The sequence below is a fragment of the Humulus lupulus genome, chromosome 4 (genome assembly GCF_963169125.1).
Source record: "Humulus lupulus chromosome 4, drHumLupu1.1, whole genome shotgun sequence".
In the NCBI taxonomy this organism is placed as follows: Eukaryota; Viridiplantae; Streptophyta; class Magnoliopsida; order Rosales; family Cannabaceae; genus Humulus; species Humulus lupulus.
This window is the reverse complement of record NC_084796.1, coordinates 145,486,070-145,558,158: the sequence shown is the minus strand read 5'-3', so window position 1 is coordinate 145,558,158 and position 72,089 is coordinate 145,486,070. Positions and strand designations below refer to the sequence as shown.

The 72,089-nt window shown below is 38.9% G+C and overlaps 1 protein-coding gene across 3 annotated transcripts; it reads left to right on the top strand.

Annotated features, from left to right (window-relative positions):
* The first annotated feature begins 33,326 nt into the window (after positions 1 to 33,326).
* Positions 33,327 to 68,384, top strand: LOC133830877 (DENN domain and WD repeat-containing protein SCD1). Of its 3 annotated transcripts, XM_062260971.1 has the most exons (31): positions 33,327 to 33,840; positions 33,987 to 34,080; positions 34,193 to 34,394; positions 34,542 to 34,683; positions 34,810 to 34,910; positions 35,112 to 35,175; positions 35,364 to 35,477; positions 35,924 to 36,144; positions 36,928 to 36,982; positions 37,083 to 37,166; positions 38,453 to 38,648; positions 38,760 to 38,883; positions 39,615 to 39,675; positions 39,763 to 39,807; positions 40,734 to 40,809; positions 40,975 to 41,048; positions 41,139 to 41,189; positions 41,490 to 41,647; positions 47,418 to 47,465; positions 49,019 to 49,076; positions 49,175 to 49,258; positions 64,929 to 65,181; positions 65,272 to 65,471; positions 65,579 to 65,643; positions 65,790 to 65,913; positions 66,191 to 66,372; positions 66,477 to 66,548; positions 66,647 to 66,807; positions 66,927 to 66,968; positions 67,657 to 67,865; positions 68,059 to 68,384. In XM_062260971.1, exons 1-31 carry the CDS (start codon positions 33,667 to 33,669, stop codon positions 68,152 to 68,154), a joined length of 3,630 nt encoding a protein of 1,209 aa, XP_062116955.1. In that variant the 5' UTR covers positions 33,327 to 33,666; the 3' UTR covers positions 68,155 to 68,384. The 3 variants fall into 3 exon arrangements, with proteins under 3 accessions (XP_062116955.1, XP_062116956.1, XP_062116957.1); XM_062260972.1 differs by lacking the exon at positions 49,175 to 49,258; XM_062260973.1 differs by lacking the exons at positions 33,327 to 33,840; positions 33,987 to 34,080 and having other exon boundaries at positions 34,208 to 34,390.
* Positions 68,385 to 72,089: the final 3,705 nt, after the last annotated feature.

Sequence of the window (72,089 nt, the reverse complement as noted above, 5' to 3'; positions counted from 1 at the left end):
CATGCAAGAGTTCGGAAGAATGCGCATACTTCAAAGTAAATTACAATGTCATAATTTTAGAACATTCAACAATCCCAACATAATTTCTTAGTTATCATATCGATTCTAATCCCCAAAACATAAATTCTCAAAAGGTCGGTCCACATGTACATCCTCGGAGACAAACTCTACGCTCACTGATCCACTTTGCCTTTGAGCTTACCTACAACATGAAACAACTAGGTAAGAGAAACGCTTAATAAGAACAACTTAACAAACATAACCACATAAACGAAGCAAGAACTTAAACTAACTATCTAGAAAGAAAACCAGCCAAGAATAAGATTCTGATGAAACCAAACCCTAACATACAATTTAAGAACGTGCGAATGTCCTGGCAAACTTATGGTCATGCCTCATAACAAAAATTCATAACCTAAAGGTACACCTGCACGCAGAAAATCCCAGAGCATACATACAGTCCTAACTAGTAACATACATACTTACTTACTTAGTCATATCTTCACATACATACTTACTTAGGGTTCCGGAGGAACCTTCAACGTAACTTAACATATCTTACCATAGCCTAACATATCTTAGCATATCTTTACAAATCCTACCATAGTGTAACATATCTTAACATGTCTTACCATAGCGTAACATATTTTATCATATCTTAACATACCTTTACCATAGTGTCGACGAGCGTAAACTAGTTACATCAATTACCCAGACTCCTAGAATAATTTGGCTTACTTTATTAGTCATAGAGATTTTATTCCAAAATTAACTTACATACGAGTCATGGGGTTTAACCGGACTTCTTACATATTGTGGTGGCCAACCCACCTTAGTTACATAGTCACCGGTGGCGAATCGGTTTCTTACTTAGTTTCCCGGTGGCTAGCCGGAGTTCATAGTTGTCACAGTAGCTAGCCGGTATTGGAATCAACTTACTTATGTGTTCTAGAGTTTAACTCGACGTTTATGTCACGGGTGTTAAACCAAACTTCTTACATAATTCGGTGGCCAACCAACCTTAGTTACGTAGTCACTGGTGGTGAACCGGTTTCTTACTTGGTTCCCGGTAGCTATCCGGAGTTCGTAGTCATCGCGGTAGGTAGCCGGACCACTTATGTAAAATCCAAAAAATGCTGATATGGTTTAGTGCCTTGATTAGCGTGCCAAGAGGGCATAGTTGGTTATATGTGTGATTAATTGATTAAATGTGTGACTATGCGGCATGCATGATTTATATAATAATATGAATATATTTATATGCATGTTTTTTAGTATTAAATATGCATGTGGGTCACATTTTGGTTATAAGGGCATATTTGTAATTTTGGCATGTTAAGGGCATAAATGTGATTATATGTGTTAAATGGTTGGGACCACATTATTATGTGGATATATTTGCAATATTCAGCTTAAGGTGATCCTAGTGAGCGGATTAGCGGAATAGTCACAATAGGGTTTAATACCCGACTCGGGGTAAGCCTAGGGGTATTTTGGGAATTTAGTGAATATTTGGGGATTTATCGAGTAGCGAGTAAGTATTTGGTGATTAGTTGGGTATGTTGGAATTGATTGGGAATTTGTAGGATGACTCGAGGAATTAGCGGGAAACGGGGCAAATGATTGTTTTACCCTTAAGGGCAATTAAGGGGCTGAGTCAATACCAGGGGTATTTTTGTCTTTTGTAGGGGGATAAGCTTGAAAAACCTTAGGGAGTGATCAGAACTTAAAAGAAACTTCTCAAACTCTCTCTCTCTCTCTCTCTCTTGCACGTTCTCTCTCTCTGCCCTATTGTGCTTTGAAGTTGAAGGAATTTTGAAGGAAAAGCTTGGGGATTTAGCAAGGAAGTTTGGGAAATTAAGCTAGGATTAGTAAAGGAATTGTTGAGGATTGAGGCTATTAACAGAGGTAAGAATTCTATCTTGATTCTTCTGGAAATTCAGATTGTTAGGATGAGTTTTGACTGGGTTTTTGAATGTAGATTGATTGCTGATTTGAGATGGTAATTGCAGTAGGATTTTGGGTGATTTTTATGCCTGGGTTGTGTGGTTAAGAGTCCTAGACTCAATTCTGGGTTTGGTTCTAAGGTTTAAGGGGATTTTGTTGAGTTGAGTTGGGAGAAAATGATGCAAACCAAGGAGCTAGACATGCTACTAATCATACATGTGGGAATGGAGCTGGATTTACACTAGACCCTTTGACACTTCCTAGTGGCCCGATTACAAGACTTAGAGCCAAGCGTTTCAAGGAAGCACTAAATGGGCTAATCCAAGAGAATTGGGTTGATTCTAAAAAGACCAATATGGACTCAAATAATAATCAAGGCTTAGTCCATGTCATCAAAGCAAGTGAAGGGGCTAAATAACATCCAAAAACATAATCAACATGGTTTAGTCATTAAAGGGCATGAATTTGATGAGTTTCAAGGATATTAAATAGGGGAATGCCAATGGCTGGTTATGTTAATGCATTGAATTTAGTCATTTAAGTCATTAAAGAGCATGAATTTGATGAGTTTCAAGGACATTAAATAGGGGAATGCCAATGGCCTTGGCTAGTTAAGTTAATGCATTAAATTTAGTCATTTAAGTTATTTTTGGCAGCCTTTTGAAGTCCAAAAGCCTAAAAACGTGGGGAGTTATTATTTTTATGTTTATGGTAATTTTTAAGGCTGAATTATGACTTTTCCTATTCTTGGAGGATTGTTCCAAGTATATATAGGGGTTTTATGAACATTGTAAGACATTATGTTTTGAGAAATATTATTATTATTGTGAGGTGTGTTCCTCTTCGTTCTTGAAAGAACTCTAGAACTTATCAAGTTAATCTTGTGGCGTTCAAACAACCAAACTTATCACCTTGGATCCTTGAGATATTCTTAGGTTTTCTTGGTGTGGCATTTTCTATCCTTTGTAGTCTTGGTTTTCATCTAATTAGGTGACGGGTCAAGGATCAACAAATCTTGTCTACACAATCTTGGGGTTCCAAACCATCATTGTTATCGGGTTTCATCACAATTGTTGGTGAGGTTCATATCATTTGGTATCAGAGCTTTGGTTCTAAGGCAAGTTTGACTATCTTTTATTTTCGTTTTCCAATTCCCTACTATAGTTGAAAAAAAAAAGAACAACAACAACAACAACAAAAAAGAAAAAACACGATTCCAGTCAAAAAAATTTATTCCTTTCAATCTTGTTTCTCACCGTATTCAAGTTCTTGATCTTTGATCTTTTGATGAGTCCTTTTTTTTTCCCCTTCTTGATTTGTTGATGAGTTTGGTTGCTTCTCCTTTTTGAAAAGTTGCTAGATTATTTTGGATTAGTTTCTTGAAGTTCGATTAAGAACTAAAGAAGACACAAAAGAGTGGAAAAAGGCAAGAGTGTGTGAGGCCATAAGAGGGTAAAAGCCGTTTAGAGTGAAAACACGAGTGCAAGTGTATCAATTGTTGAGTGAAACACGTGAGGGAGTGCTTGTGAGGATTCTAACTTTGTTTTGCAGATTTTAAACATGTCCAATAATAATCAAGAAGAAGACACACTCGGAGATTTTCAACAACCCGCAGGTCCGAACCTTCAAATGCAAGCGTTGTTAGGGGAGATGAGGCGTATGATGAGGGCTGAATTAGAACCTATTCATGAGAGGTTGGACAGGGTAGAAGCAGGAACTCCTAGGGAACAACAACAAGACATCCCCAATAGGCAACAAGGTGGGCGTGTTCCGTGGCGGAATGTTGAGGAAGAGGCTGAGTTAGAGGAGTTTGATGAGCCATATTTGAACTGGGGCAGGTTTAAGCGTGGGTATGGGAATAGAGAAGATAGGATGGGTAGGCCTAGGAGGGATAATGATTTAGGAAACATAAAGATTAAAATCCCATCTTTTCAAGGTAAAAATGATCCTGAAGCTTATTTGGAGTGGGAAACTAAAATAGAGATGGTGTTTGATTGTCACAACTACTCGGAGATAAAGAAGGTTAAGTTGGCAGCAATTGAATTCACTGATTATGCCATTGTTTGGTGGGATCAATTACTGATTAATAGGAGGAGGAATAGAGAGCCACCCATGGACACTTGGGGGGAGATGAAAATTCTTATGAGGAAGCGTTTTGTACCCAGCCACTATTATAGGGGATTGTATCAAAAGTTGCAGAGGTTAAATCAAGGTTCCAAGAATGTGGATGAGTATTACAAAGAGATGGAGGTAGCTATGATCCGGGCTACTGTAGAAGAGGATAGGGAAGCCACCATGGCTAGGTTTTTGCACGGTTTAAATCGAGAGATTGCGGATATAGTTGAGTTGTAGCACTATGTTGAGCTGACGGATATGGTGCATCAAGCCATAAAGGTGGAGGAACAACTCAAACGGAAGGGATTGGCTAGGAGGGGACAACCTATGGCTACCACCAGCCTATGGAAGACAGCTCCAAAAAGGGACGAGCAGCTACACAATAATCCAAAATTTGAACCCTCGAATGCCAAGTCAACGACCGCCACTACTTTAGGTAACACTGATTCTTCTACTTCTAAAACACGTGATATTAAGTGTTTTAAATGTCAGGGGCGGGGACACATAGCTAGCCAGTGTGTAAACAAAAGGGTGATGGTGATTAATGCCCAAGGAGAGCTTGAGTCAGAGAATGAGGAAGAAGTAGATGATGATGCCATGCCACCTTTGGAGGATGCTGATGATGAGCAAAATGCTGTGGTTGGAGATTTATTGGTAGCAAGGCGAGTTCTCAATGTGCAGATTAAGGAGGAAGAAAATAACCAAAGGGAGAACTTATTTCATACTCGATGCTTTGTAAATAACAAAGTTTGCAGTGTCATTATCGATGGAGGGAGTTGTACAAATGCAGCCAGCACTTATTTGGTGGAGAAATTGGCCTTAACCACTTTGAAACATCCCTACCCTTATCGGCTTTAGTGGCTGAATGATTGTGGCGAAATCAAGGTGACAAGGCAAGTGTTGGTGGCGTTATCCATTGTCAAATATGAGGATGAGGTGCTTTGTGATGTGGTTCCTATGCATGCATGCCATATATTGTTGGGAAGACCGTGGAAGTATGATTTGAGGGTTACGCATGATGGATTCACGAATAGGTATTCTTTCACTCTTAAAAGGCAACCTATTACTCTTGTTCCATTAACTCCAAAACAGGTCATGGAGGATCAACTAAAGTTACAAAAATCAAATGAAAAAAATAAAGAAAGGAAGGCTGAAATAGAAAAAAGAAAAGAGTTGAAAAATAAAGAAAGAGAGAAAGACATTGATCAGAGTGAAAAAGAAAGAGAGAAAAACATTGATTAGAGTGAAAAAGAAAGAGAGAGGATTTCAGCCATAGTGAGAGCAAGAGAGGAAAAATTCAGTTATATTGCAAAAAAAAAGTGAGATCAAGAGAGCATTATTTTCACACCAGCCCCTTATTGTACTCATGTACAAGGAGGCTCTTGTATGTACTAATGATCTCGTCGGTACTTTGCCGAGCGATGTTGTTTCTCTTTTGTAGGAGTTTGAAGATGTCCTTCCCGAAGAGGTACCTTATGGCTTACCTCCAATTCGAGGGATTGAACATCAAATTGATTTCATACCCGGTGCATCCATTCCAAACTGACCTGCTTATAGGAGCAATCCCGAGGAGACCAAGGAGCTTCAGAGGCAAGTAGGTGAATTATTGGAGAAGGGGTATGTGTGTGAAAGTATGAGTCCTTGTGCTGTTCCAGTGCTATTAGTTCCTAAGAAGGATGGAACATGGAGGATGTGTGTTGACTGCCGAGCCATCAACAACATAACGGTAAAGTTTCGTCATCCCATTCCTAGATTAGATGATATGTTGGATGAATTGCATGGTTCTTGTGTCTTTACAAAAATTGATCTTAAGAGTGGGTATCATCAGATTAGGATGAATGGAAAACTGCTTTTAAGACTAAATATGGTTTGTATGAGTGGTTAGTAATGCCTTTCGGTTTAACTAATGCTCCTAGCACATTTATGCGTTTGATGAACCATGTTTTGCATGCATTTATTGGTAGATTTGTAGTTGTGTATTTTGATGATATCCTAATTTATAGCAAAAACTTGGAAGAACATGTAATGCATTTGAAATCTGTTTTGGAAATTCTAAGAAAAGAAAAGTTGTTTGCTAACCTCAAGAAGTGCACCTTTTGCACGAATAAGCTTGTGTTTCTTGGTTTTGTTGTTAGTAAGAGCGGAATTGAGGTGGACGAGGAAAAGGTGAAGGCAATTCAAGAGTGGCCAACACCTACAACAATCAACCAAGTGAGGAGTTTCCACGACTTAGCTAGCTTCTATAGACGGTTTGTGCGTGATTTTAGTAGCTTAGCCGCCCCTCTTACTGAAGTCATCAAGAAAAATGTGCAGTTTAAGTGGGGGAAAGAACAAGAAAAGGCATTTAATCTGATCAAAGAAAAGTTAACTAATGCACCTTTGCTTGTTTTACCTAACTTTGCTAAAACTTTTGAAATTGAGTGTGATGCTTCAGGAATAGGTATTGGAGCTCTTTTGATGCAAGAAGGACGTCCAGTTGCTTATTTCAGTGAGAAGTTGAGTGGGGCAGCCGTAAATTATCCCACTTATGATAAGGAGATGTATGCCTTGGTAAGGGCTTTGGAAAATTGGCAGCACTATCTATGGCCAAAGGAATTCGTGATTCACATAGATCATGAATCTTTGAAGCATTTAAAAGGGCAGCAAAGGTTGAACAAACGCCATGCCAAGTGGGTGGAATTCATTGAAACATTTCCTTATGTGATCAGATACAAGCAAGGTAAGGAAAATGTGGTGGCTGATGCATTGTCCCGCAGGTATGCTTTACTTTCCATTCTAGATACACAATTGCTTGGCATTGAATACATTAAGAATTTGTATGCACAAGATTCTGATTTTGGTGATGTGTTCAATGCATGTGAAAAATTGGGGTTTGGTAAGTTTTATAGGCATGATGGATTTTTGTTTCGAGAAAATAAACTGTGTGTGCCTATCTGTTCTTTGCGAGAATTGCTTGTGAGAGAAGCTCATGGTGGTGGTTTGATGGGTCATTTTGGTGTAGCTAAGACTTTAGGAATTTTGCATGATCATTTTTTTTGGTCTCATATGAAACGTGATGTGGAAAGAATTTGTGAGAAGTGTATCACGTGTAAACAGGCTAAGTCTAAATTGAAACCCCATGGTTTGTACACCCCTTTGCCAATACCTCATGAACCTTGGACTGATATTTCTATGGATTTTATTTTAGGTTTACCTAGGACTAAGAGGGAGAGAGATTCAGTTTTTGTGGTGGTAGATCGATTTTCCAAGATGGCACACTTCATTTCATGTCATAAAACTGATGATGCATCACATATAGCTGATTTTTTCTTCAAAGAAATTGTTAGGTTACATGGCATGCCTAGTGTTATCCCAAAAATTTGAAAAGAATGATTTGGCAGTAAAATTAACACATGGCATGAGTTAGTTGGGTGATCTGGCTTAGCAGTGGCCCAATACATCAGTTAAGAAGTTGGACTGCTTGAGAGATGCATAGCCAAGTCAAATACACCCGACCGAGGAGAATATTTGGCCTAAGGAGTGCTTGGCTCAGACCCCAGTTTGAAGACCCAAGTGATTGGTTTGAATCCAAGTCCAAGAAGATTGAAGGAGGGGTTTGGATTTTGGTTTGAGGGATAAAGGCAGGAGGTCCGATCGAACCTTAGCTTGGGAGCCTCTCAAGCATTTGGCTCGGTTGTGTCTGAGGTAAGAAGGCTAAGGGAAAGAGGTCCCATGCAAGCCAAGAATTGGGACTTAGATTTCAGTCAAGGGAAGGCCACGTGGTGTCCGATCGAACATAGTTGAAGATGCCAAGAGGAGAGATGCCTCAGACTTGTCCGAGGTGAAGTGCCAGTCAGGGTGGCTCGGACCACTTTGGTCCGAGGAGAAGGACATCATGTCTGATCGGACATGCCATGGAAGAGGCATGCTCGGGCTTGTCCGAGGTGAGAAACAAGGGGGAAGGTTGGCTCGGACCACCTTGGTCCGAGGAGAAGGTTATCATGTCCGATCGGACATGTCATGGAGGAGGTTGCCTCAAGGTTGTCCGAGGAAAGAAGCCAAGAGAATTGCCTCGGACCTACCCGAGGTGAGGTGCCAAGAAAGTTGGCTCGGACCACCTTGGTCCGAGGAGGACCAAGCTTGCATGACCTTTGGTCCGAGGAGAGCCATGCATATACCACCTTTGGTCCACGGAAAGTTTGAAGGAGTAATCAGCATGCATGTGAGACTACGTCAAAATCCCCGGAACGACTTTGGCAAGAATTGGTCTAAGCACCCCGAGAATCTCTCACTCCTCACTCAAATTGAGGAATCAGTTGTATTTTAAACATTTCTTGTAATATAAATATAAGATGAATAATAAAATATCCCGATCTAAAGGGGATATCAGTTGAGATCCCAGCCTATAAATAGAGGGTTGGGAGGATCGTAACGGGACTTTTTTGGGAAAATTGAGAGTGAATCTGTGTTCTAGAGAGAGAAAGTGTGTGCTTCCTAAGAGAAACCCTTTTTTGGTATTCTGGAATATTTGCACTGAAGAAACTCAGTTGACACTGGTTCATCTGATCTTGAGTGTGAATACAGTAATAAAATCTCTAAGTGGATTAGGCTATTACCGACTATCGGGGCTGAACCACTATAAAAATCTTGTGTTATTTATTTTCGTTGATTAAAACTGTCTGTTGTCGTTTATATTCTCTTGAAGGCTTGTCGTATTTGACGTTCTCACGTCGTTGGCTAAAATCATAGTCAACATTTTGGTGCTTTCATTGAGAGCCTGAAGAGAAGAACAGACAGTCCCTGAAGCAATATGGCGCCTAAGAACACCACCGCAGCCTCCAAGAGGGTAAGCACCTCTAAGGAACATGCTAGGTCAGAGGGTCCCAGCGTTCAAGATCGTGAGAATGAGCCTAGAGTCGTGCTCGAAGATGTGGCTCCTGAAGTTGAGGAGCTCCCGAAGACCATGAGCGCATTCCAGGAGGAGCTAGCTCAGTTCAATGCTAGGCAGGAGGCCTTTGCTGAGGAAATGGCCAAGCAGAGACAGGATATGGACACTAGGAGCGAGGAGATCCGTCGACAGCAAGAGGAGGCCGACAGGCGACATCGCGAAGCTGCACTTGCTCTGGAGGCAGCTACGCAATTGACCCGAGCCAATGCTCAAGCTGCGCCTGGGGTGACACCCACCCCAGAGGCAAGGACCACAGAGGCTGGTCATAAGAAAACTGATAGGCCAGGCAGGAATGGTGGTAACCCACCTCGTCATGAGGAGGAGGGAGTCCGATCGCGCACTGCCTCAACCCAGAGGGGGAACTCCAAGACCCCCTCAAGGAGCCACAGATCAGAGACTTCCAAGTCAAGGAATCATAAGTCAGGCAGTAAGAAAACACCTTCTGAGCAGGGGCACAACAAAGCTCCTCGTGGCAAAGAGACTTCCCACTTCAAAGATGGACATGGGCGTGATGAAGCTGACAATCACCACACCAACCAGTCGAAGGAGAAGAATAATAACCGACGAGGAGGAGAGGATCAACCAGCTCAAATGGGGAAGCCACCATGGCATCCCAACCAGCGTAATGGCAAAGAGCACGCTCCACCTAGCAGACCTTCCGAGAAGACTCAGAGTACAGTGTTCGACCGGTTGGGAAAGAACACTGCTCAGAAGGACCTGAGGGACGTCATTGATGACAGAAGGAGGACCGTTCCGATCGAAGGGCAGGAGCCAATCCGTCCTACCAGTCGAGTAGAAATACTCGATGATGGTACGCCGGATAGGGGTGCCCGACCAAGCGGTCCTGAGGGTGCGTCCCCAGCAGTGGCCCCGGGCATCCAAGCCCAGCTTGATGCCTTGACGGCGGCAGTCCAAAGTTTGTCGAAACAACCAATTATTGATCCAGTAGACCACAGAAGTGGTAGCCCTTTTTGTGCTAGAATAAGAGCAGCCCAACCACCAAGGAAATACAAAGCACCGGTATTGCCAGTTTATACAGAAAAGGCAGACCCGGTAAGACACGTTGGAAAGTTCGAAGATCAGATGGAGCTGCTTGGGGTGAGTGATGACTACCGCTGCAGAGTCTTCCCCACCACCTTGTCAGACACTGCCCAGGAGTGGTACTGGAAGTTCAAACCAGACTCTATTACCTCTTGGGAGAGCTTTAGGAAGGAGTTCTGCAGGCAGTTCAGTACTACCTGAACCCCTCCTGTTTATGCCAACCATTTGGTGGATATTAGGCAGTGTAAAGATGAGTCTCTCAAGAACTACATTCAAAGGTTTATGAGAGAAGCCAATCGGGCTACCGCGGTTGGAGATGAAGGGAAAATGGTGGCAATCTCCTCCGGTATTATTTATCGAAGTCCTTTGTGGGACAGCATCCACCGCCATCCAATTTCAACTTTACAGCAATTTTTGGACCGGGTAGATAAGTATATGAAGCTGGATGACGCCATTGAGAAAGGGGAAAATGGGTTGAACAATCCAAGTGGATCAGATGATACTCCGAAGGATAGCAGAAATGATCAAGGAGGTAGTAAGAAATGTGGGAATAATGGGTCTGGCCGCCGCAATGAAAAAAAGGCGAAGTCGGGATCGAATGACAAGACAACGAAGTATGAACCTCGATTCACCAACTACACCACTCTTTCGGCGACCCGAGCGGAGATCTATCTAGCCAGTCATCAGGAGGTCCCTTACCGGAGACCCCCACCAATCAAGAAGGAGATGAGTAAAAGGGATAAGAACAAGTTCTGTCGTTTCCATGGAGACTATGGTCACGACACGAATGAGTGTAATCACCTTAAAGATGAGATAGAGTTTCTCCTCCGGTCGGGGAAATTAAAAAAGTATAAGGCAGAGAAGACCCAGGGAGAGGGGAGCAACAATAATCCTGGTTTCAAGTGGCAACGGTCCCCACCTTTGCAACCTGAACCTGTGGACTTCACATTAGATACTATATGTGGAGGGCCACATCTTGCTGGAGATAGCAACAAGGCGAGGGAGAGATATGCTCGCACCCTTCGTCATGAGTTGGGTGCGGCATCCACCTCCGAGGTTATGACGGTGGAGGAGCGACCATCAAAGAACCCAAGGTATGAAAGTGAGTCCCTCACTTTCACAGAAGAAGATGCTAAACACGTGAGGTATCCTCACAATGACCCTCTTGTTGTGACAGTCCAAATAGCTAATATGAAGGTGAAAAGATGTCTGGTTGATACGGGAAGCTCCGTAAACATTATTTATAAGTCATCTTTTGAAAAGATGAAGCTATCCATCAATGACTTGAAGCCTTTCTCTCACATCATTTATGGGTTTACTGGAGAAGGACTGTCACCAGCTGGGACAATCAAGTTACCAGTCACAACGGGGGAAGCCCCCAAGCATGAAACCGTGATGACTAAGTTTTTGATTGTTGACTGCCCGTCCGCCTACAATGTTGTTATTGGTCGACCCCTACTCACCAACTTGCATGCGGTAGTTTCAATTTGGCACTTATCTATGAAGTTCCCGACCAGCGCTGGCATAGGCTATGTCCAAGGAGACCAAAGGGAAGCTAGAGAGTGTTATAATGCCTCGATAGCTAAGGCGAAGAAAGGTGCCAAGGAGAACAACATGATTGTATGTGTTGAAAGAGAGGAGGTGGATGAGATGGATGTAGACCAGAGTCTTGTAGTGGTGAACGAAGAAGAGATGTTAGAGGAGTGTGGCCAGGAGAGCACTCCTAGTTTAAAAGAGCAGAAGACCCCCATCAGGTGATGAAGTCACCAAATAGGGCGTTGCCCAAAGCGAGGGAAGAGATATTGATCCTCGCTTTGGGGATTATGAGAGTGATGTGGGACCGTCCGAGGAGTTAGAGGAGGTCCCTATAGATGAGAATGACTCGACGAGAGGGGTCAAGATTGGAAAGAAGTTGAAAGCTGAAGTGAGAGCACAGCTGATAGAATTCTTGCGAAGGAATCAAGATGTCTTCGCCTGGTCTCACAAGGATATGGTGGGTATCTCACCAACTGTGATCAGCCACGTGCTCAACGTGGATGAAAGATATCCAGCGGTGCAGCAGAAGAGGAGGTTGCTTAACAAGGATCGAGCAAAGGCTCTTAAGGAGGAGGTAGAGCGATTGAAGGAGAACGGGTTTATTAGAGAGGCATACTACCCAGCTTGGGTTTCAAACCCAGTCTTGGTGCCCAAACCCAATGGAAAGTGGAGGACTTGTGTAGATTTTACTGATCTAAACAAAGCGTGCCCGAAGGATTGCTTTCCTTTATCGAGAATAGACCAGTTGGTAGATGCAACCTCTGGTCACGAGACCTTGTCCTTCATGGATGCGTATTCGGGGTACAACCAGATCAGCATGCATCCTCCTAATGAAGAGCATACCAGCTTCCGAACGGATATAGGGCTGTATTGCTATAGAGTGATGCCCTTCAGATTGAAGAATGCAGGAGCTACCTACCAGCACTTCGTGAATGGTATGTTTTGCAACTTAATCGGCAAGAGCATGGAGGTATATGTAGACGATATGCTGGTGAAGTCAAAGGAAGCTGAGGGGCACGTGGGAGACTTAGAGGAGTGCTTTGCAATATTGAGGAAGTATAACATGAAGTTAAATCCCCTCAAGTGTTCATTCGGAGTGGGTTCTGGAAAATTCCTTGGGCTTATTGTTAACTCCCGAGGAATAGAGGCAAACCCAGAGAAGATCAAGGCTCTCATAGAGATGAAGTCTCCAACAAAAATAAAGGATGTACAAAGCTTGACTAGGCGGATTGCAGCTCTAAGCAGGTTCGTTTCGAAATCAATGGACAAGTGCATTCCGTTCTTTAACCTGCTTAAAGGAAGCAAGAAGTTTGAGTGGACCGCAGAGTGTGAACAAGCCTTCCAGGCGATAAAGGAGCATTTGGCCCAACCTCCTGTTCTTTCTAAGCCAGTTGATGGAGAAGACCTATTCATGTATCTAGCAGTCATGGAACACGCTGTTAGTGCTGCCTTAGTACTTGAGGAGGATAAGGTGCAGCACCCAGTATATTATGTTAGCAAGCGATTGATAGGAGCGGAGTCCCGGTACCCCATGATCGAGAAGTTGGCTTACTGCTTGGTACTTGCATCACGAAAGTTGCGGCCGTACTTCCAGGCACACCCCATCAAGGTCCTTACTGACCAGCCTCTTCGCCAAGTTTTACAAAAGCTGGAGTCGTCTGGTCGACTACTTAAATGGGCGGTTGAGCTAGGCCAATTTGAAATCAAGTACCAACCGAGAACTGCTATTAAAGGTCAAGCTTTGGCAGATTTCATCGCTGAATGTACCGGAATCGTTGAGGTCCCCGACCAGCAGGAGAGTGTTATTGGGAAAAAAGAAGAAATTCCTACTTGGCAACTTTTTGTTGATGGATCGTCGAATGAGCACCATTCAGGAGCTGGGATTATACTAGTCACACCAGAGAAGCACCGAATTCATTGTGCACTAAGATTCGGGTTTAATGCTTCTAACAATGAGGCGGAGTATGAGGCCCTCTTAGCAGGCTTGCGACTGGCTAGAGATGTACGTGCCCGGTCGGTAGAGATAAATAGTGATTCCCAATTGGTGGTCTATCAAGTATTGGGGGAATACCAAGCAAGGGGCCTACACATGGTGGCATACTTAAACAAGACCAAAGATTTGCTAGCCCAGTTCGAGGAGTATACCATCAAGCTAGTACCACGGGAGCAGAACTCCAATGCTGATGCTCTAGCAAAGCTTGCTAGTGCAAAGGATGCCGAAACTCTGAATATAGTACCAGTAGAATACTTAGCGGAGCCGAGCATTGATAGAGAAGAGGCCATGCCGATTACGATAGCCGACACCTGGATGACTCCCATCATTGCTTACCTTGAGCAAGGGACCCTCCCAGATGGTCGTAATGAGGCAAGGAAGGTTATGAGGCAAGCTGCTAGATACACCATGGTGGATGGAGTGTTGTATAGGAGAGGATACTCCTTACCTCTACTTAGGTGCATAACGCCCGACCAGTCAAAGAACTTATTAGCTGAGGTGCATGAGGGGTTTTGTGGAGATCATGCTGGGGGGCAGAGTCTATCTAAAAAGATCTTGAGGCAAGGATTTTTCTGGCCTACCATGAACGAGGACTCTATGGAATACGTGAGAAGGTGTGACAAATGCCAAAGATTTTCTAAAGTGCCCAGAGCGCCCCCAAATGTTTTGAAGCAAATGCAAAGTCCGTGGCCTTTTGCAGTGTGGGGCATTGACCTGATCGGGAAGTTACCCAAGGGAAAAGGAGGAGTGCAGTTTGCGGTGGTCGCGGTAGATTATTTTACTAAGTGGACTGAGGCCGAGCCATTAGCCACGATCACATCGAAGAAAGTATTAGACTTTGTGGTTAAAAACATAATATGTCGCTATGGTCTACCTAAGAAGATAGTGTCTGACAATGGCACTCAGTTTGACAGCGACATATTTACCGATTTTTGCACTCGGCATGGCATAACCAAAAGTTTCTCCTCAGTAGCCCATCCTCAAGCCAATGGGCAGGTTGAAGTGGTGAACAAAACATTGAAGGACACTCTAAAAAAGCGCCTGGAGCAAGCTAAGGGTGCTTGGGCAGAGGAGTTACCAGAGGTCCTTTGGTCATATAGGACTACTGCTCGGACGGCAACTGGTCATACCCCATTCTCTTTAGCATGTGGGTATGAAGCCATGTTACCTATGGAGATAGACCCACCCTCTCATAGAAGGACCGTGTACAACCAAGAGGAGAACCATCAGTTGTTAGCAGAATCATTGGACTTCCTCGAGGAAAGAAGAGAGGAGGCAAACCTCAGAGTAGCTGCTCATCAGCAAAAAGTGGCACGCTACTTCAACTCCAGAGTGCGAGATCGAAAGTTCCAGGTCGGAGATTTAGTCCTAAGAAAGGTGTTTGTTAGAGACCCAGCAACTGGTGTGCTAGGACCAAACTGGGAAGGACCGTATCAAATTGAGCAAGTCTTACCACCCGGCACCTACAAGCTCGCTCGGTTGAATGGAGAGCTGATCAGGAACTACTGGAACGGCGAGCACTTGAGAAAATATTATCAATAAATACTGCTTGCAGAGTCGTAGCTTTGTATCAAGTGCTTAACTTGTTATTTAAGTTTTTTGTTTGTGAACTGGTTATTTGCTACCCAGTCACATTATTTTGAACAATATTATTTTGTTTGGAACTCGTTGTTAGACACGTTTTGTCACTTATTATTACGAGTAATAAAAGAGACCACGCGCAGCGTAGTCGAACCTTGCTACAAATTTTGCATATGTGTTGATTATTTTTGCTTGGCAGTGTTTAACTGTCATAATAATTTAAACAAAACAGGTCTTCTAAAAGCTAAGTGTAAATGTATACCAGACAGTGTTCAACTAGTCGGTATCATGATATGAAGGACCAACGTTTAAATAATGTTTTTGTAGTGCTCAACTACTGAAATATGTTCGTATATTTTATGTGTTTCACGAGTAGTAACTACTCGGACAAATTCGGTCAAGTAGCAAGTGATCAAGGATTTATCAACCCTCAATCACTTGGGGGGCACATAGGGTATACTGGTCTGTATTTCAACACAGGCAATAAGAGCACGAGCAAATATATTTGTTTTTGGGCTGACTTGTAAGTTTGGAAGTCTAAAATGGCCATTAAGCTAACTTGTTTTACAAAGCTTAAGTAACTTAGAATTTTTAAAAAAAAATTAAGTTAGAAACAGGTATTCGTGTAATGATAAAATTTATGCTCATAAAAAGTTAGAGCAATAAGAGCATGAGGAAGTATATTTAGTATGGACTTATGGAATGGTTAAAATTTCTAAGTTAGAAAACTAAATACTCATGTGAAATTAAAGGCATCTAAGAACTTTGCTATGTACAATAAAAACTTAAAAGTTTAAAGTTGTCGACAAAGAAAGAGTAAAGTGCTAAGTGTCAAAATAGCTCACTAGTCCGAGCAACAATATACAAAGTAAAGCAAACTATGATGAACTACGAGAAGGAGTCACTGGCGTGCTTCTCTGGTGGGTTGATCGACCCCCTCCTCGGCGTCGGCTGCTCCTCTCGCTCGGAAGGATAAAGCAGAGGAGGCGGGAGCAAGTGCAGGAGGATTGGCAGCTTCTTCTGCAGCCCTTGCTTCACATCTAGCAAGCTCTTCTGCCTGAACCTCCTTGGAGAAAAAATCGAGATTAAGAGGTTTGCTCAGCTTCCAGACTTGATAGAAGCAGTCGAAGCTGGCCTCCTCAAAGCGAATCAAATCAAGCTCTTTTTCTTGTTTCAGCTCTTCATTCTCGCTGATCAGTCTCTCATTGTCCCGAGCTAACTCTTTGTTCTCGAGGGACAGCTTCTCCAGTTGGGTTGTCAAGGAAGAGTTGTTTTGAGCCTGCTGTTGATTCTCCTCAGAAAGCTTCCTGAGAGACTCGTCTCGTTCAGCTACAGTTCTCTCTGCTTGCTCCAGCTTGGATTTGGCTTCCACCAGTTGATCGTTTAGCACCTTGATCAACTCCTTGTAGTCTACCGCTCGGAGCTAAGCGTGACCGATGGTGACAAGTGACTGCATGGGAGACAAAAGGTTATTACAAGCGAAAATATTAATAATAAATTGTCTTAAGATAAAATACTTACCTTCATCAGTTGAGCAAGCCCTCTTTTCAAGACGACTTCAACGCTAAGCCGAGGGTAGGATTCTAAACTTTGGAGTGTTGAAGCATCATGGCCGATCTCCTCAAGAAGTCATTTTCCTAATTCACTAACAGCACGAAAGACCTCACTCGAGCTACCCTGGTGAGTAGGAGTTAGGCTCGTAGAGGAAGGAAGCGAAGAGGGAGTCAGTGGCGGGAGTGTAGTTGGTCCCTCAGTTTGCCTCCCTTGACTGGGCGGTACTACCTTCTGAATCTTCTGCGGGGGCATAGAGCCACTTCCATCACCAATTTTCCTCTTTGAAGCAACGCACTCTCTGAACATGTCTGGGTCTGCAAAGGAGGAAAACACAAAGTTGTTAGAGATATAAACATAATAAAATGTGTACAAGTGTATACTACAATTTTGTTACTCTCGAATCACCAAGCTATCAAAAATATTCCTATGTTCACTAGACATGTGTTACCTGCGTTGAGGATCTGATCGAGGAACTCATCATCGTCGTCCGAGGATGAGCTAAGTTCCCCCTCAACCTGGATAGCCTTTCCTTTCCCAGGCTGAGCGGGAATGGTAGATCTGCGCTGAGGTTCGGGCTCCCTAATGACTAAGTCGCTAGGTCTACGAGAGAGCAGAGAGGGTTCAGGAGAAAGCTAATCAGTCACTAGCTCCGTGCCCTCGTTGGACTGATCAGTCATGTTGTTCTCCCCGGCGGTACTTTCCACCGCCAGATCTTGGTCACATGGCACCAGGCCCACCATCTGAAGAAGGTCCAGAGTAACCAATTTTTTCACATCTTTTTCCCTAAGACTCATCTTGGGAACTTCTCGGCCCGCTTAAACATTCCCTTAGTAGGCAACGGTCGCTCGAATGGACCCGCACGTGTAAAAGCCAAGTTGTTGGCCTCAATGTCCGATGTAAGGAAGTATTCTTTGTGATACTTCCCGGGGTTTGATTTGTGAGAGATACCATTAAGATATGTAATCCCCCTATGCCTATGGTAGAAGTGGAAGAAGCCCGTGTTGTTATGGGAAGGATTGGTCCTGAGGTCAAATAAGTAGTGCACCTCATGTGGGGTGGGCTCATCCCAACCATGCAGGAAGTAGAGGATGTACAGCGTAGAGAGTGCCTGGATCCCATTCGGTGCGATCTGGAATGGGGAAACATTGAAATAATCCGCTACAGACCGGAAGTATGGGTGTAGCGAAAGTGTTGCTCCGGCGTGCACATGGTGCCTGGACCAGGCACAGTATGTTCCACCAGGCCTATTGGCTCTTTGGTGAGAACTCGGACATATCACGTTTGCCCCGCTGAAGCCTAAAGCTTCAATGTGTCTTTGGAACAGCACAGGATTAAGTTTTGAAGCATTGGCAATGAACCAGGAAGGTTCTTCTTCTCCCTCCTTGCGTGGCTTCTGGACAGCCAAGTCCAGGATCGCGGTAGCAAATTCCTGCGAAGGTTTTTTTGGAGCTGTGGCAATGCGAGTATGATTGCGCTTTACCACCTTCTGCACCGCTCTGCGGCAACCTGTGGATCATGTTCTTGAGGAATTCTGTTGGATTGCTTCACCCTCATCGTCGACTGAGAAACTTGTTGAAGGAACTGTTCCTCGTGGAGAAGATACAAAGTTGAGCGAGGGAGGATCTGCTTGAAGCGGCGAAGACGGTCCTCTGGAGTGCAACCGGTAGACGGGTCTGGTGAGGAATCGCTATTTAAAGGAGTCTCGATTGTTTGCGAGACGGATGTATCGGAGTCCGTATGATTGTCACCTCCCCTATAGTCAGAGCGATTCATCTACAAAAATGAATAAATCATGGGGAGGTGAGTAACCATACAGAAAAATTTTCATCAAGAATAAAAGTTATTTTTATACTTAGAAAATTTTGTCTAAGTCATAAAAATATAACACATAGGGAAAAAATAATTTTAATGCCCAAGAGTGCCTAAAAAGTACTTGGGGTGTTGAACGTTATTAAGGTTTATATCAATGGGCATTTTTGAGGTTTTCCTATGAGGCTAAATTCCTTATGCGTGTGAGTGAGCATGCCAAGGGATTGGGTATGCATTTGGAAGGAAGGAAAGAAGGCCGAGGCCTAAGAGATTAGGTGTGGCCCCATCGGACCACGTTTTGAGCTCAAGGAGATGGCCTTACCTAGTGCATTCGATCGGATGCCTAGACCCACCAAATGCTCATGACCCATGAGGCGTTCAGCAGCCGTGGGAGTCCGAGGAGACGTCCAGCCTTGCCTGTGCGAGCCCAGCGTGAAGTCCCCCAGGAGGTCCGATCGGACGTAACACGCCCGAGGAGAAGCATGCCGTGCAGTCCAGGCGGTGGCGTGCGAGCGTCCGAACTCACCATGTCCGATCGGACAGTGGTCAAAAAATGGTAAATGCGTGGTAACTTACCCAGATTTCTCAATGGCCCGATCGGATATGCTTGTTTAGCTCATCCAAGGAGATGCGCACCTTGAGGTTCGAATGGGTGGTGTCCGAAGGCTTGGTACATCTCACGCCTCCAAGGAAATTGGCTAGCAACAACTCACCATGTCCGATCGGACATGGGATCCCAAGGAAGACAATATGTGGTCCGATCGGACCACATTCATGCCCAGATTTTTTCTTGGCAAATTAAATGGGCAAAGCCCCTAACTATATACTCCTCCTACCTCAAACCCAAACCGTGTAAACAAAGCCCTAGAATCCCTATTTTAAACACATTTCTTCATTCACACATACAAAAACAAGATCAAAGCATAGAAATGAAAGGTTTTTCTTATGTTCTTGAAAACCCATTATAATATCAAAAACCCCAAAACCCATATTCATATTCATGTCAAATTAGCCCATTTGTCTTGAAATTTCTATGAAATTAGAGGTAATTTCGGGTTACCCATGCCACAAACATCATCAAGACAACAAACTAACACATTGTACAAAGCATTCACAAGAACTTCAAGAACAAGCAAAGCTATGGGGAATTTCGGCCATGGCATGTTTTTCTTAAAAAGTTTTTGAAAATTTTTAACAATGTAAAGGCATGGAAAAGAGGACTTACTCAAGGATGAAGGACCTTTGGTTTGCTTGAAGATTGCTTGAAGATGAAGAGCTCCTCTTGAAGCTTTTGGAATCAGCAAGGAGAAGAAAACTCTTGGGATTTCGGCCAAAAGGGAAGGAGGAAGATGAGAGGTTTTTGAAGATGTGATTTTTTTTGCTTGTGTGAAGAAAAGTGTATAAAATTGGGTTATTTAAAGGGAAAAAAGTGGATTTTTATTTACTTTTGGACCCTTGGCATTCTGGGACTATTTTTCTCTCCACGATCATGGGTGGTTTTTTGCAGTGATCGTGGGTCTGCTGCATGGAATGAACAGTTATTAGTTTTTATAATGACGTCAGCTAGAGAAAAAGTTTATTATGTGAATGTATCATATAATAAACTTGGGGGGCAAATGTTATCCCAAAAATTTGAAAAGAATGATTTGGCAGTAAAATTAACACATGGCATGAGTTAGTTGGGTGATCTGGCTTAGCAGTGGCCCAATACATCAGTTAAGAAGTAGGACTGCTTGAGAGATGCATAGCCAAGTCAAATACACCCGACCGAGGAGAATATTTGGCCTAAGGAGTGCTTGGCTCAGACCCCAGTTTGAAGACCCAAGTGATTGGTTTGAATCCAAGTCCAAGAAGATTGAAGGAGGGGTTTGGATTTTGGTTCGAGGGATAAAGGCAGGAGGTCCGATCGAACCTTAGCTTGGGAGCCTCTCAAGCATTTGGCTCGGTTGTGTCTGAGGTAAGAAGGCTAAGGGAAAGAGGTCCCATGCAAGCCAAGAATTGGGACTTAGATTTCAGTCAAGGGAAGGCCACGTGGTGTCTGATCGAACATAGTTGAAGATGCCAAGAGGAGAGATGCCTCGGACTTGTCCGAGGTGAAGTGCCAGTCAGGGTGGCTCGGACCACTTTGGTCCGAGGAGAAGGACATCATGTCCGATCGGACATGCCATGGAAGAGGCATGCTCGGGCTTGTTCGAGGTGAGAAACAAGGGGGAAGGTTGGCTCAGACCACCTTGGTCCGAGGAGAAAGCATAAGAAGGATGCCTCGGACCACCTTGGTCCGAGGAGAAGATTATCATGTCCGATCGGACATGTCATGGAGGAGGTTGCCTCAAGGTTGTCCGAGGAAAGAAGCCAAGAGAATTGCCTCGGACCTACCCGAGGTGAGGTGCCAAGAAAGTTGGCTCGGACCACCTTGGTCCGAGGAGGACCAAGCTTGCATGACCTTTGGTCCAAGGAGAGCCATGCATATACCACCTTTGGTCCACGGAAAGTTTGAAGGAGTAATCAGCATGCATGTGAGACTACGTCAAAATCCCCGGAACGACTTTGGCAAGAATTGGTCTAAGCACCCCGGGAATCTCTCACTCCTCACTCAAATTGAGGAATCAGTTGTATTTTAAACATTTCTTGTAATATAAATATAAGATGAATAATAAAATATCCCAATCTAAAGGGGATATCAGTTGAGATCCCAGCCTATAAATAGAGGGTTGGGAGGATCGTAACGGGACTTTTTTGGGAAAATTGAGAGTGAATCTGTGTTCTAGAGAGAGAAAGTGTGTGCTTCCTAAGAGAAACCCTTTTTTGGTATTCTGGAATATTTGCACTGAAGAAACTCAGTTGACACTGGTTCATCTGATCTTGAGTGTGAATGCAGTAATAAAATCTCTAAGTGGTTTAGGCTATTACCGACTATCGGGACTGAACCACTATAAAAATCTTGTGTTATTTATTTTTCGTTGATTAAAACTGTCTGTTGTCGTTTATATTCTCTTGAAGGCTTGTCGTATTTGACATTCTCACGTCGTTGGCTAAAATCATAGTCAACACCTAGGACCATTGTTTCTGATCGGGATGCAAAATTTTTAAGTTACTTTTGGAAGACTTTGTGGGGAAAGTTGGGAACCAAGTTGTTATTTTCTACTACTTGTCATCCACAAACGGATGGTCAAACTGAGGTAGTGAATAGAACTTTGTCTTCTTTGTTGCGTGCTATCATTAAAAAGAACTTGAAAACATGGGAAGATTGTTTGCCACAAGTTGAATTTGCTTACAATAGAAGTACACATTCTGCAACTAAGTTTTCACCATTTGAAATTATTTATGGCTTTAACCCATTGTCGCCTTTGGATTTAACTCCTTTACCTTTAAGTGAACGTGTGAACTTAGATGGAAAAAAGAAGGCAGAATTTGTAAAGATGATTTATGAAAAGGCACGGTTGAACATTGAAAGGAGGACTAAACAATATGTCCATCAAGCCAACAAGGGACGCAAGAAGGTAGTGTTTGAACCAAGAGATTGGGTTTGGTTGCACTTAAGGAAGGACCGTTTTCCAGAGAAATGGCGTTCAAAACTCCTACCACGGGGTGGACCATTTCAAGTAGTGGCACGCATCAATGATAATGCCTACAAGCTTGACCTACCAGGTGAGTATGGTGTTAGTGCAAGTTTTAATGTTGCTTATTTGTCTCCTTTTGATGTAGGTGATGATTTGAGGACAAATCCTTCTCAAGAGGGGGAGAATGATGCAAACCAAGGAGTTGGACATGCTGATCATACATGTGGGAATGGAGCTGGATTTACACTAGACCCTTTGTCACTTCCTAGTGGCCCGATTACAAGACTTAGAGCCAAGCGTTTCAAGGAAGCACTAAATGGGCTGATCCAAGAGAATTGGGTTGATTCTAAAAAGACCAATATGGACTCAAATAATAATCAAGGCTTAGTCCATGTCATCAAAGCAAGTGAAGGGGCTAAATAACATCCAAAAACGTAATCAGCATGGATTAGTCATTAAAGGGCATGAATTTGATGAGTTTCAAGGATATTAAATAGGGGAATGCCAATGGCTGGTTATGTTAATGCATTGAATTTAGTCATTTAAGTCATTAAAGGGCATGAATTTGATGAGTTTCAAGGACATTAAATAGGGGAATGCCAATGGCCTTGGCTAGTTAAGTTAATGCATTAAATTTAGTCATTTAAGTTATTTTTGGCAGCCTTTTGAAGTCCAAAAGCCTAAAAACGTGGGGAGTTATTATTTTTATGTTTATGGTAATTTTTAAGGCTGAATTATGACTTTTCCTATTCTTGGAGGATTGGTCCAAGTATATATAGGGGTTTTATGAACATTGTAAGACATTATGTTTTGAGAAATATTATTATTAGTGTGAGGTGGGTTCCTCTTCGTTCTTGAAAGAACTCTAGAACTTATCAAGTTAATCTTGTGGCGTTCAAACAACCAAACTTATCACCTTGGATCCTTGAGATATTCTTAGGTTTTCTTGGTGTGGCGTTTTCTATCCTTTGTAGTCTTGGTTTTCATCTAATTAGGTGACGGGTCAAGGCTCAACAAATCTTGTCTACACGATCTTGGGGTTCCAAACCATCATTGTTATCGGGTTTCATCACAATTGTTGGTGAGGTTCATATCAGAAAATGCAGAGAAACCCAGGGATTTCGGGGTTCACAGGGGCGCGCCATGACCCAGTTCATGGGCGTCGCGGCCTGCATGACCCAAAAGGCCCTAGGGGGGCTTGCTGACTTGTGGGCGCTCCGCGGCCCTAGGGGAAGTCACGACCCGCCTCTCCCTGGGACAAGAGGTTGGCGCCTCTAACTTGGGGCGCGTTGCAACCCTTAGGGCCAGGTCGCGGCCCGCCTAGGCAGCCATAGCCAATATTGGTTTTTAGGCTCGGGGACTTAAACCTAAGCACTCGAGATGAATTCCACTACCCGGTTTAGTAGAATTTGAGGTCTTGAAGGCTATTATTTGATTCCAAAGTATTTAATTGGATTAGATTTTGATAGTTATCCATTGTCGCTTGTGACTAGGGTTACCGTTAAGGCTCGGAATTGAGGATCGTGCTCGGGACCGCTCCACATCCTCCTCTCAGGACTCGAGGTAAGAAAAATGCACCTGAGTTGTGAATGGAACTGAGATCCCCTGTAAATGAACATATGTGTTCTACAACTTTCATATCTGTATGTGTGATGTGAAAGTACGACGTAAGGAAGTAAAGGCTGATGTTGAGCGTACTGAACGTAGCTCGGCCTAAGTGAGTTGGGATCAGCTAAATAACCAGAGGGCTCGGCCTAAGGGCACCAACATCTAAATATTTGTATTAAGATTGATTTATATGTTTGGAAGTATATGTTTATTATTGCCTAATTTATTGCTCATACTCTGTTGTTGGTTGAACTAGTTGATCTAAAGTTCACTATGCACATTCTGTTGTTATCTATGCTTGTTGAATTTGGTTTTCTTACTGAGCCTTGGCTCACGGGTACTACGTGGTGCATGTAAAGGCAAAGGAAAGTTGGACCAGCCATGAGTTGGAGAGCTTTGGGGGTGGTGTGTACATTGGCAGCTGCTCGACCGTCATAGCCGAGGGATTTACACATACTAGATCTAAAAATTGTATTTTTCCATTTAAGTTGGCTACTGTTGTATTTATTTTGAGGGTTATAACCACCATGTAAACATAATTTTTGGGATCCCATGTATCAAACTCTTACTTTAATGAAAGTCAACTATTTTACGATCAAAATCTTTTACCCTAACCTGTCAGTTAACTTTAGAAACACATTTATGTACAAACGACTTGATTAGCAAGTCTTGCACTATCTTAAACACACAGTGTAATGGTCTTGGTTATCCAGGGTGTTACAGCTTACCTTAGTTATGAGTATGCGAACCCTCTAGGACCACAGTCTTGACTGAACCTTCTAAGACTAGTTCAAATTATTAGTTTATAACTTAGTTATCTATACTAGTCATTAACGTGTTGTAGCCAAACATATCATAAGTTGTCTTACTCAGATTCCTTAGCACTTGCTTGTGGAAATCTTTAATCCAAAAGCGAGTCTTCCCGCTTAGATAAAAATGTAGTGAAACCACACAGTGACTCAGATTAATTATGGCGTTTGATTAATTAAGTTTATGTCTTTAAGTTGAGCAATTAGAAATGAACTTAAAAAAATTTCAATACTTTAAAAGCATTTTCTCTTAAATCTTAAAACTTAGACTAAACCCTTGAATTTATAGCCTTATCACATTATTCATAAAAACATGCCGACAAATGATGGTGTCGGGAATTTGGAAATAAATTCCCAATTGCATAAAGAGACTAGTTCCTTAAGCCTAAAGAAAACTTTCATTACCGCTTTCTTATTTTCCTTATAAAATAAAAGTGTTAAACACTATCTCCCACTTTATTAAAATTGTAAATAAAATAAGGTCAATTTTTAGTAAATTAAGAAACTCATAAGTTTTGTAGAACACAAAAATTGATCATGAGTGCTTCAACGGTTGAGAGTTTCTTTTTTCTCTTTGTTTCGAAGGGCAATGAGTATAGAGAATGAGAAAGGAGAGAAAGATTACCATTTGTGAGAGAGAAAAATGAGCTTCTGGGCGTGGGGAGGTGGTGGTGGTGCTGCCATGGTAGAAAGAGGTAGTTAAAGAGAGAGACGGGCGTTTAATGAAAGGGCATTATAGTCATTTAAAAAATGACGTATATTTGGGATGCTTATTAATTTTATCATATTGTCAAGGGGAAATTTCACTATTCATGCATAATGGTGTCTATTATTACAAAAAATACCATCACTATTAACTATTTCATTTTGATGCTAAACATACCTCATCTACCCAAAATACCCCTCACATTTTTCTACCCCAAAAGAATTGAATCTATCATTTCTCCCACTACACTCTCAGTTTGTCTCCCTCTCTCTCTCTCAGTTTCTCTCTCAAACCTAACAAAACCCCCAAAATCCTGAAGATCCCCAACCCCCGTTGAGCCCAACCTCGTCGAGCCCCAAACCCTGTCGAGCCCCATATCCCATCGATCCCCAGCCTTTGTCGAGAGCATCTCAGGCGACCCACGGCCACACAATCCTTTGGAACCCGACGACCCATGGACAAACTCTAAACTCCAATTAAATCAAAGGTTAGATCTCGAATACCCACTCACATTTAATCGAAAAACAAGTCATTCTTTGGAATCTGGGCTTTGTGATCTGTGGAAGGGAATGAGTTCGTTGACACTATGCAATTTTTTCTGAGTTCATACCAGTTGCTCGATAGGTTCGATAGTAGGCTCGGTAGGGGCACGATAGGATGAGTGTAAATTGCTCGATAGGATCGATAGGTTCGATATTGGCTCGATAGTAGGCTCGATTGGGGCAACATGAATGGTTGGATTGGTGCTCGATATGAGCTCGATAGGATGCATGCATGAATGGTTCGATAGGTGCTCGATATGAGCAAGATAATATGAGTGTAAATTGCTTGATAAGCTCGATAGTTTTACGGATGATGTTGCTCGATAGGCTCGATTGTAGCTCGATGCTTCTTTATGTAGACAAAATATGATTTTCTTGATAGGCTTGATAGTTTCTTGATAGTGGCTCGATAGGGTTATGTATAGCTCGATTGAGCTCGATACTACCCGATAACAACTCGATGACAGTGTTTATTTCGGTTTTTGAAGAGTTTTTTTTTAATTTTTTCCAGATTCTGTTTGACATTCTGTTTTCTTACCAATTTTTTTTTCATGTGTTGTTGCAGATGCCTAAGTTGCTTATTATGTTTATTGATCACTTTCCTGGTCGAGTCACGTATCGAGGTAGTAGCACTTTAAATCACATTAAGACTAGGTTTGTGGACCTCAGGCTAATAGAAAGGACTAAGGAATCCCCTTTCAAGCAGTTCTTTTGGCTTCGGAGTTTAATTTCTCCACAGTTTTGGTGCATCAACTACTTTTGAGGAAAATTGCCAGTAACAACGAAGATGAGGTGCATTTCTTCTTGGAGTTGAAGTCTTGTAGATTGGGCATGGGAGATTTTGCCCTGGTGACGGGATTGAATTTCAGTACCTTCCCATCACCAGAAGAGTTGGAAGAGCATAATCTCAGCGACCGCTTGATAAATGAGTATTTCAATGATGCTGAGAAAGTAAAGCTCTCGCAAGTGGACCATGCTTTCAAGACTTGTACTGTTGTGGAAGATGTGTACAAGCTTGGTCTATGTTTATTGGTTAAGGGGGTTCTGAATGCCATAGAAGGCAAGTTGTATATATGGAGAGATATTCTAAAGATGGTTGAGGACGTAGATTACTTCTTCAGCTATCTGTGGGGGAAGTACTCTTATGGGAGGCTATTGCAGTCTTGTAAGAAGGACACAATGAAGCAAAAGTCTAACTATGACAACAAGAAGGATGCCAAGGTGCAGCAAGAGTCCAAGTACAGTATGTATGGTTATGCCCCGGCCTTACAGTATTGGGCATATGATGCTATCTAGTAGCTTGCGACGGAGTTTGTTGTGAGCTCGGGAAACATGGCCCTGAGGATGCTTAGTTGGTCACATCGGAAGAACAAGGATTTCACCAAGTCTATCCTCTCACCGATGTTATCAAAGAAGAATGTAAGTTATATTTGATTGACATTAAACAATTATTTTTTATCTATATGCTTATCTTTTATGATTATTTGAATTAACCAAATGTTTTATATTGTTTACAGTTGATCGTCCTTCTGATGTTGAAGCCTCGACCAGCAGAAAAGGACTATTATTTATCGTTGATAAAAGGAGATCTTCCCCTTTATCCCGGGCTTGGCCAGGATCTCGGGGAGACTGATGAGGAGGAGGATGCAACTTTTGAGAAAGTCACTGAGATAGTTTCTCAGGCAGCCGAGGCAGCGAAGATATTTGATGATGCTATCCTGGAGGAGGGGGAGGTTGTAGGTCCCACCCCTCTTGTTGCCCCAGTTACAACCCCAGCCTCTGCCTCAGCCCCAGCCCCAGCCCCAACCTCAGCCCCTGTGCTCGCCGAGTTGATCGAGCAGTTGGACAGAGTCGAGGGTTGATAGGAGACCCTCCTGAAGAACCAATCAATGATCCTGGACAGTCTCAGTCAGATCCCGACGTTTATTAATGAGAGATCGAGGGGCTCCAAGGAAGATTCAGACTCAAAGTCATTGGATATTCCTCTGGACTATGTTGATGATCCAACCACGCCTCCCACCATCATTATGACACCTGATGCTGCGACTCCGGGAGTCGTTATTGTCAACCTTGAGGATGTTGCTGGGGTTCGATTTCAGAGGACTAGATGCCAAAGACGTAAGAAAGATTAGCTTGAGGACTACACAGATCCCATGAGGAAAAGACCTCACGCTGATGCAGCTGCACCAGAAGAGGAGGATACACATGAGGCTACGCAGGTGCTGGACCCTCTCAAGAAGCCAGATCGCAAACAGTATAGGACAGTGTCTAAGTGGTTACTTGGAGACATCCCCAACAAGACCTCGAGGGATGTAAAGATTGGGAATCACGGTCCACCATGGTTTCTGACGTGGAAGACACCCCAGTTGTGGCTTAATGATGGGGTAAGCCATTTATACGTTAAGAAATTATGTTTTGCTTTCAATTTTACAAGTTATGTTTTAATTGACTCAATGGGAGGTTACATTGAGATTAGCTCGATATGCGCTCGATGGAGCTTGATAGTAGATCGATGGGGGTGTTGTAAGGCTGTTGTTTACTGTCTAAGATTAGCTTGATAGGAGCTCAATAGTAGATCGATGGGGATGTTGTAGGGCTGTTGTTTAATGTTTGAGATTAGCTTAATAGGAGCTCGATAGTAGATTGATATGGGTGTTAAACTAGGGTTGTTGTTTACTGTTTGAGATTAGCTCGATGGGAACTCGATGGAGCTCGATAGTAGATCGATCGGGGTGCTGTAGGGTTATTGTTTATTGTCTGAGAATAGCTCGATATGAGCTCGATGGGGCTCGATATGGACTCGATGTTTAATTCGATATAAGCCCGATAGTGCTCGATATAACTCAATTTATTTGTTTATGCACTATTTTTTAGCCATTTATAATGGTCTTTGCTAACTTTTTATATCGTACTCTCTTTGTAGCATATTGATGCGGCACAACACATGCTTCATATGCGTCACAAGTATTTTCCCAACACATATCGCCAAAATGCTATTGTGATGAACATTTATTTCTCACAAGTGATACCTGCCCGATATGATTAGTACAAGAAAATTGCCGACAAAACAAAGTACATGTGTGATTCTGACTTTATGTCCATGTTGACTGGCATTGAGCAGCAATTTCTGGCATCTTGGGGAGGAGTTAAGGATGTATATTGGTGCCAGAACTATGAACAACAACATTGGTTTGCCATTGAGGCTTCTATTTCTAGTTGGACTCTCATTGTTTATGATTCAGATATCTCGGTGATTAGTGATGCAAAAATAGAGGAAATTATGAATCCATGGTGCTTTTTTCTTCCTTCTCTGTTGATGCAGAGTAAACTGTTCACTGATAGCTTGATGTTGAAGATTCCCGCAGTAAGAAATAGGCTGCATCAGTTCACATGGCGTCGCAAACAGAAACACGAGCTCACTCAATCAAAGAGAAGGTAACAAACATCAGCTTCATAGTATATTTGTTTCTAAGTAAAATTATAGTATTGTACACTTAATGTTTATATTATTTTTACAGTGGGGATTGGGGTGTGTATGTTGTCAAGCATATTGAGCATCTCATGGCCGGCCTTCCATTGGAAACCATCTGCGATGAAAATATAGAGGTGTTCAGGAATAAGTGGACCACAGACTTGTGGTATCAAAATTTGTTACATTGATGATTGTTTATATACAGGGTCTTTACATGTATAGTTTTTTTGTTTTGTGTTCGGTTGTTCACATTTTTTGTAACTTTCATATGGCTGTTATCAAGCTATTTTGAACATTATCGAACTAATATTGAGCTATATCGAACTAATATTGAGCTTTAATAAAGGAATATCATTTTCATATACATTATCTGGCTATTATTGAACTAATATTGAGCCATATCGAACCATTATTGAACTACTATCGAGCTATATCGAACTAATATCGAGCTAAGATTTGAAGTCAGTTTAGAAGCTAAGTTAACAACCATATTATCAAGTTCATGTCGAGCTACTATCGAGTTCATGTCGAGCTACAATTGAGTTTACATCAAGATTAACATAACTTTTAAGAAAAATAAAAGAAAAAGAAGGGAAAACAAGATAGGTTATTAATACAACAAGTCCAAATGGGAAAAAAAAGTGTATAGCCTAGCTTTGCATGTAACCCTGTTGTGGCCAAGACCACCACACATACTACACTTGCGCTCTTTGCGAATGATTTCGCCATTCGATGGAGTGCAGTTTGTCTTCCTTCTTCGGCCGACCAACTAGTTGTTTCTCAACGGGAACCCCAACTTGCATTTTCTCTATGTTCTTGGGAACTTCCCAATCGTCCTCGTTGCAAGTTAGGTAAATTGTTTCTTTGTAAGACTCCCTCCACATCTCAGTATTGTAATATGGGGAACACAGTGAGTAAATGTTGAAACTGCGCAGGATGGCCACAGCCACACCATGAACACAAGGGTAACACATTATTTGAAACATGTCTCAGGAGCATGATTTGGTCATCAAATTCACCTCACCATCACCTTCTAGGTCTACCACATGAAATTCGAACTGTCCAAGAGGATGGACTTTCAAGTACCTTGCATCATCCGCAATGCTTGAGACATCTTTATCATATATTGTTACTAATTTGGATGTGCACTTCTCTACCTCCTCACGACGCGCAACAAACCATGACTGAATTGTGAAATGAATGAATTCCACAAAAGTAGTGACTGGGGAGGTTCTTGCGTCTCTGGTTTTGTTGTTGAAACTTTCAGCGTAGTTGCTTGTCATTACATTGTATCGATTCCCAGGAAAGTAAGCACGAGTCCACTTATCGAAGCTAATACCCTCGAGATAATGAGCTATGGCAGGACCCATTTGCTTTATATTGTTGAAGAACTTGTGAAATTTTGACTTCCGAAAGGCATATGTCGCATTCCACATCTCCTTATGACAGTGATCAATCTTGAACTTAGCAATTACATTCATACTTATGTGATGGTAGCATGCACTGTGGTATGCATCAGGGAAGACTAACTCAAGAGCATGAATAATGCTAGCATGCATGTCTGATACAAAAGCCAGGTTATCAACAACTCCAATTGATTCCTTCAATTTCATCATGAAATACTTCCAAGAATTATGATTCTCATTGTCAACAATAGCGAATGCAAATGGATAAATGTGGTTATTCACATCCAATGCAACGACACACAACATGTGGCCACCATACCTTGACTTCAAGAAAGTGTCATCCACACATATAACAGGACGACATGATGTAAATCCCCTTCTACAAGCTCCAAGTGAGAAGAAACAATAAAGAAAGCGACCGTCCTCTGTGACAAAATTAGTTATTGTACCTGGATTCTTTTGCTGCAACATGTATAAGTAAGAAGGTAACTTGGAGTATGATTCTTCAAGTGTCCCCCTGACATAACCGAGTGCCTTCTCTCTGCATCTCCAAGCCTTCATATAACTCATATCGATCCCAAAATTATTCTTCATATCCTCCTTTATGATGTTTGCCGGGTAGCTAGTGCCATCAGTAGCATATTTGTTCTTGATAAGGTGCCCAATGACCCAAGGTGCTGCTTGACGGTGGTCTTTCTGTCGCAATTCTAGTGAGTAAGTATGTGCACTATTATAAATAGTGATCTCAAACATCTCTGATCGTGCTACTTTTTTCCCCCTTATTCTCCAACAACAATCAGGATCCTTGTAGGTGATATACAACACATCAATACCAGACTTCTTAACCATAAACTCAAAATTATTCTTCATTGCGAAGAGAGCCACTTTGGTTTTCAATTCCGTCTCGTTCTCAAAAGTCTTCCCAAGGTGTAGTTCTCCCAACAGTACATCGGACAAGGGTGTTTTAGATTGATTAGAAGCCATGATATCTTCTTTTGTAAACATGGGAGCACTTCATCTTCTGTGATCTTCTGTTTAACATATTGGAACGTTCCCTGTATTGTTATATTCTATTCCAGCAGGACGACTAGAGCTGGTACTAGGTGTTCGACGTCCTTGACTTGGTGGGTTCGCCCGTGCTATAGAACACACTGGCTGTTCTTGTACTTGTTCGACTTGCAAATCATCAGACATGTCAATCGGCACTTCTGCACTATAATATGCCTCTGAATCGTATCCTGAGTCCTCATTATGTTTAGCTACTAGATTGTCATTCACATAGGGGTTGTACTCATACTGGTTGTCCCTCAGGTCACTAATAAGACCTCCTAAAGTACTAGCTGCTCCCTCAGGTCCGGGAGTGGAATATGGTTCTGCAATGACAATCTTCTTAATAAGAGTGACACACTAGGCTAACCTTTCTTTAGATGTTACTCCTAAGAATGCACAGACACTAAGATCACTTTCAACATGAACGGGTGTAAATGATTGGTCGCGGCATGTGTAAGGAACCTCCAATTTCAACCCACACATCTGTTTATCAACTTTAAGTTCCTTGTGCAGTATGTCAAGAAGTTGCAAGTACGTTACAATATCCTCCATCAGTATCACCATGCATTGAGGGTCCTTGAAAATCCACTTATTCTCTTGTAATTCCCAAACACCATTGTAGGATACAAAAACGTAGACAATGAAACTTGTGTTGGAAAAAAAAACATTGAAATTATTAAAAAAAGCTGTCATGAAAAAAGAATATTATCGAGCTTCAATCGAACTCTATCGAGTTATCATCGAGCCCTCATCGAGATCTTATCGAGTTCTTATCGAGCTAAAAGTTCTTAAACCAAACATAAAACCTAACCAAAACCTTCATCGAACCCCTATCGAGCACATATCGAGAAAACAACTACACCAAATATTCTATAGTCCAATTGAACCCTTATCGAGTTTCCATCGAGCACAATCGAGCAACAAAGCCTAAACCGTAGAGCTATAATCGAACTATATCGAGCAACATCAAGCCCATAAAAGAACCTTCTTCTACATACTATCGAGCCTCTATCGAATTGTTATTGAGCTCCTATCGAGCAAAAAAGTTGTAGAAAACCCAGAAAACCCAAATCGTGAATTCTCTCTAAAAAATCCAAAAAACACACCAATATAAGCTCAGATCTGTTCGAAATAGCCAAAGAAATGTAAATAAACAGTACCCAACACATAAAATGAACAATTTTCTTACCCATGGTTTTTCCCCTCCAAAAACCCTCAAAATAGATGTTGCCTTTGATATTGGCGAATAGAGACAATAGAGATAGCTAACAACGATTTCGACAAGAAAATCATACAAATATGTGGGTTTTAGGGAGGATTTCGTGAGAATGAAAGATAGAGAGGGAGAGAGAGACGAGAGAAGAAGAGAATGTTTTATGATTTTTGATATAATGAGAGGAATATTTTGGGTATGAGAAGAATCTTTAGTATGAAATTGAAAAGATTAATATTGCTAGGATTTTTTTGGTAATATTAGACCCTATTAAAAATAAATAGTAATATTTTTTTTTTTGAAATATGGTATACTATTAAACATTCAAATTTATTTTTGAGAAAAAATAGAAAAGAATAACTTTTTTTTTTTTTTTATGTGTAGAGTATGAGGTATTTTTTTGATTTAGCCCCGGTCATAATTCATAAAAAAAAAAATTCCTTTGTAAGTGAAACATTTTCTCTCGTGTACATGTTTGTATGAAGAAAAAGGAGCTAATTCTCGTGGCACAAAAAAAGATTATTAAGTTCGGACAAATTCATCTTGACATCTTGTACGTGTAATCGACATAGGTTTCTCTTCACCTGAAATGGAGAACGAAAGAAGCACCCAAATCTGCAGAAAGTGAGGTGGACTCGAGCCTACCCAAGTCCTAATCGAATCGCAATTCATACCATTGAAGGGCCGAGATCTCACATTCATTCCCACCTATAAATCAACCCATTCTGTCCCTCTCTCCCTTGAAGAGAGAGAGAGAGAGAGAGAGAGAGGACCATTGAATTGACCGTCATTGTTCCATGGCTCCGATCTTCGAGTATTTCGTGGTTTGTGGGATCGGACCTGAAATTCGAACCTTAGATGGGGACAAAGGGTTCCAAGGGTATGGAGTCATGTACTCTGCCTCCCTGCTCGATCAGTTTCCTCCTCTTAATCATTCTCTCTATCCACCTCCACCACCTCAGCTTCCCATTGTAAGTCGCTCGATCATGCTGTTAGCTACAATGCCGAGAACCGCCATTTAGGATTGTTTTTTTTTTTCGGGAATATTCTGGGTTTATAATTTTCGACTGATTTTAGTTTATGCATTCATACTTAATGGTGTTTGTTATAATTGCAGTGCGTTTTACCAGCTGGGGTGGAGTTTTACTCATCAGGTATCGATTCCAATGATGCCTCAACCTTTCCGCGGAGTCACCCGATTGTTCTAACTGGTATGGGTTGAATTCAACTATTTGAAACAAATTAACCAGTGAGAACTTATAAGAAACAGCAGTTAAAATTAGTATATTTGTGAGAATTTGAGCATTATATAATTTGTTACAGAGGGTGATGGATCGAAAATATATGTTAGTTGCATTGCCTTTCGGGATCCAGTGAGCGAAGATATTGCTGAAGCTTATCGTATACCTCCTAATTCATTTGCTGACAAATGTATCTGTCTTGTTTCGCGCTCCCCGAGTTTCGGGGTACTTAAAACTGCCTTGGAGGAACTGTTTTCACTTTGCTTTTCCCCAAGTGGAAGTAGGTAACTATTCTCAAGAGATGAAACTTGATTTCCTTTTTCGTACAACTTGGGCGTGAACATCTTGACAAAACTGTATTTGAAAGTCGAACGTGAAGGGTCTTTTGCTCACAATTTGCTGTAATTTTCTCAACTTTGCAACATTTTCAGCAAACCATTATGGGAAATTATAGCACACATGGTGTCTAATGTGCCTTTGCCTACGCCTGGAAAGGATCGGGTTTTGTTTTCTGTAGAGAATTGTCTTCTTTCTGTTGAAGCTCCGCCAAAGGATGGGCTCCCTCACGCCGATGTATGAATTTATAATCAGCTTTATTGTAGCTGTACACTTTTTACCATTCCCTGCTATATTCAATTACTCTTTGTTTTCTGAGAATGGTTCTTGACGTTGGACTATTATACATTTTGATGAATGCAGATATCATTTCAACCATTGGTACAGTGCTTGGATGTTGACAACTTAATTAAACTTTTTACTGCCGTGCTGCTTGAAAGGAGAGTTTTACTCCGATCAAACAAGTATGCTTATCAACTCTTTTTTATTATTATATTATATTTACTATTATTATTTTGATATTGCTAGTAAATCACCAATGAATTTGGCTGGACCATATTATATTTGAAAATTATCATGTTTTATGCAACTATTCATGTACACATTTGAAAATTATCGTTCTATATCTCTAATTTGTTGACAAATAGTTCTCTTTTTTTTGGCAGATATTCTCTTTTAACCCTTGTATCAGAGGCCATATGCCATTTAATTTATCCATTTCGATGGCAGGTGAGTTTTTGTTAAACTACATGGACAAAGAAAAAAAGTTTGATTGCTCTTCTCAATTGGTTTTTGTTATGTGGCATCATTTCTCACATTATTTGTCTCGGCCTTTAGGTTGTAACAACGAGCAAGCGCTCATTCTGTTACCCATTCATAGTCTCTATTCTAATCCTTTTATGTTTTTTGTCATGAAGCATGTCTATATTCCCCTACTCTTTTTCAGCGGAGTAGACTATATTGATGCTCCTACACCTTATATGATGGGCCTCCATTCAGGTGTTGATACATCTACTTTGACAATGGATGGTGTGAGTAGTTTCTCTGAAACATTCATTTGGTATTTTATGCTTATTATTTTCCATTGAACATGCATTTCAAGGTTTTGATTTAGCAATTATCACAATAACATGAAAATCTATCAGATCTTCCTGGGTAATATGTCGATATGATTTATTTTGTAAGAAACAAAAATTTTAGCTTAAAAGAAAGTGAGGAAGTTAAAGATCTATATTGGCAAACGCTGAGACAGAAGCTTTTTCTGTTTGTATGTACATACTGCATCGACAACATCTCTGTTTTTGCTTTTACTTGCCATATAAATTACATCCCTTGTATTCACCTAAATGTTGCAAATCATTTTGAATGATTGTCGCATGCATATAGAGATTTCATTGCCAAGGCGCTTCTTTAGATAGTATTACTTGTGTTAGCATAATTGTTCTGGCTCCTTATTTCTTTGCCTTTTTATTTTTAGGTAGTTGTTGTGGATCTTGAGTATAATCACATCACCACATCAGAAGACATCCCACCAATTCCTGAGCCTGAATTAAGCTCCTTGCGTGGTGAGATAGTGAAGCTTTTGTGTCCCAATGTTGTTGGGATAGATTTGATGAAGACTGGTCCATGTACTTCATCTGACCAATATCCTAAAAGTGACAACAAACCTTGGGGAGAGGATCATGATCTTCAACTTAGGTGATAATGGGATTTCACATGAACTGTTGATGAAGTACTTTATTAATAAAGTAACTGTGGTTACATTGTTGTTCTGCACTGCTTGCTTAACCAGATCTCATCCTTTTTGCCCATTTCTAATTAAGTATATCTTTAATTAAAATGGATGAAAAGATCTGTGTTATCCATATATTACCTTGCTTATTATTGAGCTAAACTTATTTCGCTATTGGATTGTCAGAGAATAGCACTCCTGCATTTAATTGTTTGTTTGGTTTCATTTTGACTGTTTTGCTAGCTATAGTCTTGGCAATAATGCTAATGTATTTTCTTTCTAGATCTTGGGAGGATTATATATAATCTTTAGAAGGTTTTAAACTATTGAGGTGTTTGTTTGACATCTTAAATATTCTAATGCTTCTTCTATATGTGATATATATATATATATGTATATATTGGGAGCCGTTTCAATTTTTTTTTGTTGATAAGGACCCTTTTTTTGTATGTAAAGTTGTATTTAATATTATTTTAGGATTGATGATATATCAATAAAAGTGTTCTATTGTGGCAATTAGATTAAAATTGATTTTACTACGGAAAGTGGAAAAAAGTATCTATACTGTATAACCCCATTTATATTATACGTTATTTTTTATATCCTAAAGTTTATTTGGTATTTAATGTAAAATACTTGAAGTTCTAGCATTTGTGGTGTTGTTCTTTGACCAATTATATCTTCATTAGCACCTACCAACCTAAATTATGAAATTCAACCTTTTAATTTTATCCTTTATGTTTTTGCAGGTTGGTATTTCTAAAGTTTTTTGCATCAATTCTAAGTGGCTATCGCAACTTTATAGTATGTAAAATTAGTATTGTTTCTTGTTCTATGTATGTAGTTTTTAATTATTTTATTTTCCAGTTTCCTATGAATTTTATTCGCTAAATTCCCATTTCAGGAAATTTCTACAAATCATGTCTTCAACAATCAAGCATTTTTAAAAAAGCGTGCTCGGTCAAGTAATCAATCATCGGATCCCATGGTATTTCCTTTTGAACTGTTTCATTTTTGTACTCTACACATCAAGTTACAGTGAGCTATTTTGTCCATTACAGATGACATGAATAGCATCCATAGTTTTCAGTATGTAGTACATATGGCACTTGTTTCGCTTCTGGGTTATCTACCTTAGCAAGACTTGTATTAATGAGTGAAATAAGACAAGTAAAATTTTGGAAAAGGAAACGACACAAAATTACAAGAAGAAAAAAAATCACATTCCCTTATAACAGAGAACAAAAGATTTTTGAAGTATTTTACATCAAATAGGCAAAGGGCTACCAAAAATTTATCTTCATCCCATACACAGTTTACATTGTCTTCAAAGCTTTAGAAAAAACTCTTATTTCTTTCCAATCACATAGAACAGCATGTAGCCTTGACAGCTATCAACAAAAGAGTTCAACATTGAATATTCTTGGTTAAAGAAAATCCAAAACCACACAGCAACTGAATGCAGTGTTCTGGAACAGTCAACTTTACATCAAACTCCCTCAAAGCTCTGGTCCATATATTTAGAGAAAACTGCAATGCAAAGATGAATGACCTACGGATTTACCATTCTTTTGCAGAAAACACAACGCCTTGGAGATAAAGTTTGAAAAATCTTCTTCGGTGATTCATAAACATTAAGGACCTTAATATTAATAACCACGCAAACACTAAATCTTGGAGAAACGGAAGATTTTCACAGAAATCTTTGGATAGGGACAACTCCGGAATGTATTAATTAGTTATCAAGCTAATAAATGCTGTTTTACAAGAAACACTTCTATCATCAATGTAAATATTCACTTCATCCTAAATAGCAAAACGTTTCACTAGACTCATCTATCATTCAAGCTATGAATGAAATCAAAATTTCATTCTGAATTACTAGCATTCAGGGGGTACTGAAATGTCTTAAAAATGAAGATAGGGGTGTTTCTCCTAGAAGAATGCCGTGCCAAACATCTTTCCAAATTCTGATCTCACATTACACACCCAGAACTTTACTAAGTTCCTGAAGGTCATACTTTTTGTGACTTCATGCGAGGCTTGATTTTTTCTTTCCCAAGTGAACATCCAAATCCATTTCATTAGAAGAGCTTTATTTCTAGCTGCCATATTGTCCATCATGACATCCCTTATCCTGATACAAACCACCTCCCATTACACCCACCCACTAAATTTTGGTCCATAATGTCTCAATATTTTCTTTTAAAATGTCATGTATAGTTAGATCTACTCTGCCATTTTGTTGTACTAATTTCTTCTTGCTATTTACAGATAGCCCAATTTCTAGACACTCATGGGTTCTTGGATTACGTGGAGAGGGGTATGGGTTCTGATGATAACAGTAATAATCTCCTTGACAAGTTACAAGATGCAATCGGCAGGAGTCAGAATCCCTTCTCTATTTTCCCCTCAAATGCAGTTGAACCTGAGATTATAACAATCTCAGATCCTGGTGGTAAAATATCAGGTAAATTTGATCTCACTGTTTAGTGATATTTGCTGATTATATCAGGAAAAAAAATAGAAGATATGATGTGTGGGTGACGTAGCTAACATTTTCTTTGCAATTTGGGATCAGATGCCAAATATACCTATGATAGGTTTCCATCTAACATTAGAACGGAAGAACAAGAAGAAAAAAGGAGGCAGATCCTTGCAGCAGCAAGTGGTGCCTTTGAGTACTCAGGAAAGCATACTCCTAGGTACATGCAAAGATGTTAAATTTGACAATATTATTTCTATTTGAGTATAAATAAAATATCTATATATATGTATATGTATTTATATATTGTTAACACAGGAGTGATGCTATTTTTTTCCTTTTTCTTTCTAGTCCATCTTAAAATCAGTGTTGTGAAACACAACCAAAAAGGATGAGATTTTCAAGATGCAATCAAACAATTACAAAAATTAAAATGTTCTCATTTAGTGAAAGCACCAAATCAACTTGAATCCATTGGAGATCCCTCTTTTCTAGACTAATTAAAGATGATTTTTTCAGTATCTACTTCTCTTTGACTGGTCGTTAGAAGGAACCTGACCTCTCTCACTATGAAAGATTTAGTATTTGAAGCTGCATCATAACCAAATGTTCTGTCTTGTATGTTTTGTTTTGTTCTAGATCTAGTTGGAATATACATGAGTAACTCAAGGATATTTTCAGATTTTTTTTGTTAATAATTTTGTAATACGGATTTCTCTCTCTCTCTTATTTATTTATTTATTTTTTCAATGCGTAAGCTATTCTGGTCAGCGCACCGCACACTGGATGATTGGCAGAAATTTTGAAGTTTTTGCATTACATTTTTTTTCCCTTTCTAATCATGGTTGACTGCCATATCAAGTTGAAGTCATTATTTTTTGCCCCTTCTGGGAACTGTATTGTGGTTGTGAGACCTCCAGTGTGGCTCCTAACTTTCTCTTTCCTTTTCAGCTCACCTTCCTTTCTCAGTAAGGACTCTAAAGCAGACAGCCTAAGTCCAATGGAGAGGGCAGTAAGTTCCATACACATCGTTGTGTTGCCTGAGATTATGATATTTTAATGTTAGAGCTCTACAAATTTGATTGTTTATTTTTCGCAGGCGGAAAGGGATCGCATGGTTTTGGACATACAGGTTAAGCTGCAGGTAGGGCATTATTTGTCTTACTGTCAGACCAAGTAGAATAACTGCATGAAAAAGATGGTTGTAAAATATTGTAACTATACTTGTTTCTTCTGCATTCTCAGTGCTTGAAATGGCATCCCTTTACTTGATTTCATATTTTCTGAATTTCAGTTCAATTTCAAACAATATTATGAATTAATACAACTATACCCTTTTAAAGAATTTTGGCGTGGTTGTTAAATGTATTATATGCTAATATTTTTAGGAGTGTGCATTTCTTATGTAGGTATTTATAAAAGTGTCACTAATTTCTATGTCTATTAATGTCTTCAATCAGCCAAGACCAAAACTATAAGAAGAGTTGTCGAGGATATCATTCATATGTTCTTAAGAATATTTATATATATATAATTATATCTATATATGTACCTCACTCAATAAGATAACCAGGTCTAACTGTATCTTGTGAATTTGTTATCTTCTGGCATGGCTGGTGTGACTTTGTACGTACATACACACATACATCTATTTATATATAATTTTATGAGTGCCAAAATATAAAACAAAAATTTAATCTGACAGCTTTTAACTTGCACAAATAATATTTTTTTGATAGGAAACGAGACTCATTTTCTTTACAATCCACAACCATAACACACAAGTATGAAGTGTTAACCAAATCACATCAAACAAACTTGCATCAAGAATTGACTTTGAAAAGTTAAATAAATCCTTAGTGTCTGCCAGAACAATGCTTTAATCACAATTCTCATCCTGCTATTTTCACTACTGTATGAAATATTCTACATTTATACTCATGTTATAAATTTGCAAAGTTTTACAGGTGTCACAATTTATTTAATAACTGTACAATTACACCACATTTTGTTTATATGATGATGCTATACAGCACCTGTACTATCATGAAGATTTTCTTTGTTAAACAGGGCCTGTGGTTGCGTCTTCTCAAATTGGGGGCAACTGAGGATCCTCTTTCCTCATTTGAATATGGCACAATCCTTGGTATTTTAATCTTTTTCCTTTTTCCCCGGAATAAATTTTTTCATCACATCACTTTGATATTTTTATTATTTTTTATTTTATCTAGAAAAATGATTTGCTACATTCATTCTTCATTTGAAGCGCTATTGCTTTATGAACGCTGTTTTTATGTATTGCTTTGTGCAGCTTTAATTGAGTCTGATGCCGAGGGTATAGGTGGTAGTGGGTTTGTTGAATGTATCAGGGAGCACATACATTCAGTACGTAACTTTAATCTTTATATAGGAGTAGATTTCTTTCCCCAATGCAGCATTTATGCTCTATTAATTCAATGAATATTTTTCTCCCAGGGATGGCACTGTCAGTTGACAGAGGAACAGTTCATTGCTGTGAAAGAATTGGTAAGAAAATTTGAAATCGTATTCTTGACGGGATCAATTGATTGAGAATACGTGATTTCAACATTAATATTTTTAATTATTTTCTGTCTTTTAGATTTTATTACTGTTAAAACTTATAATTATTCAAATAATAGTTAGATTCATGTTTTAGTATAGAAAATATTACTTCTGATCCTCCCTCTGTTAGGTTATGTCTTTCAGTACAAAAAATCTGATTCCTATCGACACTAATTTGCTCTATTTTCTTTTTAATTATGAACTGCCATATGTTATTCTAATGTTGCATTGTGCCTAATGAAGCTCAAAACAGCAATTAGTCGTGCAACTTCACGGAATGATATGTTGACCATCAGAGATGCCATTGAAGTATCTGCTGAAATGTATAAGAAGGATGCAAATAATGTTCAAGACTATATACAACGTCATCTTATATCTTTATCCATCTGGGAGGAATTACGGTAAGTGTCACAGATCATTATTGTACAGATGTGATTTATTTATTTGTATTATACTTCAACTTGCAAACGGATTGGTAAGCGCTTAACTGAAAATCCTTCTACAGTCCTCTTTCCTTTGTCTTGTCATTTGTATGTTTACAAAATAGGAATATGTGATCAAGCATCTTTATCTCTATATCTGATTTAGTATAAATCGTTGACTTTTCAGTTTTGAGCTATTTTTAATTAGAAAATGAAGGAATTTATTACTAAAGTGGTGTAGAACAAGAGAAAGAAATAAAATAAGAGAGTAAAGAAGATGAAGGAGAAGAGAACTAGAGAAAAAACAAAGAATTTAGGAAGAAGAGAACAATTAGAGAGATTTTTTTTTTGAAGCAAAACATCAGAACTTGTATTAGGTAATAGGAAATATACAAGAGAAAGCGAGTACAAGAAACTTACTGCCCAAAACTAACAAACCGAACCAAAGTGCTGAAAAGTAAAAGTCCTAGACTAGAATACATATCTAAGATGAGAAACAAAAACATTTACATAAAACATTGCCAATCTCTACATAAATTGGAGAAAGGAAAATTCTTGAAATCTTTCTCATTGAAAAGCCAGTATCTTCTGCGCTATTTTCAACCCCCTCAATCAATCTTTTGTACCTTTCCAGCCATATTGCCCACCACACAGCCGCTGTACAAGTTCTCCACAAATTTTTTTTTGCCTGTCTCATTATACACATTGTACTAGAATTATAATAATCTCTGTCTTTCATAATTGTTTTTCTTGAATTAGAACAGAGATGAGATTTATTGTATATATTCTTGTTTTTCTTAGATAGGAGACAACTTTTAATTGATTGAAAAAGGGATTACAGAAAGGAAAATAACATATCCTCCTAAAGAAAATTTAGAAAAATATAATCTTGATTGTTATTTTCATTTCTTAAGGAATAACCTTTAAATAGGCTGAGTACAAAGGTATATTCTAGGTATAAACTAAAGTACACATTAATTACATTTCAGCAGTAAAACACTAACTAATGAACTGTAAAACACTAACAAATTAATTCTGATTATTTCTATGCCCTCCCTTAAGCTGGTGCATACAAGTCCCACATGCCCAGCTTGCATACTTGCTCATCAAAGCTTTCTTTTGATAATCCTTTTGTTAGCAAATCAACTTGTTTTCCTGGCACATAAACAACCCAGTTCTTTTTCTTCAATTTTTTCTTTTATAAAATGACGGTCCTCCTCCACATGTTTGGTTCTATCATGATGAACTGGATTGTATGCTATATTAATAGCTGATTTATTGCCGTTGTATAGTTTCAAAGGATTTGTCCTTTGATGTTGTAGTTCTTCAAGAACTCGTTTGATCGAAATCAATTCACATACTCCTTGAGCAAGAGCTCTAAGCTTAGCTTCAACACTATTTCTTGCGACAACAAGTTGTTTCTTGCTTCTCCAATTAACAAGGTTTCCCCATATCTTGGTACAATATCCAGATGTTGATCTCTTGTCCTCAATTGAACCTGCCCAGTTTGCATCTATGAAAGCTTCTATGCCTCCAAGTGTTTGTGAAAGCTTCATTTTTTTCGAACAACAGACCTTTTTTGGGTGTCTTCTTTAGATACCGTAATATCCTGTAAACTGCCTATTAGTGTTCTTCTAAAGGGTTGTGCATATACTGACTGACGAAGCTAACTGCAAAGGCAATGTCAGGTCTGGTGTGAGACAAATAGATCAATTTTCCCACTAGTTGTTGATTCATCCCTTTGTCTACAATTTTCTCCCTTTCTTTCTTCTTGTACTTCCCTTTGGGTTCCACTGGTGTTGCTGCTGGTTTACATCCAAGCATATCGGTCTCTTTGAGTAGATCAATAACACACTTACATTGAGAGACTGAAATCTCCTACTTGGTTCTTGCAAACTCCATACCCAGAAATTATCTCGTCTGGCCAAGATCTTTTACCTCAAATTCTTGGGCTAATAGTCTTTTAAGCTCCTCCATTCCATTAAGGTCATTTCCAGTTAGAATCATATCATCAACATGGATAATAAGAATTAATATCTTACCATCTTGTGAATGTTTGAAGAATAGAGTATGCTCTGACTAGCCTTGTTTGTATCCATGCTTCTTAATCACTTGATTGAACCATGCTCCTGGTGACTGCTTCAAGCCATAGAGAGATTTCTTTAAGTGACATGTTTCTTTTCCATATTTTCGTTCGAAGCCTGGAGGAATCTTCATATAGACCTCTTCCTCTAAATTTTCGTTTAGAAAGGCATTCTTGATATCAAGTTGCTGCAATAGCCGATCAAGATTCACAACTATTGCTAGGAGAATTCTTACTGTGTTTACCCTGTAAGTTTGAGTGAGCCCCTTTGCAACCAGTCTCGCCCCGTATTTTTTTATAGTACCATCAACTTTGTATTTCACTGTGAATACCCACTTGCATCCAACAACATACTTGTCTTTCGGCTGAGCAACTATTTTCAAGGTTGCATTTTTTTCCAATGCCCCTATTTCCTCTTTAACCGCTTTCTTCTACTCAGGAATGGACAAGGCTTCATCAATATTCTTTGGTATAATTGTCTCAATTTTAGTAGCAAAGGCTCTAAATTTTGGTGTGAGTCTGCTGAAGCACACATACTTAGATATAGGATGTAAATTACAATTCCTACTCTCTTTTTGCAATGGGCTGATATAATTCTTTCACACTCGAACTAGGATTAGAATCAAATGAAATTGGGCTCAAAGAACCACTTACATTGAGATTTGTCACTCGTTCAGACTCGTGGGAGACGAGATCCGTAGCTGGCGGTATTACTTGATGTTTGTCCAGTCGTCTAGTATAAACCAACAACTCTTTTTCTGCGTTTATTTGGTCTGTCTTTGCCATTTCAGGAGTGTTTTGTTCATAATTTAGCACAAAGTTAGACTTGATGGGTGGATTAGACTCAATGGGTGGATTGAATTCAGGTCCTATCATTGGTAAACAAGTATCCCAACAGTGATTATCACTAACATTCCCTCTCTGAAGTGAAGTGTTGGGATAAAAAGGTTGCTCTTCATTGAATGTGACGTCTAATGAGACACTAAGGCGACGAGTGAGAGGGTTGTAACATTTGTAGCCTTTGTTGGTGGAAGAATACCCAAGGAAAATACACTTTTGAGAATGAGGATCAAGTTTGGTATGATTAGGTCCTAAAACATGAATGTAAGTTGCACAACCAAACGTTTTTAGTGGAATATCTGAGATTAGGTGAGTATGACGATAAATTGGAGTCTGATATTGTAGGATACGAGAATGCATTCTATTGATTAAATAAGTTGCTGTCAAAACTTCTCCCCAAAAAATCTTAGGAACAGAGGTAGTAAACATGAGAGCCCTAGCAACTTTTGACAAATGTTGATTTTTCCTTTCAACAATCCCATTTTGTTGGGGAGTACGAACCCATGAACTCTGATGGACAATGCCATTAGAGAAAAGATAATCACCTAAGATTGAATTAAAATATTCTGTACCATTATCAGTGTGCAGAACTTGGAGATTAGCTTGAAATTGATTTTTAATCATTGAATGAATTTTTTTGAAAGTGGCGGCAGCATCAAATTCGTCTTTTAAAAGAAATACCCAAATTAAACGACTATGATCATCTATAAATGATATAAACCAGCGGGTATTAGGGATAGGGATATTTGTAATGCAAGATGACCCCCACATGTCCCTATGAATGAGAGTGAAAGGATGAGATGTCTTATAGGACTGAGAACAAAAAACACTTCGAGTATGTTTTGCAAATTGACACACTTCACATTTAAACATGCTCAAGTGTTTGTTTTGAAACAGACTAGGAAACAGATGTTTTAGATAAGGAAAACTAGGAAGTCCTTATGGGTAATGCCATCTCATAATATCAATATTAGAAGCAGCACAACCAGAATGCAGCCTTTTATTACCTTGAGCAGATGACGGATCAACATCAAAGTAGTACAGCCCGCTACATTCTCTCGTACTTCCAATCGTCTTCCCCAAGGACATCTACTGGAAATCACAACGTAAGGGTGGGAATTTTGCAATACAACCTTGATCAAGGGTAAGCTTGCTAATTGAGAGGAGATTACAAGATAGATTTGGCACATGGAGGACATTTTTAAAAGTAAGGAGATGAAATAGATAAACTAAACCTTTACCAGCCACAGCTGATAGAGAGCCATCAGCAATTTTTATTTTACTAGTACTAGGACAAGGACTATAAGTAATGAATTGTTGAGATTGACCAGTCGTGGTCAGATGCGCCGGAGTCGATGATCCATGGCGAGGTTTGAGCAGTATAAATGCAGTAGAAGTGTTTGGAGTGGAGGAAAATCTCGGAGAGTTTAGATCTTGTGCGAAAGTCGACTTGAGCAGTCTATGGAGTTGAGCAATCTGATTTGTGATGAAAGGGAATGCCTCAAGTTGAGCAGCAGTCATAGCGTGCCCTTGAAAATTGTTTTCAGCAGCTGAGTGGTGAAGATTAGGCTGTTCAAAGTGATGGGAAACAACCTCATAGAGTGTTTTTGAGATTTCAGAGATGGTGGAATTATCACAAGTGGTGTTGGTGACCATGGCGATTTTCAATGGTCAGAATGGAAAAACAACTGAACAAACCCAATAAAACAGCAAGTGCAAAAAGATGATGAGACAATGAGAACACGTGAGATGACTGGGAAGTGGTGCAGCAGAGAAATCAGCTGATGGAGCCCAGAACTGCTGGAAATCAGAGGAAGTTACTGACTAGAAAAAAAAATCACTGAACAGTACCGCGCGTGAATAGTGACGGCGCGTGAACAGTACTCTCCGATGATCTGGAGGGCGGACGCCGGGGTTTTGCTGGTCGGGGGCTGAGCAATGTCTCTGTGCCGGAGGTGAGAATAGAAAACAACTCCAAAATGGTTTTCTAAGTGTTGAAAAAGGGAAAAAAAAATCAGTAATATTATGTTACTGATTATTATATCTTTGTAGATATTTTGTACATTTACTCGGTATCTTCCTTTAGGAAAACCAAATAGTTTGTTTCCTTTTTTATTTTTATTTTATTTTCCTAATTCTTAGGTTTAGTGTTGATCTAGAATATTTGATAGTTAATAGCAGATTTGTTTATAGCTTGTACCAGCCTATTTAAAGGCTCTTTTTCTCCATCAATAATATACAAAAAAAATTACCCTAATTCACACTGAGATTGAACCTCAAGAATACTAAACCCTAATTTTTGAATGAAGGGCAGGAAAAAAAACCTAATTTGGAAAAAAATAACCAATTTTTAAGCTCCTAAATCTCTGATACTATATAGAAAAATATACTCTTGATTGCTATTTTCATTTCTAAAGGAATAGCCTTTAAATAGGCTGAGTATAAAGGTATATTCTAAGTTTAAACTAAATTACACATTAATTACATTTCAGCTGTAAAACACTAACTAATGAACTGTAAAACACTAACTAATTAATTCTGATTATTTCTACAGAAAACCATGATAAAATTACCAAAAGAAATAAACCGAAATTCTGTCTAGAAAAAGTAGTTTTTCCATCCAAGTGAAATTAACAAAGGGGGGAAATCCTTAAATTCCTTTGCCACATAAGCCCAAAGAGAAGCTAAAATTTTACTTTTTCTCACAGAGAAACCACAATTAAAGCATTTATTTGTGATGTTTCGTATTGATGTAAAATTGCATCTGTTAGATATAATTTCCTAATAAGTTTTAATTTCCAGTACACTTTATATGACCTATTGCAGATTTTGGGAAGGATATTTTGACTATCTAATGGAGCGGTCTTCAAACAAGTAAAATTTCCATTCGAGTTTCATTTATTAATTAAAGTTTTTTTTGTTCCTATTTATTTTAATTTCTTTTTATATTTTTTGGTCTTCATTTTACACCATTTCAGTTTTGAGTTGTTTGTCGAATTGGCACACGCATGTATGCATCTAGTTTTCAACACCTTGCCAAATAGAGTTTCACACAGTATAGTGATTTTGCTTCAAAACTGTGTTGTTAGAGGATGCTTATTTTTCTTCACTGGGTATTTTCATTTGGTGCAATCATTTTGCTTTTCACTCATGTGACTCAATCAATTTTGTATGATACTTTAAAACTTACTGCCAATTAAGAGAATAATCTGGTTACTTAAGGCAGTTCAAGTGGTTGGATGGTTGTTCTCTATGGTTTTAAGCCCCTGTAAATAAATTTATAAAAAAGAAATGAAGAAAAGAGGACAATCTGACTATTCCAATACAATGTAGACAATAAATACTTTTCCTGAAGTTTGATTATATCCTTCTTTCTCAACATTGGCAAACCTTTAAATTGTGAAGAACTTATTTATGTAAGTCAAGAAAAGGTTTTGTTCTTTGTTTTTCATAGTCATTTAGAACAAGTAACAGAATTGAATGGATGTAGAATTAATAAAATATTTACTTTTGTCTCATGTATTCTAGGCATGAAAAGGAAAAATTTAGGGCCTGTTTGGCATTGATTTTGTTTTTTGTTTTCAAAGTTGTGTTATCAGAAATGATAACAGAAAACTGTTTTTGTAGTTTTCAAAAAACAAGAAGTGTTTGGTTAATGTTTTCTAAAAATGATTTTTTAGTTTTATTTTTTTAAAATCTTAAATAAAATATTAACAAATATATTTACAAAGAGAAAAATATTTTAAAAGTTTGTAATAAATAATGAGATAAAATAATTTGAAAAAAAATGATGAAAAATAAGAAGTGAGAAAGTAAGGAGAGAAAATTTGAAGAAATAGAAATTGAAAAGAGAGAAATTGATTCGAGAAAAAATGAGAGAGAATGTGATGAGAAAGAAAGTGAAGAGAGAGAAGTGAGTAGAGAGAAAGTAATGAGAGATGAAATGACAAGAGAGAAAAAATGATGAGAGAGAAAATGAAGATATATTTAGTGATGAGAGAGAAAGTGATGTGAGAGAAACTGAAGAGGGGGAAATTAATGGGTGAGAAAATTATGTGACAATAAATGATGTTAAATAATAATAAATAAATAAATGATATGAGAAAAAAATAGACAATTTTTTTGAGAACAACAGAAAACAATTTTTTGTTCTCAAAATTTTTTGTTTTTTGTAACTTTGTTTTTAAAAATTGTTTTTTGAAAACAACGCCAAACAGTTCAATTTGTTTTCAAAAAACAGTTTTTAGCTTTAAAAAACAATAAACAGTTTTTTAGTTAAGAACACCCTCTTACTTTTCCTGTAATTAATCAGTTTTAAAAGCTTACTGTGCTCATGATTTGATGCACATGTAAAATGATATTTATCTGCACCAAAATGGAAAGTGATGTTTTGCTAATTAGGTATTTGTTGTCTCTTCATTTGTCAGGTCGGCAAATTATGCATCTCTGGTGACATCACAGCTAATAGTGGTGGCATCACACATGGTAATTTCTAATGTGACAGCCAGTACTGCTGCTACTCGTTTTTTTTTTAATTATTTTTATTTTTTTTATGTAAAGTTTTGTTTTATGATGTTATGAAGGCTGGATTGGGACTTTCTGATACTGATGCTTGGTATATGATTGAAACTATAGCAGAGAGAAACAACATTGGTTACAAGCAATTTGTAAGTAAAGTTGCCCAAAACCAATGATTGCTTAGTTTACGAATTGTTATCCATGGTAATCCTGGATGTTTAATTTATGTGATTAGTTATTAATATTAGATTTCTTATTATGTCAAGACAACATAATTGGTGATGTTGGTTATATGTGCAATTGTATCTTGGATATTTTGGTTGTGACCTTGAATTCAACAAGTTCGAAGAAAAGTCTCAGACAAATTCATTTGAAATCATTTTTGTTGGAGTACCTGATCATTCTAAAATTTTAATCATCTACCTTTCTATATGGTTTTTATAAGTTTGGAGGAAAAAATATATTCTTTATTGATATTAAAACAGAATTATACATAGGTATTTATAGAATACATAGTTGACTATAGCTAGGGAAAATCAGCACTATACAGGGAAGGAAATAGCTGTACAATCTATTCCTAGAAAGTTTCTATAAAGATATAAGAAGATAATCTCTAATTAATTCTAATTAATTCACATTTTTCTACACTCCCCCTCGAGTTGGATTGAAGATATCAATCAATCCCGTCTTGCTAATACAAGATTCAAAACTTGGTTTGAACAATCCCTTCGTAAAAATGTCAGCAGTCTGTAAAGACGTTGGCACAAAGGGCAAGCAAATAGATCCTGCCTCAAGCTTTTCCTTGATGAAATGACGATCAATCTCCACATGCTTTGTTCGATCATGTTGGATGGGATTATTAGCAATACTGATGGCAGCCTTGTTATCACAATAAAGTTTCATCGGAAGTTCTATAGGTAGCTTTAGTTCCTCCATAATTCGCTGTAGCTAAATCACCCCACATAGTTCGTTTGCTATTACTTTGAATTCAGCTTCAGCACTACTCCGAGCAACAACACTTTGTTTCTTGCTTCGCCATGTAACCAAATTTCCCCACACATAAAAACAATAACCAGAAGTTGACCTCTTATCTGTTACAGACCCAGCCCAATTTGCGTCCCAATTTGCGCAGTATACGCTTCAATAGCTCGGCAACTACTCTTCTGGAATATAAGGCCTGTACCAGATGATCCTTTGAGGTACCAAAGAATCCATTAAACTACATCCATGTGAACCTTCTTGGGAGAATGCATAAATTGGCCCACCAATCCTACGACAAAAGCAATGTCAGGCCTAGTATGGGATAAGTAAATCAGTCTCCCAACCAACTTTTGATACCGGGTTATATCAACTCCTTCCTCCTCACCATTACCTAGTTTCACATTGGGATCAACTGGTGTGTCAATAGGTCTGCACCCACTCATCCCAGTGTCTGAGTAGGTCGAGAATGTACTTCCTCTGGCTAACTGTTATTCCTTCCTTTGACCTGGCAATTTCCATTCCCCAAAAATATTTAAGACTCCCAAGATATTTAATTTCAAACTCATCTGCTAAGCACTTCTTTAATCTGATCTCATTTACATCATCTCCGGTTAGGATTATGTCGTCAACGTACACAATGAGAATAGCAATTTTTCCTTCACCATTCCTTCTAAAAAACAAAGTGTGATCAGTTTGTCCTTGAGTGTACCCTTGCTTCTTTATTGATTTTGTGAACCTTTCAAACCAAGCACGTGGTGATTGCTTCAACCCATAGAGAGACTTCTGTAATTTGCAGACTTTGGATCCAAACTTTTCCTCGAAACTAGGAGGGGCATCCATGTATACCTCTTCTTCGAGGTTGCTATTCAAGAACGCATTCTTAACATCCAATTGCTGCAGTTGCCACTCCAAGTTTACAGCAATGGAGAGCAATACTCGGATAGTATTAAGTTTTGCTACTAGGGCAAATGTGATAGACTTTTCTTAGTAGAGAACAATCTATCAGTAGTTAAGCCCAGAATGGATGAATAAACTTCTTGAAATCTATATTGAATGATGAACAAATACACAGAAATTGGCTAGCATTCGAGAGGCTAGACTCTCCAAAATACAACCAGTTCGAGAGGGCTGTTCTCTCCTTAGTTCCTCACTGAAAACTCTCTATTTTTCTCTATCCTTACAAAAAGAAAAACACCCTCTATATATACTTAAGTGATAATGCCACCTAGGACTTAAAATAAAATATAAACTAAACAGCCACTAAAACCAGAAAAACAGCCAGAGAAATGAAAATACATAAATTTAAATACATAACCATGCTAAACTAGGTATAATATGGCCTCCTATTGTAGACGAACTTGACTGGGGGTTTATCAATACCCCTCCCAAAAACCATCACCTTGTCCTCAAGGTGGAATAGAGGGAATTGGTTCTGTATAGTGGTGAACGGCTCCCAGGTTGCTTCGAAATCTAGCAGGTGTTTCCACTTTATGAGGACCTCTGATGGTGTGGTTGCAGTAGTATGCGGAAATCGCAAGTCAAGCACTGCCTCGGGTTCGACTTGAAGCTCTAAATCTGGTGTAAGTTGCGGTGGAATGGTAGGTGTGACTGGAGAGGTGCCAATGGCTCGTTGGAGCTGCGAAATGTGGAATACTGGATGTATGCGGGTATGGTCCGGAAGCTGGAGCTTATAGGCTACTGAACCTATTCGTTGAATGATGGGGAAAGGTCCGTAATAGCGGGCGGACAACTTTTCGTTGGAGTGTTTTGCAGGGATTTCTGGCGGTAGTTTGAGGTAGACCAGATCACTAATGGCGAATTTGTCGGGTCTTCTCTTGAGGTCAGCTTGTAGCTTCATGCGGTGTTGTGCTCGGAGTAGGTGCATGCGTAAGTCATCCAGGATGTTGTCTCGCATGGAGAGTAGTTCATCAACCCCGGACACTATGGCTGTGCCCTTGCGGTATGGTAAAAGTGGTGGTGGTTCTCTCCCATATAAAGCATGAAAAGGAGTGCTCTTTAGAGAAGTATGATAGGAGGTGTTGTAGAAATATTCTACCGAGGCAAGCCACCTTGACCACTGTTTTGGCTGCTTGTAGGAAAAACACCTCAAGTATGTCTCAAGGCAATGGTTAAGGACCTCGGACTGTCCATCGGTTTGTGGGTGGTATGTCGTACTCTTCTTGAGGGTAGTTCCTTGGAGTTTAAAGAGATGGCTCCAAAATAGGCTGAGGAAAATTCTATCTCGGTTAGAAATGATAGATTGTGGAATTCCATGGAGTCTTACTACTTTGGTGAAAACTTCTGCGATGGTCGGGGCCGTAAAAGGATGCTTCAGCCTAATAAAGTGAGCATACTTGGATAGACGATCAATGAATACTAATATGGTGTCCCAACCCTCTGATTTTGGAAGTCCTTCTATGAAATCTAGTCACTTCGTCCCATTCTTGTGCTGGAAGCGCTAGGGGCTGTAGAAGACCAGTTGGGGAGGTTGTAAGAAGTTTATTCTGTTGGCAAACACTACATTTCTGGACAAACTTGTCAACATCAGCTCTTAATCCTTCCCAAAATAACTCAGCTGCCACCCTCTTTATATGTTTGAGTATCCCCGAATGACCACTAAATGGCGTAGTGTGAAATTCTGCCAAAATCCTTAGTATTAGTGGCGACTTCTTTGGGATTACTAGTCGATTTTTGTAATGGAAGAGGCCATTATAGATCTGGAAGTTGTGATGTACCTTGCTGTTATTTGACAAGTCTTCTTGAATTTGTCTCAAAACGGGATCAACCGCTATCTCTTGGCCCAATTCCAGCCATAGTTGCCACTCCATGGTAACTAAAGAGTCAAAAGTGGGCGTTTCAACCTGCCGTGATAAGGCATCAGCCACCTTATTGTTGGTTCCAGGCTTGTATTCTATTTCAAAATCCATTCCCATTAACTTAGATACCCACTTTTGATATTCCAAGCCGATGACTGGCTGTGTAAGCAGGTGTCTCAGACTTTGTTGGTAAGTCCGTACCACAGATTTTTTTCCCAGTAAGTATGGTCGCCATTTGGCTACTGCGTAAACAATCACCATTAACTCTTTCTCATAGATTGATTTTTTTCTTGCTTGAACTCCCAAAGCAGCCCCTAATCCGTGTCCCGAAGCATCTGTCTCATTGATGAGAGGTTGGGAAAAATCTGGTAGAGCCAAAAACAGGTACTGTGGTCATTGCCTTTTGGAGTTGACGGAATGCTTGTTTGGGGGCTGGTCCCCAATGGGATTGATCTTTCTTCGTTTGGTCTGTGAGAGGTTGTGCTATGCGAGCACAGTTGGCTACGAACTTCATGTAGTAATCAGTAAGGCCCAGAAATCCGCGCAGCCCCTTGATTGTTTTGGGAATGGGCCATTCGAGCATTGCCGACACCTTTTTAGGATCAGCCGCGACTCCCTTTTGCGAAATGATGTAGCCGAGGTATTCTACTTGCAACTATCCGAAAGCACACTTTTTGGAGTTGGCATAGAGCTTATGTGTTTGTAGGAGCTCGAAAACTTGGGCCAAGTGCTGCTGTTGGAGCTCTTGAGTCTTGCTGTAGACTAGGATGTCGTCAAAAAATACTAGCACAAACTGTCGAAGATAAGGCCTGCAGATGTCGTTCATTAAGGATTGAAAGGTGGCTGGTGCATTGGTCAATCCGAAAGGCATGACACGGAATTCGTAGTGGCCATTATGAGTGTGGAACGCTGTTTTGTGCACATCTACTTGCCGTACCCTTATTTGATGATACCTTGATTTAAGATCCAATTTAGAAAAAATTAGAGCTCCATTTAATTCATCTAATAGTTCAGCAATGACGAGTATTGGAAACTTATCTGGAATGGTAACTCTATTAAGAGCTCGATAATCTACACAAAATCGCCATGAGCCATCTTTCTTTTTGACGAGTAGAACCGGGCTTGAGAAAGGGCTGGTGCTGGGTTGGATTATTCTCACCGTAAGCATTTCCGAAATTAGCTTTTCAATTTCTGATTTTTGGAAGTGTGCGTAGCGATAGAGTCTCACACTTATTGGTGCTGTTCCGGGTTGTAATGTAATCGAATGCTCATGGGAACGGATTGGAGGGGGTCCTGCAGGCATATAGAATCAAGGGAAGCAATGAAAGAGCAAGAGGAAGACGACAAGTTATTATAAGAAACAAAAAAAGAAATGGGATAAGTACACTGACGTTTACCTTTGCGTAATGCAATTGGAAGATCATCGCTCGGTTCCAGATCTGATGACGAAGGAGCAGGTGCAGGACATGAATCAAGAGGTTGTTGCCTGGAGTAAACTTGAAGAATAGAAGGCTTCACAAGAACAAGTTGCGAGATTGGTGATAGGTCCGAGTCAGGAGAAGATGTGATAGAATAGTCCAACAAATCATCGTCCTCCCCCTGACGAGTGGAATGGGCAAAGAAGGGAAATAAGGTGTATCTTCAAGGAAAGTGACATCAATGGAGACCAAATATTTGTTAAGACTGGAACAATAACACCGGTAACCTTTTTGAAGACGGGAATAACCAAGGAAAATACATTTCAAAGACTTGGGATTTAATTTATTGACATGCGGACGAACATCCCGAACAAAACAAGTGCTACCAAATATCTTAGGGTTAACAGGAAACAAAGACTTTTGCGGAAAAAGAATTTTGTAAGGTATCTCACCTTGAAGAACAGAGGACGACACTCGATTAATGAGAAAACACACTGTGGAAATTGCATCAGCCCAAAACGGTTTAGGAACATGCATTTGATATAAGAGAGCTCGTGCAGTGTCAAGGTGTCTGTTTTTACGTTTCGCTACACCATTTTGGGATGGGGTATCAACACAAGAAGTTTCATGAAGTATGCCATTCTGAGTCATATAAGATTGAAATAAAGCAGATGTAAATTCTTTGGCATTATCACTTCGCAAAGTACGAATTGAAACATTAAATTGAGTTTTAATTTCAGCACAAAACGCACAAAACTGGGAAAATAGCTACTTTTCTTAAAAAATAATCAAGTTACATGAGAATAATCATCTACAAATGTAACAAAATACCTAGATTCAGGTTTAGACAAAATAAGATTAGGACCTCAAACATCACAATGAACTAATTCAAAAGGAACACTAGCACGTTTATTGACTCTAGGACTCGAACTAAGACAATGATGTTTTGTAAACTGACACGACTCACAATTTAAGGAAGACACCGTACTATATTGAGGACAAAGCTTCTTTACCAATAATTTTCTTCGTCATAAGATCCTAAAATAAGCAATGATATGGAAAAAATGAGACAACAATTGAGATTACGAATGAGTTGACTGACAAAGAGCAAATTAAAAGATAAATTAGGTAAATGTAAGACAGAAGACAAAGAAAGTGTTAACACTCAGAAAATAATGTCAATACGTTACAGAAGAATGTTTCCGTTTTCTAAAGTCTATAGGAATTCTCTTTTATTGTATTTATGTTGTATTAAAGATAGTTTAATGTGTAAATCTGTATATAAGCCTAAGTTCTAGTTTGTAAAAATACACAGAAAAGAAACCATTTTCTTCTCCTCACCATTTTATATGGTATCAGAGCCGTACGGTTCTTTTTTTCTTTCTATCCTCTCTGATCGGCTCCTGGCAGCTTCTTCAACTCCAGGTGACACCTCCGGCGCTCCAGGCGGTTGTCGCAACTTCCGACGTCATCTTCGGTGCTCCAGGCGGCTTTTGCAACTTCCGGCGTCATCATCGGTGACATCTTCAGTGCTCCAGGCGGCTTCTGCAACTTCCGGCGTCATCTTCGGCGACATCTCCAGCGCTCCAGGCAGTCTGCAACTCCAGGGGCAATCTCTGTCCAGCCCTCCTTGACAATCTCGGTCTTATATTCACTCACATATTTCAGCCAACCCTTCCTTATCCTCTCGCATTTCCCTGCCATAAAACAATTTTTTATTTGATACATCCCCACTTGTCAGCCAACCCTAGCCACGTGTCATCATGTCAAGCAATGATGAAATCTCTTCTCAAACTAGTGGGCCTAACTCAAATCCAGCCCAAAGTCAGTCCTTTGGCTCTATTTATAGTCATGATACCAGCTCTCTCCACATTACAGCCCACAAACTTGATGGTAGAAACTATTTACAGTGGGCATAGTCACTAAAGTTAGTCATTTGTGGACGTGGAAAACTCGGATATCTCACCGGTGACCTTCCTGCCCCTCCATTGACTGACTCAACCTACAAGGTATGGCAGGCTGAGTATTCTGTTGTACTTGCATGGCTTATTAATTCAATGGATCCAAAGATCAGTCGCAGGTATTTATTTTTTAAAACTGCTAAGGAAGTATGGGATGCTATAAAAAAGATGTACTCTGATCTTGGGAATGCCTCAGATTTTTGAAATTCGTACCAAACTCAAAGAAATCAAGCAAGGTAATCACACTGTTACCCAATATTTTTCAGACTTACAAGACCTGTGGCAGGAACTCGATTTGTATCTGGATACCACTCCTTTGTGTGCTACCTGCACCACTCTTCAGCGCCAACAATTAGAAAAAGAGCGGGTCTTTGAATTTCTTACTGGGTTGAACAGTAATCTTGATGAAGTTCGGGGTCGTTTGGTGAGTCGTTCTCCATTTCCTGACACTGAAGAAGCTTTCTCTGAGGTCAGATGTGAAGAAGCACGTCGTCGCGTCATGCTCACTACTAAAGAATTATCGCCCGTAGAGAGTTCAGCTCTTGTCTCAAAATCTGGTCCACCACCGTTTGGCAGATCAAATCCTGATCCTCGACCTAATCGCAAGGGTGATCGACCTTGGTGTGATCACTGTCAATGTCATGGTCACACTCGCTCCACTTGTTGGGAAATTCATGGCAAACCACCAAATTGGACTCCCCGTCGCCAAAATGACAGAAAGGCCTACCAAACCCAGTTTGAGAATAGCACTACTCATAGCGGTACTGCTGCCCTTTCATTCAGTGAGGAACAACTCGAACATTTATACACACTCCTTGGTCAATCCTCCATAAAACCCAAATCTGGTCCCAAGTCTCATAGTGCTGCTGTTGCACACTCTGGTAATTTCTCTTCCGCTTCCCATACACCATGGATCATCGATTCAGGGGCGACTGATCACATGACAGGTTTACTTCATTTGTTTGATTCTTATAGTCCCTGCTCTACTGCTTCTAGTGTTAAGATTGCAGATGGTACTCACTCACCTATTGCAGGCATTGGCACCATAAAATTGTCTATTGATTTATTTCTTAAATCAGTTCTCTTTGTTCCTTCCTTAAAATGCAACTTAATCTCTGTTAAAAAATTAACCTCTGATAATCACTGTCTTGCTAAATTTATGTCTGATTATCATCGGGGAGGACGATTGGCAGTGCTAGGATTCGTGACGGCCTTTATTTCTTTCAACACCCGAACAAAGAGTTGCCTTACCTGCACTGTTTAACTTCAAGTTCTATTTCTAATTCATCTTTTGATGCAACTTCTCAAAAAATTATGTTGGGGCATTGTCGACTTGGACATCCAAGTTTTTTATATTTAAGACATTTGTTTCCTTCTTTGTTTTTAAATAAAAATGTTGCGGATTTTCAATGTGATATTTGCCAACTTGCTAAACATACTCGTGTTTCATTTCCTCATAAACTGTGTACACCCTCTAGTCCTTTCTCTCTTATTCATAGTGACGTATGGAGACCATCCAAGGTCACGACTTCTTCTGGTAAACGTTGGTTTATTACATTCATTGATGACCATACACGAATTACTTGGTGTAGCTTCTTAGGCACAAATCCGAAACCTGTCAGGTATTCCAAAACTTCCACAAAATGATCCAAACACAGTACCAGACATCTATTCGGACACTTCGTACCGATAACGGTACTGAATACTTCAATACCACTCTTGGTCCCTATCTTCTACAAAATGAGATTGTTCACCAGAGCTCGTGTGTAGATACTCTGTAGCAGAATGGAGTAGCCGAAAGGAAAAATCGTCACCTCTTAGAAGTAGCCCGTGCTATCATGTTCAACATGAATGTTCCAAAATATCTTTGGGGCGATGTTGTACTCACTGCTACTTATCTAATCAATCACCTTCCCAGTCGGCCTCTTCAATTTAAGACACCATATTCTATTATTCAGTTTCTTTATCCTCACATTTCCACAAATACTCTGCCAGTAAAAGTCTTTGAGTGCACGACCTTTGTCCATGTGCACTCCCAACACCAGAGTAAACTTGATCCTAAAGCCATAAAAACAGTTTTTCTAGGATATTCTCCTACACAGAAAGGCTATCGCTGTTACTGTCCCCTCACCAAGAAAATCTACATCTCCCGCGATGTAACTTTTTTCGAAAATACTCCATACTTCACTCCCACTCCGCTTCAGGGGGAGCATATTCATCACGAGCAAGAAGCTCAGTGGTCGTAGGGTTTAGAATTACCCCTAGACGTGTCCTTTCCTCTAGTGAATGAAATCATTCCCGAACCAGAAAATCTTCCACCTTCTTCTCATGACTCTCAAAATCAAAACATGCAGAAAGAAATTCGGGTGTATACCAGAAGAGAAAGAAATAAACAAGTGAGGAATTCTCATCACAGTCAAGAGGCCGATCCAGTGATAGAACCACCTTAGTTAAAAGATTCAGGTACTCTACCCTCAAACACTCAATCAGATCTAGATATTCCTATTGCTTTAAGTAAAGGAAGTAGAAGATCTAGATATTCCTATTGCTTTAAGTAAAAGAAGTAGATCTTGCATCCAACACCCTATTTCAAAATTCATCTCTTATGCAAAATTATCATCTCCATTTAAAGCTTTTACCACTAGTCTATTAGATGTTGTGATTCCCAGAAATATCAATGAAGCACTTGGTACTCCTGAATGGAAGACAGCAGTGCTCGAAGAGATGAAAGCACTTGAGCAGAATGGTACTTGGCGATTAGTGGAGTTACCACCAGATAAGAAAGTAATAGGGTGCAAGTGGGTGTTCACAGTCAAATATAATGCAAATGGATCTATTGAGAGGTACAAAGCTCGGTTAGTTGCCAAGGGTTATACTCAAACCTACGGAATTGACTACACTGAAACATTCGCTCCGGTTGCCAAACTCAATACCATCAGAGTATTGCTCTCGCTTGCAATCAACTTAAATTGGGAATTACATCAACTTGATGTAAAAAATGCATTCTTAAATGGTGAGTTGGAAGAAGTGTACATGAGTCAGCCTCCGGGTTTTGAAGAATCTCCCAATACAACCAAAGTTTGCAAGCTAAACAAATCGCTCTACGATCTAAAACAATCTCCTCGAGCATGGTTCAATTGGTTCTTGAAAGTTATCAAGGGACTTGGATACGTACAAGGTTAGACTGACCATACTCTCTTCATCAAACACTCAGAAAGAGGGAAAATGTCAGTTCTGATTATGTTGATGATATCATTGTCACTGGCAACCATACTGAAGAGGTGATTCGGATTAAAGAAATGTTGGCAAAGGAGTTCGAAGTCAAGGATCTCGGTGAACTCAGATATTTTCTGGGAATGGAATTTGCTAGAAGCAAAAAGGGAGATTTTGTTTCTCAAAGAAAATACACTCTTGATCTCTTGAATGAGACAGGAATGCTAGGCAGTAAACCTAGCAAAACTCCAATCGAGCTCGGAGACAAGAGGAAAATGTTTGAAGGAAACCCAGTTGACAAAGAAAGGTACCAGCAATTAGTAGAAAAGCTTATCTACCTCTCTCATACCAGACCAGATATTGTCTTTGCAGTAAGTCTGGTTAGTCAATACATGCATGATCCATGTCAAGGACATTTTAATGCAATATATAGAATTCTGAGGTATTTAAAGCAAACACCAGGAGAAGGTCTTTTCTTCAAAAAGACTCCTGAAAGAAAAGTTGAAGTATTCACAGATGCAGACTGGGCTGGGTCAGTTGATGATAGGAAATCTACATCTGGATATTGTACAATTGTATGGGGCAATGTGGTAACATGGCGAAGTAAAAAGCAAACAATGGTTGCAAGAAGTAGTGCAGAAGCAGAGTATAGAGCCATGGCCCACGGAATATGTGAAGCGATATGGATCAGACGCCTGTTAAGAGAACTAAAGATTGAATATGATGCTCCCATTCAGCTTTACTGTGATAATCAATCTACCATCAGTATTGCACACAACCCTATACATCATGACAGAACTAAACACGTGGAAGTAGATCGTCACTTTTTTAAAGAGAAGATTGATAGGGGAATTGTCAACATCAAATATGTTCATACGGATCAACAGTTGGCTGATATTCTCACAAAGGGGTTATCCGAGCGAGTATTTGAGTTCCTAGTAAATAAGTTTGGACTCATCAATATCTATGGTCCAGCTTGAGGGGGAGTGTTAACAGTCAAAAAATAATGTCAATACGTTACAGAAGGATGTTTCCGTTTCCTAAAGTCTATAGGAATTCTGTTTTATTGTATTTATGTTGTATTAAAGATAGTTTAATGTGTAAATCTATATATAAGCCTAAGTTCTAGTTTGTAAAAATACATTGAAAAGAAACCATTTTCTTCTCCTCACCATTTTATAGAAAGCAAAGAGGTAGGAGTGATGCTGCCAGACCCACGAACACACGATGGTGACCCATCGGCTAAAGTACCTGTAGAAGTAGAAGCAGAAGACTGAAATGAAGTAAAGAGACTAGAATTACCTGTCATATGATCTGTGGCACTAGAATCAATGAACCATTTTGAGGATAGGAGTGATGCTGCCAGACCCACGAACACACGATGGTGACCCATCGGCTAAAGTAACTGTAGAAGTAGAAGCAGAAGACTGAAATGAAGTAAAGAGAGTAAAATTACCTATCATATGATCTGTGGCACTAGAATTAATGAACCATTTTGAGGATTAGGAAAGAAGGCACGCATTAGTTTTACCTGAATCAGCAATAGCAGTGATAGAAAGAGATGAAGACTTAAGTGATTCCTGATACTTGGAGAACTTGGCAAACTCATTAGCAGAGATAAGGATTGATTTATCAGAGGTATCGCTATTAAATGCAACATTAGCCGAGTGTTTATGCTGGTTTTTAAACTGTAACTTTCTACACTCAAAATTGGTGTGGCCCGGTTTTTTACAATAGTTGCAAATAATGCCTCCAGAATCCAACGTTCGAGTGTCAAATCCTTGTGAATTACCTCTTTTGTTTCCACTTGGATTAGAGGATCTCCCAGGCGCATAATTATTATTGCGACTTGCCAAGGCACCATTAAGTGAAACGGGTGGTGTTATTTCCGTGCGGAGGACACGACTAAAGACATCTTGTAAAGAGGATATATCAGACCTAGAAAGAACTTGTGCCTTAGCAGAATCAAACTCAGAAGAGAGCCCAACTAGAAAGCTCATAATAGTCATTTGCTCTCGTTTTTGTTGAACCTTTACGTCGGTACTAAATGGCAGCAACACATTAAGCTCCTCATACGTCTTTTTAAATGCCATAAAGTAGTTTATAAGTGACTGATCTTGTTTTTCCACAGTAAATTGCAAACCTCATACATACGAGAGAGATTCCCTTTTCCCGAATACAAAAATTCCAAATAATCCATTAGCTCTTTAACAAACTCACAATGATTGATCAAGCCAATTACCTCACTATCAATGGAATTTCGAATTTGAAGGAACAAGCGAGCATTCTCCCTGAGCCATGCCTGTCTTGAACCACCTTTGTCTTTAGGAGGATCATCAGTCAAATGGTCATCTTTGTTGATACTTCATAAATAAAGCCGAATAGTTTTACTCCAGTCCAAATAATTCGAACCATTCAGTTTATGGTCCGTGATTTTAGACATCACAGGAACCACATCAGATACCACTGATTTTGTCTCAGCCATAACCTCAAAAGCAAATATGGAGAAATCAAGTAAACAAAGCCAAGAAAAGGAACCTCCCAAACACAAGATCTGAATAAAAACAGAGATGAAAATGACCGGAGAAGAACACAAACTGGGCAGAAAAGTGCCGAGAAAGACGTGGGGACCAACCGGAGTCGAAAGCACGGCGGCAGAACGACGCATGCCCGTGCACGCGCCGGCGTGTGGGGGACTGGGCAGTAGGCTACGGAGGCGCGTGGGCTCCACTCGCGGCGTTTCTGGACCTCGGACGGTGGGGTTTGGTTGATCGGCGGCTAGGCAGTCCTTCTATGCCGGCGGTGAGAACAAAAGAACACTCCAAATAGGGTTTCCGAAATAGGAACCCTAAAAATGAAAGAAAATTAAACCCTAATTGCAAACCCCAATTTGTGATAAACCCTAATTTCGAATTTTGAATCTCAACTCGCTCTACTCTGATACTATGTAATGAGATGTGAAGAGAATTGTATTTTGTATTGAAAATATAACATTTATTTATATACAATTAGAGAAGTTATTCTAGGAAATTAAATCAACTAATTAATCGTAATTGTCAACTAATAAACAGCTAATATGCACACTATAACACAGCTAATATTTACACTATTACAAAAATAATAAAGTCCACCACTTAGTCTAGCATTACAAATCGTCTTCCCCAAGGCCAGATCCGGAAATTCACAGTGAAAAGGATAAAAATCAGCACAACAGTTTTGATCACGGGTTAATCTACTGACTGATAGTAAATTACAAGACAACTTGGGGACATGAAACACATCCTTTAGTATTAAGGATGAAGAAATTTTTATGTCACTCGTCCCTGCAATGGCTGAAAAAGAACCATCAGCCACTTTGATTTTTTTATTTCCTGCACATGGATTATAGGAATGAAAGAGACGAGAAGATCTAGTCATGTGATCTGTAGCCCCAGAGTCTATTACCCAAGGTTCTAAAGTATTAGATGAAAAGAGCGACAAACTACCTTGATTGGTATAGGAACATGAAGGAGAACCTAAAAGTTGTGGAGAATTAGAGAGTTTTAAGAGATGCTCTATTTGCTCTGTGGTGAATGGAGATTGACTGGGATTCCTGGAGGTAGAATTGGGCTTTGCAGAGGTTTTAGAACTGGTGTTCAGTGCCTTGTTGCTTTCCTACCTCCTTTTCCAGCTCAATTGCCAATTTGGTGGTTTACCATGGATTTTCCAGCATGTCTCCTTCGTGTGCCAGTAGCGTTTGCAGTGATCACACCAAGGTTTCTTCCTTTTGTCAGATTCAAAATCATGGTCTTTTGTGACTAGAGTCGATCCCTCATGTTCTGAAAATTGAGAGATAGCTCCTCCCATCACTCGTTTGCTTCCTTCTTCTTGTCGCACCTTAGAAAATACTTCACGAATTGATGGAAGTGGACACCGCCCTATGATCCGACTTTTGACATCATCAAACCCTGTATTAATGCCTGCTAAGAACATATAAATTCTGTCATTTTCCTCACGTTTCTTAAATGGAGCCAAATCTTTGGGGTTTTACCACTCATCATTGTAATAGAGGAGTTCCTGCAACAGTGCTAGCATGTTGTAGAACGTTCTGACATCCGAGTCGCCTTGTTTGGAGTTCCACAATCGTATCTTCAACTCAAAGGCTTGGGAATGGTTTTCCATATCAGATTACGTCTCACGCACTGCTTCCCATATTTCTTTGGCAGACATAAAAAGATTCCTAATGGATTCCTCCATAGAGTTAAGAAGCCAAGTGGTAATTATAGAATTTTCTGATCTCCATCTCCGGAATGTAGTGTCAGTTTCCTTTGGTTGAGTCTCCTCTGTCAAATAACCTAATTTTCCCCTACCATCAATAGCTAATTTCACAGATCGGGCCCATTCTAAGTAGTTCTTACTGTTTAACCTAACAGTAGTGATTTGAATGGAAGCATTGGTGTTGAAATCAGCAGTATTTTGGGTGTTTTGGATGGCAGGAGATGTGGCTGTGGTAGAGGATGAAGGTGGAGTTTGGTCGGCTGAATTTTTGGACATGGTGGTCTGATTTCAGTAAACCCTAAACCTAAGCTCTGATACCATATAAGTTTGGAGGAAAAAATATATTCTTTATTGATATTAAAACTGAGAATATACATTGGTACTTATAGAATACATAGTTGACTAATAGCTAGGGAAAATCAGCACTATACAGGGAAGGAAATAGCTGTACAATCTATTCCTAGAAAGTTTCTTAAAAAACATAAGAAGATAATCTCTAATTAATTCACATTTTTCTACAGTTTTAAATTGTATGGAACCCTTTTCTTCTTTCCAAAATGTATTTTGGATAAACAAAATCAATATAGAAATATTTGAGGGCAAAAAAAAAAAAACAATATGCCAATATGTTTCTGCTAGTATACTCATTTCGGGAGAAAACTTGCAAGAGCCTACTAAGGCATATAACATTTAGATTTGCAGAGTGCAGTAAACATAATTTTAAGTGTTCTGTAGTATAGATTATATTCATCTAATTTGTTTCATATAAGGGGAAAAAATTATTGTGTTCGGGTTGTTCCTTTTCCATGAAGGAATCGCCACATCCAACAGCTTTGTAGCCATCAAACAAAAAGAAATTGTCTGGTTGGTGCTTGATTAAATATATAGAAATAGAATAGATTGTGAAGTTATGACAGAATTAACCTGTGATTCTCTTGATCCTATAGCTCCCTATTTGAAATAAATTGTATTTCTTTTCCTCGCTGTCTATTTTGATTTGCTCCTCTTTTATGATGAATTGATCTTCTCTTAATATGAATAATCCTTGAGCTTTATATATATAATGCATTTTTTCTTTTTCTTTGTGCTTTTAGTGTGATTCTTTGTTCTGTTTTTAGCATATTAAAGTGGTTATCAATTGCACCGCTAACAATTTTCCTTGTTTGTTTCCAGATCAAGCTCAGAGGTTTCTTGTCTCATATTCAGCAACTACGTATTGGTTACTGGGGAATGACTTCTACCAAGGCTCAGTCCATGTCTCATGGGTTAGCATCCCCACGCTCTTCTACAGATGAGAATCAGCAACCTGCCGAGGCCTCTGGAGTTGGAAGGAGCTGGGTTCAAAGCATGTTCAGCAGGGATACAGCATCTAGAACCAATTCTTTTAGTCGTGTTCGTAGATGGACATCTGATGGTGGCTCATCAGGTCTATATCTAGTTTTTCATATGCACATCCTTCTACTTTATTTTACTAATATTCCTTCTATCCCTTGTTGAATTTTTCAATAATGCTCAGCACCACATGAGAATGGGACTCCTCGTAAGCAAGATTTATCAACTTCTGCCCAGAAGAAAACTCAAACTAGTGTTCGTGTACTTAGGGGTCACAGTGGTGCTGTCACTGCTTTACACTGTGTCACGAGAAGAGAAGTTTGGGATCTTGTGGGTGATCGTGAAGATGCAGGTTTCTTTATTAGTGGAAGCACAGACTGCACAGTAAGCCAACACACATAAATCCTTGAATTCTTCTGTCTTTTACCATTGGCAATGCATGAGAGTCCATGTTATGAGATGCAGTTTGATCAGTTTTAACATTATCTCAGGTTAAAATTTGGGATCCTAGTCTTCGTGGTTCTGAACTTCGGGCAACTTTGAAAGGACATACCAGGTCTTTAACAGCATATTAATTAAATTATAAATTTGGGTATTTGTTAGAAGTGATCTCTCCTGTACTCTACTTGCTTCTTCATAATTATCTTATTTAATTTTCCTTGGTTGATGTCATTCTCTCACCCTCTTGTCTGGCATATGCAGAACTGTCCGTGCAATAAGTTCTGATAGAGGAAAGGTTGTTTCAGGATCTGATGATCTGTCTATTTTAGTGTGGGACAAACAAACTACTCAGCCTCTTGAAGAGCTGAAAGGTCATGATGCGCAGGTTTTCTGTCTACACTTTTACTTAAAGAAGTTTACCATCGTTGATTTTTTGTATCCTCCAACTTCCTACTCTGCACTGCCCTATTATATTTTAAAATGGTTTGTGTGTGAAAAAGATGTGTATGTTTTCGCTAAGAACTTTCTTTTTTCATCACCGGCATAAAGGAAGCCATACCTTTCTCCCCTCATTTAAAGTTAAATTAATGAAGACATTCAAAGACCATTGGTGAGATAGCTGGAACTTAGTGAAAATAAATTATGTTGGTCCCCCCTTGTAGGTTAGCTGTGTGCGCATGCTATCAGGTGAACGTGTCCTTACTGCTGCTCATGATGGTACCGTAAAGATGTGGGATGTCAGAACAGACACTTGTGTGGCAACTGTTGGTCGTTGTACTAGTGCAGTTTTATGCATGGAATATGATGACTCCACAGGAATCTTGGCTGCTGCTGGCAGAGATGCGTATGTATATTGAAAGTCGAATTATGATGCTTACAGTATAATATTTAAAAACAGTGTTCACCTTATATGCCTAAATATAATATAGTGTATACTTGTGTTTTCAGTATTGCAAATATTTGGGACATTCGTGCTGGCAGGCAGATGCACAAGCTCTTAGGGCACACAAAGTGGATTAGGTGGGCTAAACAGCAGCACATCTGGTTTATGTACTTCTAGATAGATTTGTCTAACCCTTTTTAATTTTACCTTCTGTAATATATGTGTGTGCATGCAGGTCAATTAGAATGGTTGGGGACACAGTTATTACCGGTAGCGATGATTGGACGGCAAGAATGTGGTCTGTTTCTCGAGGAATATGTGATGCCGTTCTTGCATGCCATGCAGGTCCAATATTATGTGTGGAGTACTCTGCATTGGATAAAGGAATAATTACAGGTATTTAGTTTTTCTATTTGACTGTTCGCTTTGTTCTTTGATTATTCTCTGGCCCATCTAATGATTTTGCTTCTAATTTGGTGCACCTTTGCATATTTGGACTGTGATGTTCTTTTTAGGTTCTACTGATGGGTTGCTTCGGTTTTGGGAAAATGAAGAGGGTAAGAATTTTATTGATCTTGATTTTTTTAGCCATCTTTGTTCGTTCCTGGAGATTTTATTTTATGGCTTGGTTTCTTCTTGCTGGTTTTATTTATTATGTCAAGAATAATACACTGGCTAATAAAGCAAATTGCCTTGGTAACATCTTTAGACCTGAAATTCAGAGCCATTATACATATACTAGGTTTGTTGGGACTTATTTTAAATGTTTTTCCTTTTCAGTGGAAATAAAATAGAAGTTACATAGCCATCTTAAAACTTTCTGGAACCTCTCGTGCATGCAGCATAAAAAATAGTTACAAATTTGTGAGGATTCTGTGAAATATATATTTTAGGGTATTTGGAATTCAAAAATATATTTAAGTTCTTGCCCAATATTTAGTTTGAGTCATGTTAGACTCGAGTTGCTAATCATAGTATATTTTTTTTCACAATCTGCTGATCAACACACATCCTTCACACTTATAAGCTCGCACATGATCATGTATACTTGATTCCATCAAACTTTTATTGATGAATCTGCTTCGTGGGAGAATAAATCTGGGTAAAGTGGTTTTTTCAGTGATGAAATGGAATTTATGGGCTTCAATAAAAACCTAAACTGAAATGGATAATCAAATAGCTAGAAAAAACCTAAACAGTGGGACTGTACGCTATCGGTAACATTGAGTTTGGCCATATTTGCAGAAGGCATAAGATGTGTTAAAAACGTTACCATTCATACTGGTGCAATATTATCCATCAATGCTGGAGAACACTGGTTAGGAATAGGAGCCGCTGACAACTCCATGTCTCTCTATCATCGGCCTCAAGAGAGACTCGGTAGCTTCTCAAGCACAGGATCAAAAATGGCTGGCTGGCAACTCTACCGAACACCTCAGAGGACAGTTGCTGTGGTATGCATTTTCCTATTAATCAATGGACATTTCCTATTGCATGTAATTCTCCATCTTATATTTGACCCCGTGAAAGAAATTAAATTGATTTCCTGTGAATATGAATGAGACCCCTTTAAAACTTTTGGCCTTCGCATGTTTAGTTTTGATAAAAAGGTTTGGTGATTAGATCCGTATTGACAATGCGCTGCAGGTAAGGTGTGTGGCATCGGATCTTGAGAGAAAAAGGATATGTAGTGGTGGTCGAAATGGACTTCTCAGGCTGTGGGAAGCCACCATTAACATCTGAGTTTTCCAGCCTTTCGGTTTGAAATTTTACACGGAAATGCTTGTCATGACTGTTGGACCTTATTTCTTTGTTTTGTTTTGTTTTTTTTCCCAAAACCTGGAGGTTGTATATTTTGGTTATTTTATTAGTTATAAGATGAGTGTTTTGTTTTGTAATTTTTTTTTAAATATTGGTATAATTATAACTAGGATTATCTGCGGTGAAAATCATTAATATTTTCAGTTTGTTAAGCAATTTATTTTTTTCCCGGTAATAATACAGATCCTTTTAGTGAAATAGTGTGCTATAAGTTCACCGTTGATAATTCCAAGCTAATTTGTGATGTGACATTACTTGAGTAATACAGTTATTAAATATTAACAAAAAAAGTAAATTCTAAATGTACAATTTTTTTTTAAAAACCCTTAATTCATACTTCGTTACCAAGTAAAAAATACTCAAACAACGAGTTATTTCCAAAAAAAAAAATTCATAATTTGTATTACCAAATATACACAAACCATGAAAAATGGTCTTTTTTTTTTCAAAGAGTAGGTGATGTATGAATTTTTATTTATAACCAGTTTAGAGGTACATGCCAAGACACGTACCCTGTTAATTACAAAACTATATTAAAGGTAATTAATTCTATAGTTACCATGTTATATTTATTTGGGAAATCTACAAAAATTCACTAAAACTTAAAAAATATATGAAAAATATGGTACATTACAAAAATACGGAGCTTTTCTACAAAAACACGGAAAGGCAAAAGTGTAAATACAAAGTGACAAAACTGTAAACAAAAACTAGTTATATGTGAAAAACGTTTACAAACTTGTAAACATTTGTTACAATTGTAAAAATCAGTTATTAATAAAATTTAACAAAACTAGTTTTATAACTAAAAAGTATATTTTTGTAACTAACATTTACAAAAATAATTTATAATTTTAACATCAAAATGATGGTAACAAAGATTTACAAATCGAATCTAAAAATATTCAAAATTTAAAATGGTGACTATTAACAACTATATTAATTGTAACACACAATTATTTAACCAATAACTAATGTTTCTACGTTATAACAAGTAAACATATGTTACATTTTAGTAAAATAACTTTACATTTTTGTGAACAATTTATAGAAAAATCAATAGAAAAAAAATGTCTTTTTGTCAACAAAAAAAATTATAGACTACTTTATAACTAAAAAAAATAATTTTTGTAACAAAATTTTTTTAAAACTAGAAAGTAAGAAATTTATTTTGTAGCTAACATTTTTAAAAGTATTAAAAAATAATGATATTGTGATTATCCTTAACTACATATTGTAACATATAGTTATTAATATTAATTTCAATTAACTATATATTGTAACGTATAAGCTATAATAATTTATATAAATATTTCTTGTAATATTAATAAATAAATTTATGTTGTATATATAATATGAAAGTTATAAAATAAAAAAGAAATATATCATTTGTTTAATTAAGAATATTATATATATATGAATACCAATATTCAAAAATCAATAAAACCCCATCAAGATGTGTTTATATTCAATTAATATATCTCATTTAAATAATTTAATTTAATTCTATCACAATATAAAAGAAAAGAGATGAAGAAATTTATAGTTGCTTGAAAAATTTGTGCCACTGTTTGCATATATATATATATACATTGTATTTTAATAATTATTTTGGATTACTGTATAAATCAAATTTTTTTTTTAAATTACCGTGTTATTTATAATTTTTCCTATGTTTGTTGTAGAGAAAAGAGAGAGACAAAGAATTGTTATTTGAGGCGAATAATTTTTTGTAATGGGTCAAATGTACATTAGTGATCGACTCATTAAATAAATAAAGGACTTTTTTTTTTTCTGGTATACCCACATACAGAGCAAACTTTACAAAAATACAGTCAGACGGTATTAATAAATTTTATACGGTACATTAAATTTTTAAACAAAAATACAGCTTCTTTAATTTGCTCGCACTCAAAGGAAGCTTCTCGCTTTGGGAACGCACAAGCAGCAACAACAACAGACAAACCCACAAATCACCATAGATGCCAGTTGAAACAAATACGGGTAAGAAACAGAAACAAAAAATTCAATTATGAAAAATATTTTCAAAAACATATTCACGATATTTTTTATTTTGCAAAAGAATGAGGTACAAGGGAAAACATTGATAAAGAGTTTCCATACGAAGTGGAATCTTAATCTCAGATATGTCGATTTTAAAAAATAATTCCCTAAATATTTGATTCAAATCTCGTTGCAAAGTGTTTTACCTGTTGTTTAATGATAATTGTCTTTGAAATCTGGTTGTTTTTTGGTCTTTACAACAAATCGGGTTGAAAAAATAACTCAATATTAATTTTGGGTATTAATACAAAAACAAGGATGATCTTTTTAGTTTTCCTTTAAAGGAAGTTGTTGTCGGGTTGGCACAACTACATCTTAAAATGCAAAATTGTATAAATTGGCACATTAAACAAAGTAATTAGAAATTTCAATTATGTACCTTTTAGGGAATGGATGCAGTAGCAATCCTGATACAGAAAAATGAACACTGGGATGACAACAATAATTAAATCAATTTTGAACCTATTGGAGAATTCATACTAGTAGATTGCAACTACGAAGGCCTTTTACAGAAACTGTTTCCACACCTTTAATGCAACCCCGCCTCAACGCACCAACAACTACAATATCAAATAAAAGAAGGATACCCATCTTTGAAAATATTAGATGATGCTTGTGTCTTCTTTTACATTTAGCTAAAAATAAAGGATTCAGACTTCACAAGGTATCCATTATGTGTGAACACATTCAACAACACAACAATAACATCAAATCCTTTCTTTGAACATAGAGAGTCAACAATAACACAAGAATTGCACATGATTGACAATGGTCCATGGACAACAGAATCAACCACAGACCAACAACCATAAGCAATCATAGAATAACACAATGATGAGTTTGACATAATTGACTATGCAACACTAATCAGAGCAGAAATGCTAGAGAAACTCAAGAACAATCAGAATAAAGAAACTCAAGTTGACAATGAAGATTCACTTGTAATCACAAATCCTCATCATCAAAAGAATTCTAAGTGGCCAAATATACAAAGACAAATCAACACTAAAGAGTGTGCTCAGCTACTATGCAATTACAAATCACTTCCAGTATAGTGTGCAAAAGTCATGCTCCAACGATTACAATATTGTTTTGTTTGGACAAAAAATACAAGTGTTCACTAAGACCATCAAGGAACGACACCACACATGCATTCATCATCAGAAAGTACTACCAGGTCCACACTTGCTCCTTGGAAATAAGATTTGTTGACCGGCGCCAAGCAACATCAAAGTTAATAGTCGACTGCATAAAACCAAAGTTCCTAAACATCAAAACAAAAACCACGCCAAAAGACATCATAAGTGACTTAAATGACATGTATGGTATAAAAAATGAACTATATGAAAGCATGGCGAAGTAGGGAGCACACACTCAACAACTTGTGAGGAAAAGCAAAAGAATCATACAACCTCTTACCAAGTTACTTGTACATGCTACAAAAAACCAACCATGGATCAAAATTAGAAATGAAAACAGGAGAAGATAACAACTTTCTATTTCTATTCATGACATTGGATGCATCTTTGAAAGACTAGCCAAAATGTAAACCAATATCTCATTCTTTGTGATATTGAAGAAAGTATGGTGACAAGAAAAAGGTATGTGAATTTGGTTCAATTATATTGCTTTACATCTAGCTTTGAACCAAAAAATGTGAAAGAAGCTTTGAATGATGAGTCATGGATAAAAGCAATGCAGGAGGAATTAGAACAATTCACAAGAAATGAGGTATGGACTCTTGTTCCTAGACCAAATCATACCAATGTTATTGGTACCAAATGAATCTTCAA

What these genes read in the sequence shown, in the direction of transcription:
- LOC133830877 (XM_062260971.1), top strand. Translation starts at nt 33,667, where the DNA reads ATGGCTCCGATCTTCGAGTATTTCGTGGTTTGTGGGATCGGACCTGAA. An exon ending in GTGGCTATCGCAACTTTATA is followed by an intron (nt 36,983 to 37,082) that starts GTATGTAAAATT and finishes TTCCCATTTCAG; the next exon opens with GAAATTTCTACAAATCATGT. An exon ending in ATCAATCATCGGATCCCATG is followed by an intron (nt 37,167 to 38,452) that starts GTATTTCCTTTT and finishes TGCTATTTACAG; the next exon opens with ATAGCCCAATTTCTAGACAC.